This window comes from Apodemus sylvaticus, chromosome 8 (assembly GCF_947179515.1).
Source record: "Apodemus sylvaticus chromosome 8, mApoSyl1.1, whole genome shotgun sequence".
NCBI classification, from domain to species: Eukaryota; Metazoa; Chordata; class Mammalia; order Rodentia; family Muridae; genus Apodemus; species Apodemus sylvaticus.
This window is the reverse complement of record NC_067479.1, coordinates 75502056-75574144: the sequence shown is the minus strand read 5'-3', so window position 1 is coordinate 75574144 and position 72089 is coordinate 75502056. Positions and strand designations below refer to the sequence as shown.

The following is a 72089-nucleotide window of genomic DNA, read 5'->3' as shown; positions in this document are numbered from 1 at the left end:
GAGAAGACAGGAAATCATCAAACTCAGGGCTGAAATCAATCAAGTAGAAACTAAAAGAACCATGCAACTAATCAACAAAATCAGGAGCTGGTTCTTTGAAAAATTCAACAAGATAGATAAACCCATAGCCAGACTAACCAAAGGGCACAGAGACAGTTTCCAAGTTAACAAAATTAGAAATGAAAAAGGGAGATATAACAACAGAAACTGAGGAAATTCAAAAAATTATCAGATCCTACTACAAAAGCCTGTACTCAACACAACTGGAGAATCTGGAGGAAATGGACAATTTCTTAAACAGATACCAAATACCAATATTAAATCAGGATCAAATAGATCATCTAAACAGTCCCATAACAACTAAAGAAATAAAAGGGGTCATAGAAAGCCTTCCAACCAAAAAAAAGCACAGGATCAGATGGTTTTAGTGCAGAATTCTATCAGACCTTCAAAGAAGACCTAACACCAATATCTTCAAACTATTCCACAAAATAGAAACAGAAGGAACACTACCCAACTCGTTCTACGAAGCCACAATTACACTAATACCAAAACCGCAAAAATATCCAACAAAGAAAGAGAATTTCAGGCCAATATCCCTTATGAATATTGATGCAAAAATACTCAATAAAATTCTTGCCCACTGAATCCAAGAACACATCAAAATGATCATCCACCATGATCAAGTAGGCTTCATCCCAGGGATGCAGGGAAGGTTCAATATAAGGAAATCCATAAATGCTATCCACTAGATAAACAAACTCAAAGAAAAAAAACCACATGATATTTCATTAGATACTGAAAAAGCATTTGACAAAATTCAGCATGCTTTCATGCTAAAAGTCTTGGAAAGAACAGGAATTCAAGGCCCATACCTAAACATAGTAAAAACAATATACAGCAAACCGGTAGCCAACACCAAACTAAATGGAGAGAAACTTGAAGCAATCCCACTAAAATCAGGGACTAGACAAGGCTGCCCCCTCTCTCCATATCTTTTCAATATAGTTCTTGAAGTCCTAGCTAGAGCAATTAGACAACATAAGGAGGTCAAAGGATACAAATTGGAAAGGAAGAAGTCAAACTATCACCATTTGCAGATGATATGATAGTATACTTAAGCGACCCAAAAAACTCTACCAGAGAACTCCTACAGCTGACAAACAACTTCAGTAAAGTGGCTGGTTACAAAATCAACTCAAGCAAATCAGTAGCCTTCCTATACTCAAATGATAAGCAGACTGAGGAAAAAATTAGGGAAATGACACCCTTCACAATATCCACAAACAGCATAAAGTATCTTGGGGTGAATCTAACCAAACAAGTGAAAGACCTATACAACAAGAACTTCAGATATCTGAAGAAGGAAATCAAAGAAGACCTCAGAAAATGGAAAAATCTTCCATGGACGTGTATTGGCAGGATTAATATACTTAAAATGGCCATCTTGCCAAAAGCAATCTACAGATTCAATGCAATCCCCATCAAAATCCCAACTCAGTTCATAGAGTTAGAAAGAGCAATTCTCAAATTCATCTGGAATAACAAAAACCCAGGATAGCTAAAACTATACTCAACAGTAAAAGAACTTCCAGAGGAATCAGTATTCCAGACCTCAAACATTACTACAGAGCAATAGTGATAAAAACTGCATGGTATTGGTACAATGTCAGGCAAGTTGATCAATCGAATAGGATTGAAGACCCAGAAATGAACCCACACACCTATGGTCACTGGATCTTCGACAAAGGAGCTGAAAACATCCAGTGGAAAAAAGATAGCCTTTTCAACAAATGGTGCTGGTTCAATTGGAGGTCAGCATGCAGAAGAATGCGAAGTGATCCATTCTTATCTCCTAGTACTAAGCTCAACTCCAAGTGGACCAAGGACCTCCACATAAAACCTGACACACTGAAACTAATAGAAAAGAAACTGGGGAAGACTCTTGAGGACATGGGCACAGGGGAAAAGTTCCTGAACAAAACACCAATAGCTTATGCTCTAAGATCAAGAATTGTTAAATGGGACCTCATAAAATTGCAATGTTTCTGTAAGGCAAAGGACACAGTCAAAAGGACAAAATGTCAACCATCAGATTCAGAAAGGATCTTCACCAACCCTAAATCTGACAGAGGGCTAATATCTAATATATACAAAGAACTCAAGAAGGTAGACGCCAGAGAACCAAATAACCCTATTAAAAAGTGGGGTACAGAGCTAAACAAAGAATTTTCACATGAAGAACTTCAGATGGCTGAGAAGCACCTTAAGAAATGTTCAACATCATTAATCATTAGGGAAATACAAATCAAAACAACCCTGAGATTTCACCTCACACCAGTCAGAATGGCTAACGTTAAAAACTCAGGAGACAGCAGGTGCTGGTGAGGATGTGGAGAAAGAGGAACACTCCTCCACTGCTGGTGGGATTGCAAGATGGTACAACCACTTTGGAAATCAGTCTGGCAGTTCCTCAGAAATCTGGGCATGACACTTCTGGAAGACTCTGCTATGCCACTCCTGGGCATATACCCAGAGGATTCCCTGGGATGTAATAAGGACACATGCTCCACTAAGTTCATAGCAGCCCTATCTATAATAGCCAGAAGCTGAAAGAACCCAGGTGTCACTCAACAGAAGAATAGATACCAAAAATGTGGTATAATTACACAATGGAGTACTATTCAGCCATTAGAAACAATGAATTCATGAAATTCTTAGATAAATGAATGGAGCTGGAGAACATCACACTAAGTGAGGCAACCCAGTCTCAAAAGATCAATCTTGGTATGCACTCACTGATAAGTGGATATTAGCCTAGAAACTTGGAATACCCAAGACATAATCCACATATTAAATGATTTCCAAGAAGAACGACGGAGTTGCCCCTGGTTCTGGAAAGACTCAGTGCAGCAGTATAGGGGAATACCAGAACAGGGAAGTGGGAAGAGATGGATGGGGGAATAGGGGGAGGGAAGAGGGCTTATGGGAGTTTCTGGGAGTGGGGAGCCAGAAAATGGGAAATCATTTGAAATGTAAATAAAAAAATACATTGAATAAATAAATTTAAAAAAAATGCCAGTGCCATTGAAACTCAGCTGGAAAGTCGTCAGACTAGCTTAGGGGTTAATATAAATCATTAACGTTCCTAGATAATGAGGTGAAGCCTTAAAATAAATCTTGGTTTTTCCATGTGCTTATAGGAAACTCACTAGGATAAAAAATACAGCCACCATATTGATTCACTGTTACATTTTTTATAAAAAGAATTCATTTTACAACCACTATTCAGATCTCCAGCATCTACATAAACAGTGGGTGGGACTGCAAATTTAGCACCCCTGTTACTCCACCCCATATGCCCATCTGTTACATTCTGTCTGGCCCTTTTTTTCATAATGTTCTATGAGCCTTGACAAGGGGGAGCCATCTGTGAGCCCTTTGTGAGCACTGAATAACTATGCTACTTCAGCAGTCTCTTTGTTTCTGAGTCATTCCAGCAGCAGGCACCAACCATTGTATGTTTTTCTCCATCACTAAGAGAGGCAGCAGCAGTACTAGTAGCAATGGTCTATGTGCATAAGAAGCAGAAATGCTTAGAAGGTAACTTGACAAGCCAATTACATCCATTGAAAAAGACACAGTTGTTTACCTAGTCAGTCCCTGTGAGCCTCCTAGCCAGAGGTTTTCCTACTGAGTACCAGATATGAATTCTCTTCTATGGAGAGGACTTTAATCCATGGTAAAGCTTTTGGCTATTCCTGTAATAGTCCATGCCACTATTGTATCAGCGGACACAGCTTACCTGATAGGTTGACAATGTCATATACAAGGTCCACAGCCAAGGGGGACTGCTGGCAATAAGTCTCCTCCCATGGCCAGAATAAATAGCATCTGTGGTTCTATAAATATCAGCCAGGAAGGAAGGTGCTTCTAGCTCAATCCTATTTTTTTTCCATGCCCTATAACCAAAGTATGTGGTGCCTTCAGCAATAAGGAACTACCATCTAGTTCTGGTATCCAACTGTATCAGCAATAGTTTTTGATGTTTGGGGTGCATCTGGTACATCTCTGACCAGCAATTCATAAGGAGTTAAACCACTGCTAGGACTGAGATTAACAATTAAAAACCACATGGTTTTTTGACACCACTTTTCTTGCCCAGTGTTAAGATGACTGCCTAAAGGAGGAAGCATTATTTTGCCCATGGTTGTTTGAGATTCTGTTCACAGTCCTTGTCTCTGTTGGTTCTGGGACCATAGTCAGCAGAAGACAGTGGTGAGAGCAGGTAGATGATGTCATGGTTGACAGGGAGCGGGGCGCAGAAGGGGCCCAGGGACTGGTCTCCACAAACACACCTTCTGTAACCTACTCCTCTAATGAGGTCTGCTCTCATCCTCCTTTACACAACCAGATTATGAATTCATCAAGGGATTAATCCATTGAGTAGGTCAGAGCCTCAGAATCTAAAAGTCTCTAGAAATGCCCTCACAGACCACCCTGAAGTATCTTTTTTACTAATCTCTGAGGTATTTCTCAATCTTATTGAGCTGACAATCAAGATTAGCTATCACAAGTGGCTTTATTTGTAACTGTCAACATTTGAAGGAAATCAAGACAGTCTTGATAAATTAACTGTGGTTCATCAGCAGAAAAATATGTGAGCCACCAAGTAATGGAAAACACAGAGGAATCTTAAATTCCATCACAGAGTGAAAATAAAAAACAATCTGAAAAGGCAAAGTGTGTAACCGTACTTTTGGCTACTTTATCAGGTTCTTTTCCCTACTACCATTCTCTACTCGTATCCCTTGCAACTCCCTAACACTAGGAAGGAAAGAGAGAAGGTTAGAGAGGAAAGAGGATATCAATATTCTTATACTACTTCCTGTTCATTAGTTCCTTGGGGCAATTGAGTTCCTTGGAGCAAATCCAATTTTCATTGTCAGTTTATTCCCAGTCAGCAGCCAGCAGCCAGCAGCCAGCAGCCAGCAGCCAGCAGCCAGCAGCCAGCAGCCAGCAGCCAGCAGCCAGCAGCCAGCAGCCAGCAGCCAGCAGTCAGCAGCCAGCAGCCAGCAGCCAGCAGCAACAGCACAGACCAGCAACAGCAGGGGCAGCAGCAGCTGTTACCCCCTCTTAGGACTCTGACATCTTTTATTAGATATATTCTTTATTTACATTTCAAATGATTTCCCCTTTTCTAGTTCCCCCCTTCATAAAAGTCCCGTAAGCCCTCTTCCCTCCCCCTGTTCCCCAATCAACCCTTTCCCACTTCCCTGTCCTGCTATTCTCCGACAATGCTACAACAAGCCTTTCCAGGACCAGGGGCCTCTCCTTCCTTCTTCTTCGACATCATTTGATATGTGAATTGTGTCTTGGGTATTCTGAGCTTCTGGGCTAATATCCACTTATCAGTGAGTACATACCATGTGTGTTCTTTTGTGATTGGGTTACCTCACATAGGATGATATTTTCCAATTCCACCTCTTTTTCCTAAGAATTTCATGAATTCATTGTTTTTAATAGCTGAGTAGTATTCCATAGTGTAAATATACCACATTTTCTGTATCCATTTCTCTTTTGAGGAACATCTGGGTTCTTTCCAGCTTCTGGCTATCATAAATAGGGCTACTATGAACGTAGTGGAACATGTGTGCTTATTACGTGCTGGAGAATCCTCTGGGTATATGCCCAGGAGTGGTATAACAGGGTCCTCCAGTAGTATCATGCCCAATTTTCTGAGGAACTACCAGACTGATTTCCAGAGTGGTTTTATCAGCTTGCAATCTCACCAGAAGCAGAGGAGTGTTCCTCTTTATCCACATCCTCGAAGCACCTACTATCTCCTGAGGAATTTTTGTTTTGTTTTGTTTTGTTTGTTTTTTGTTGTTGGATTTTTTTGTTTTTTTTATTTTGGTTTTTTGGATTTGGTTTTTTCGAGACAGGATTTCTCTGTATAGCCCTGGCTGTCCGGGAACTCACTCTGTAGTCCAGGTTGGCCTTGAACTCAGAAATCTGCCTGCCTCTGTCTCCCAGAGTGCTGGGATTATAAGCATGTGCCACTGGTGTGAGGTGAAATCTCAGGGTTGTTTTGATTTGCATTTCCCTGATGACTGAGGATGTTGAACATTTCTTTAGGTGCTTCTCAGCCATTCAATATTCCTCAGGTGAAATTTCTTTGTTTAGCTATGTACCCCATTTTTTAAATAGGGTTATTTGGCTCTCTGCAGTCTAACTTCTTGAGTTCTTTGTATATATTGGATATTAGGGCGCTGGCATTTTTATACCTTCTCGTAGGATCATGAACTGGTTTCTTGTAGGATCAAGCCTGGTTTCTGGTGGCACACAGTCTTGAAACACCAGTGACACTTCAAGGCTTAGTAGGTATTTTGCCATGCTTTCAGACACTAGGTTCCTGGCCTGCAGGTTTTCTGTGCTGCCCCATGGACATTGAGGGAAGATACAGATGCCTCATTTAGGGCTGAGAGGTTTATATGGTTGCTTTTTTTTATTTTCCTTTGAGTCAACTATGTAGTCCCCTCTTACCTAAAACTTGCTAAGTAAGCCAATCTAAGGCTGGAATAAAACTAACAGCAATCTTCCTGTCTCTGCCTCCCAAGTGCTAAGGTTACATGGTTATCACAACATAACTAAGCTAAGCTGCCCTTTTCACAACTTCTTTACCAAGGTTGCATAAACAGGCTCAGCAGGTAACAGCACTTGCTGCTCTTCCAGAGTATCTGAATTTCATTCCCAGATCCCACACTATGGTTCACAATTGTGTTTAACTCCAGTTCCATATGATTTGACACCCTACTTTAGTCTTACTGTGCATGTGTATACCCTTGCTGCACAGCCAAAATGCCTCAACACACACACAATAATAATAATAAACTTTTTAATTTAGTGATTTCTTTGCAAACATGCATTAAATCTCTCTCTTTCTCTCACTTTTTTCTTCTTCCTCTGGCCACGCTCACTCTGGCCCTGATGGCTCCATTCCTGCTCCTTCCCAGAGCAGAAGGCTTAAGATTAATTTATATTTCATGTATGTGAGTACAATGTCACTCTTCTCAGACACACCAGAAGAAGACATCAAGAAGAATCATTCAAGATGATTGTGAGCCACCATGTGGTTGATGGGATTTGGACTCAGGACCTCTGGAGGAGCAGTCAATGCTCTTAACTGCTGAGCCATCTCCCCAACCCCCCAAAAAAAATCTTTAAAAAAAAACAAAGACAGATTTTACCAAAAGGTTGTAGACACGCACCAGGTTAAAGGCAGTTAAAGAGACCCGGTAGCCAAATGTGGTACTAGGCATTTGACTTGGCCAACTAGAGAGGAAATATGCCATAATATACCATTGTTCCTCCCCCATCACTGCCCCTTTCCATTGGACATGATAGACCTGCACCACATCTGGCACGGAGAGGACCTTACTTCCAGATACTCTCTAGAGGAGCAACAGGAACAGGGCATTTGGTAAGAAACACTGCCCAGAATAATTTGAAGAGTATTGGTGTTAGGTCTGATAGAATTCTGCACTAAAACCATCTGGTCCTGTGCTTTTTTTTTTTTTTTTTTTTTTTTTTTTTTTTGGTTGTGAGTCTTTCTATGACACCTTATATTTATTTAGGGGTTATGGGACTATTTAGATGATCTATTTGATCCTGATGTAATTTTGGTATTTAGTATCTGTCTAGGAAATTGTCCATTTCCTCCAGATTTTCCACTTGTGTTGTGTATAGACTTTTGTAGTAGGATCTGATGATTTCTTGAATTTCCTCAGTTTCTGTTGTTATATCTCCCTTTTCATTTCTAATTTTGTTAATCTGGATACTGTCTCTGTGCCCTTTGGTTAGTCTGGCTAAGGGTTTATCTATCTTGTTGATTTTCTCTAAGAACCAGCTCCTGGTTTTGTTGATTCTTTGTATGGTTCTCTTTGTTTCCACTTGATTGATTGCAGCCTGAGTTTGATGATTTCCTGTCTTCTACTCCTCCTGGGTGAATTAGCTTCTTTTTGTTCCAGAGCGTTAATGTGTGCCATTAAGTTGCTAGTGTATGCTCTCTCCCATTTCTTTTTGAAGGCACACAGGGCTATGAGATTTCCTCTTAGCACTGCTTTCATGTGTCCCATACATTTGGGTATGTTGTGGCTTAATTTCCATTAAATTCTAAAAAGTCTTTGATTTGTTTCTTTATTTGTTCTTTGGTAAAGGTATCATTGAGTATTGTTTAGCCTCCATGTGTATGTGGGCTTTCTGTTGTTTTTGTTGCTATTGAAGACCACTATTATTCCATAGTGATCTGATAGGAGACGTGGGATTATTTTGGTCTTCTTATATCTGTTGAGCTCTGTCTTGTGACCAATTATATGGTAGATTTTGGAGAAGGTACCATGAGGTGTTGAGAAAAAGGTATATTCTTTTGCTTTAGGATGAAATGTTCTATATGTATCTGTTCAAATTATTCCACAAAATAGAAACAGAAGGAACACTTCCCAACTGATTCTACAAAGCCACAATTACACTGATAGCAAAACCACACAAAGATCCAACAAAGAAGGAGAACTACAGGCCAATATCCCTTATGAATATCAACACAAAAATACTCAATAAAATTCTTGCTAATCAAATGCAAAAACACATCAAAATGATCATTCATCATGATCAAGTGGGCTTCATCCAAGGGATGCAGGGATGGTTCAATATACAGAAATCCATCAATGCAATCCACTACATAAAAAAACTCAAAGAAAAAAACAAGGTCATTTCATTAGATGCTGAAAAAGCATTTGACAAAATTCAGCATGCTTTCATGCTAAAAGTCTTGGAAAGAACAGGAATTCAAGGCCCATACCTAAACATGGTAAAAGCAATATACAGCAAACCAGTAGCCAACATCAAACTAAACGGGAGAGAAACTTGAAGCAATCCCAGTAAAATCAGGGATAGACAAGGCTGCCCCCTCTCTCCATATCTTTTCAGTATAGTACTTGAGGTACTAGCTAGAGCAATTAGAAAACATAAGTAAATCAATGGGATACAAATTCGAAAGGAAGAAGTCAAACTATCACTATTTGCAGATGATATGATAGTCTACTTAAGTGACCCAAAAACCTCCACCAGAGAACTCCTACAGCTGATAAACAACTTCAGCAAAGTGGCTGGTTATAAAATCAACTCAAGCAAATGAGTAGCCTTCCTATACCCAAAAGATAAGCAGGCTGAGAAAGAAATTAGGGAATTTGTAATTTCTATTGTGAACATCCTTCACAATAGCCACAAACAATATAAAGTATCTTGTGGTGACTTTAACCAAACAAGTGAAAGATCTGTATGAGAAGAACTTGAGGTCTCTGAAAACAGAAATTAAAGAAGACCTCAGAAAATAGTAAAATCTTCCATGCTCGTGGATTGGCAAGATTAATATAGTAAAAATGGCCATCTTGCCAAAAGCAATCTACAGATTCAATGCAATACCCATCAAAATCCCTACTCAGTTCTTCATAGAGTTAGAAAGACTAATTATCAAATTCATCTGGAATAACAAAAAACCCAGGATAGCTAAAACTATACTCAACAGTAAAAGAACTTCCAGAGGAATCAGTATCCCAGACCTCAAGCAGTACTACAGAGCAATAGTGTTAAAAACTGCACGTTATTGGTACAATGACAGGCAAGTAGATCAATGGAATAGGATTGAAGACCCAGAAATGAACCCACATACCTATGGTCACTTGATCTTTGACAAAGGAGCTGAAAACATCCAGTGGAAAAAAGATAGCCTTTCAACAAATGGTACTGGCTCAACTGGAGGTCAGCATGCAGAAGAATGCGAAGTGATCCATTCTTATCTCCCTGTACTAAGCTCAACTCCAAGTGCACCAAGGACCTCCACATAAAACCTGACACACTGAAACTAATAAAAAAGTAACTGGGGAAGACCCTTGAGGACATGGGCATAGGGGAAAAGTTCCTGAACAGAACACCAATAGCATATGCTCTAAGATCAAGAATTGACAAATGGGACCTCATAAAATTACAAAGTTTCTGTAAGACAAGGGACACTGTCAAAAGTACAAAATGGCAACCAACATGTTGGGAAAGGATCTTCACCAACCCTACATCTGACAGAGAGCTAATATCCAATATATACAAAGAACTCAAGAAGTTAGAATCCAGAGAGCCAAATATCCCTATTAAAAATGGGGTTCAGAGCTAAATGAAGAATTTTCACCTGAAGAACTTCGAATGGCTGAGAAGCACCTTTAAAAATGTTCACCATCACTAGTCATTAGGGAAATGCAAATCAAAACAACCCTGAGATTTCACCTTACTCCAGTCAGAATGGCAAGATTAAAAACTCAGGAGACAGCAGGTGTTGGTGAGGATGTGGAGAAAGAGGAACACTCCTCCACTTCTGGTGGGAATGCAAGTTGGTACAACCACTCTGGAAATCAGTCTGGCAGTTCCTCAGAAAACTGGGCATGACACTTCTGGAGGACCCTGCAATACCACTCATGTCGCATATACCCAGAGGATTCCCCGGCATGCAATAAGGACACATGCTCTACTATGTTCATAGCAGCCCTATTTATAATAGCCAGAAGCTGAAAAGAACCCAGATGTCCTCAATGGAGGAATGGATACAGAAAATGTGCTATATTTACACAATAGAACACTACTCAGCTATTAAAAACAATGAATTCATGAAATTTTTAGGCAAATGGTTGTATCTGGAAAATATCATCCTAAGTGAGGTAACCCAATCACAAAAGAACACACATGGAATGCAGTCACTGAAAAGTGGATATTAGCTCAGAAGCTCTGAGTACCCTAGACACAATTCACATATCAAATGACTCCCAAGAAGAAGGAAAGAGAGTTCCCTGGTCCTGGAAAGACTTGATCCAGCATTGTAGGGAAGTACCAGGACAGAGAAGTAGGAGGGGATAGATCAGAGAATGGGCAGAGGGAAGAGGGCTTATGGAACTTTTGGGGAGGGGGGAATCTGGAAAGGGAAAATCATTTGGAATATAAACAAAGAATATAGAAAATAAAAAATATATATAAAAAAAGAAACACCACCCACCCCTTAAAGGCTCAGAGCCGCTCTACTCTGGGTCTCACAACCCAGCAACCTCTAGATCACCACCCCCCTTCTGCCCATTCTACCCTTCCCTCCTCCCTTATCACCACCCCTTTCTGTCAGATGTGGTAGACCTGTGCCACATCTGGCACAGAGAGGACCCTACTTCCTTATAACTCTCTAGAGAACTGACAGGAGCAGGGCATTCGAGAACTGACAGGAGCAAGGCATTAAAGATTTGGCAGGAGCAGGACATTTGAGAACTGGCAGCATCAGGGCATTCGAGAACCACCATCAACAGTGCATTTGAGATCTGTTAGCTGTAGATCATTTGAGAATTAGCAGCCTGCAGGGCATCTGACTCTTGACAAGTCTGCCAGAGGGGAGATGCCATGACTTGATACTTCCTGGAGAATCAGGTGTTTGCAGGGCATTGGACAGCAAGAAAATCCCAGGAGTACAGAAACACAAGCCTGCAGGACAGAGAAGATAGAGATAGCAAGACCAGCTAACACCAGAGATAACAAGATGGCCAACGGCAAATGCAAGATCAGTACTAACAGAAACCAAGGCAACATGGCACCATCAGAACCCAGTTCTCCCACAACAACAAATTCTGGATACTCCATCACATCAGAAAAGCAAGAGCTAGATTTAAAATCACATCTTATATTGCTGATGGAGGACTTTAAGAAGGACATAAATAACTCCCTTAAAGAAATACAGAAGAACATGGGTCAACAGGTAGAAACACAAAAATCCCTTAAAGAATTACAAGAGAATATAGATTAAAAAGGTAGAAGCTCTTAAAGAGGAAACACAAAAATCCCTTAAAGAAATAAAGGAGAACATGGGTCCACAGGTAGAAGCCCTGAAAGAGGCAATAGAAAAATCCCATAGGGAATAATGGGAGAACATGGGTCAACATGCAGAAGCCCTTAAAGAGGAATCACAAAAATCTCTAAAAGAAACACAAGAGAACATGGGTCAACAGGTAGAAGACCTTAAAGAGGAAACACAAAAATTCCTTAAAGAATTCCAGGAAAAAACAAACCAAAAATTGAAGAAATTGAACAAAACTATCCAGGATCTAAAAATGGAAATAGAAACAATAAAGAAATCACAAAGTAAGACATCTCTGAAGATAGAAAACTTTGGAAAGTATTCAGGAGTCATAAGTGCAAGCATCAACAACAGAATACAAGAAAAAGAAGAAAGAATCTTGGATGGTTAAGATTCCAAAGAAAACACTGACTCAACAAGTACAGTGATCTCTGCTACCCAGAAACTCCAGGACTCCCAGGGACTAAACGTTCAACAAAGGGTACACATGGTTCCAGCCAAAAATGTGGCGGAGGAATGCCTTGTTGGGTATCAATGGGAGGAGTGGTACTTGGTAAGGTAAAGGCTCAATAGAGGCTCCAACAAAGGGAAATCAAGGGGGGAAGTTCAAGTGTGTAGAGTAGAGGGGCATGTACTTGGAAGCAAGGGGTGGGAGGAGGGGTTGAGGATCTTTGGGGAGGGGGGAAATTAGGAAAGGCTTTACCAATGGCAATGTAACTGAAGACAATATTCAGTAAAAAGGGGGGCAATAAAATAAGGAAAAATGCAACATTGCTCAGTCAATGGTCAAAACAAAACAAAACACCTTCAGAACAATATTGCATCAGAGTTAATCTTGCTGTCCCAGCCAATTTTTTCTGTTTACTGCTGGTAAAGTTTTCTTTGGAGTGATTTTCCCCCCACAGCACAGAGCATCTTCTCCCACCATCCAAGCCTGACCACCTCCAGGCTTTACAGACATATGGAGGACCTTCCAGAGCTGCACAGGCATTTCAGGCTCCTGACCTCACTGAGCTGAGGATCCTACTTCCAGGCGCCCAGCTGTTGGCTTTCCTAGCTTTGCACTCCCAGAGCTCACTCTGTATAATGTATATCACACATCACAGAGATCTGGACTCTAAAAGGTGTTCACGATGATTGGTGTGTCAGATGAAACTTCATTGATCAGTCATTAATACATAAAGATAAATAAAACCTAGCTTCTGCCTTAAAGAGACTTATGGTTCTATTGAAGGAAGCCCAGTTGTAAGATTTTACATGCACAGAAATACAAAGGCACAAAAACAGTTCCAAAGTAGACTGCACCATAGGTTTTAAATTGAGGCCTGAAATATGAGTGTATAGGAACCCGAGGGGAAAGTCTCACTATGATACACATCTGAGAGTGGATTGCACAGAGAGCTGCTGCAGACCTCCTGTGGGTCTTGTGTGTAAAAGCCATGCTCCTTACCCTACCTTATTCCTACAGCTGGAAGAAGGAAGGGAAGGGCGAGCTCAGGAGATTCTAGACTCTGCTGTAAAGAGAGGAAGCTACAGAAGAGCTGGGGCAATCTCAGAATTTGCCAAGATAACTAAGAAAAAGGCTTTGATATAGTCAGGGGTATGTGTGCAGTCTGTGAGAATGGAACTTACTGTCAGAGGGTCATCCAGGGGTCACAGAGCCAGAGTGTGGGTTGTGTGACCTCCAATCAGCTCAGGTTGATTATGATAAATTGTGAAAAGGCTTAACCCACACCCTTTCCATCACCCCAACAATCTCCATTTCAAAAGAAACACAAAGGCTTTTATACACTGAAGAGAAACTGTAAGTTCTCATGCTTAACCTGGGGAAACAGAGTTGGAAGAATTTTCTCCAGCATCCTTGTGCAATGGATGTAAAGGGTCCCACAACCCCATGTATCTATGTCAGAGTTTCTATTTCTGCACAAAACATCATGACAAAAATGTACAAGTTGGGGTGGAAGGGATTTATTCAGCTTAAACTTCCACACAGCTGTCATCACCTAAGGAATTCAGGACTGGAACTCAAGCAGGTCAAGAAGCAGGAGCTAATGCAGAAGCCATGGAGGGATGTTTCTTACTGGCTTGCTTTCCCTGGCATGTTCAGCATTCCTTCTTATAGAACCCAAGACTACCAGCCAAGAGGTGGCACCACCCACAAGGGGCCCTCCCCCTTGATCACTAATTGAGAAAATGCCTTACAGCTGGATCTCTTGGAGGTATTTCCTCACCTGAAGCTCCTTTTTGTAATAACTCCAGCTTGTGTCAAGTTGACACAAAACCAGCCAGTACACCATGACCTACTTGACATTTAGGAAGGTGCTTGTGACCCTAAGCATCAGGTCACAATTCTGCTCAGAGTTGTGTGTCCTACCTAGTGTGACACAAATACCTATAGTGTGACCAAGATAAATACAAAAGGTACACTTTCTCAGTCTCAGAGCAAGGTACAAATGGTTCAAGAACATTTCTCAAAGTCTGTGAGGTGTTATGGGTAAAACAGTCCCAAGGCCCAAATGTCTAGAATAAGGACTGAAGTGCATCAAACAGAATTTACTGCAGAGCTAGCACATGCTACAAATGTCTCAGAACAATGTGGCAGACAGATTTTCTAACACTTGACTCACAGAAGCCATTCTTTCTGCTCACTTAGGCATCTCAGAGGACCCTGTTCACACTGTACTAAAGCTCCGAGATACCAGAGGGACAGAGCTCTTAAGTGATCTTCAAAAGTCACTTAAAGGAAAAGAAATAATGGCTAAGAAAGAGGAGACAACCAACCTCACCTCCTCTGACTAGGCTCAAGAAAAGCAATTTGATCTTCCTTCCTTCCTTTCCTTTTTCTTCCTTACTTTGTTTCTCTCTTTTTCTTTCTTTTTTAACCCTTCTAAAAATAGTAACTTTTGACTAATGTAAAATCAGTATTATTTCACCTCCTTCTCTCCCTCCTGAACAGTGGTTCTCAGCCTTCTTAATGCTGCAACCCTATAACACATACTGTTCCTCATGTTGTGGTGACCCACAATCATACAATCATTTCATTGTGACTTCATAACTGTAATTTTGCTGCTATTATGAATTGTAATGTAAACCTCTGGTATGCAGGATATCTGGTATGTGAACCCTAAAGGGATTGTGACACAGAGGTTGAGAAGCACTGCTCTAGAACACCTGGTGGGAACCAGGCTCCTGTAACATTAATGTTCTAAGATAAAGGGGATTGAAGAACATTAAGAATGTAGTGGGTGTGGCTATGAGCCTTCATTTGTGAGGTGGAGGCAGAAGGACCAGTAGGAGTTCAAGGCTATCTTCAGCCTAGATACCTAGGCTAGGTAAGACCTTGTCTCAGAAAATAATTGAAATAAAAAACAAAGAACTTGGAAATTTCTATTCAAAAGGAGAGAGATGCAGACCAAACCAGACTGAGACAGATGGTTCCCTGACTTTAAATGGTCCCCAAGGCTTTTGAGATTGCTGTTATAAAGCCTTCCTGACCATAGGAGCTGTACACCATTCAGATTGGAGTCTAATGCTCATTCATGCCTCAGCTCCACAGGATTTATCAAGGTTCCTCACACACTTAGGAATGTGTTTCCAGCCCTCCAGCTGTGTCCCCACTGGAACTGTGTTGCCCTTAGAAGGTTCAGGATTGAATCTACCATCTCACAAGTGAATAAGTTACCACCACTGCTTTCACACACCATGGCTTGTGCTAGTAATGTCAGCCCTTGTCTGTTCTTTATAAGATAATATTTCATGAGTATAGGTGTCCTGCTCTCATGTATGTCAATGAACTGTGTGTATGCAGTGCCCTCAGGGGCCAGAACAGGCAACAAGTGCCCCGGAACTGAAGTAAAGACAATTGTGAGCTGTCATGTGGGTGCTGGGTGTGGTGCTCTAACTCTCTGGAAGAGCAGCTAGTGCTCTTAACCTCTGAGCCATCTCTCCATCCCCATTTTCCTCCCTAAGAAGGAATACTAGAAACCAAAGGGGGAGTCAATGATGCAGACCCTTGTAGAAAATACTGAATCCAAAATAGAAGATCCATGGATGTTGTGTTTTACTGAGCAGCCATCCAAAAACAATAAAAAGAAATTTCCAGCCATCCAAAGGTAGTGTCTTGAGAAAAAGAAGTTGATTTCTTCAACTAAACAAGCAGACATTCTCTGAGCAATGTCCTTGGAATTCCTAAGGACCCTGGAAGAGCCCAGAACAGTGAATAAGGTAATATTGTTCCAGGAAGAAGGGATGCCTGGGGCTGCAAAAGACTCCAGGGTGTCTGACTTGAGAAGTTGACAATTTAGAGAATATTAATTTTTTAATTAGAGAAACAATATACATTCAGTATAGACATGTATGAAAAATTAGAAAATAAATCACACTTTTTAATTTGTTTGTTTGTTTGCTTGCTTGCTTGCTTGTTTGTTTTTTGACACAGCGTCCTGGAACTCACACTGTAGACCAGGCTAGCCTTGAATTTAGAGAATTACCTGCCTCTGCCTCCTGAGTGTTTAAAACATATTATCACTATCAAGAGAGGATATGCTCTTTCCACTGAAGATACTTATTTATTAACCCACTGAAAGGCACAAATAGCAAGTCACATTTAACAGCTGAGAGACTCAAAGAAGGGAGGGGACTGAGTGGGGACATCCTTCCTTCACCCACTGCAAATGGGGCTGGGACTAAAGGCGTGCACCCCCACACACTGCACAAATTTTGTTCTAAATCTATTTACAAGGTAAGCATAAAATAAAAGAGAGACATCTTTTCTGAATCTTCATTTCCCTCTTTTAGAGAAATACCATTGTCTTATTCCCTTACAGCTTCCAAAAACTTCCATCATGCCTTCCTCTGTAGGAAACGCCCGTGGGAAGGGGGTGTTCACTGTTCCATTTCTCCATCAACAAGGCACACAAGGGACCACTGTGAGCCATCAGGACCCTTCTCCAGGGTTTCCTGTAAGCTGATGACCAAGAGCCAGTCCTTAGAGGAATCTGGTCATCCCAGGCTGTGGGCCCAACTGGGCAGAAAGACTTATGAAAAACTGGGTATTGCTTGCAGCATTAAGGCACAGTGAGATGATGGAGAAGTGAGGGCACCGTCCATGATGTGTGGGATGTGCCTCTTTGTAAAGGTCTCAATCCCCACAGACATGAACAGACTCTGGCAGTTTTCACTTGTGTTTGTTTATCATTTCTCCAAGAGCGGTCCGGTCTTAAGTTTTGTAACCACACAAAGAATGTGTTTGCACACAATACTTTTTGAGATTACATCCTTAAAGTGAACATTGAGCAACATAACCGTGCTGTTTTGGTGAGCTCTGATAGGAAGTACAGAAGAACTGGTTGAGAAGAACAGGCCACGATAGTGACCCACAATTCCCACCGAGAGTTTTAGCAGAAAATCCTGGGTATCTGTATCATCAGTGAACTTGGGGGCAGAACACCCCTATCTCAGCACCTCTAAAGTGCAGCGCTGAATTACATCTCCTCACACAGGGACTCATTCTTTGCAGTGGCTGCAGCTGCCTTGTACAGAAATGAGGAAGAAAAACTTGCAGATGGAAATTGGTAAAGAACTATTGGGCAGGAGGTATTGATCAGCATTTAAAAGAACTTGTTACATGATCATAAGAACCAAAATTCAGATCCCAGCACAAACACATCAGGTCAGATATCTCCTCCACACCTGTAATCTCTACTCTAAGCTTCGAGGAGGCAGGAGGTCCCTCCTGTTTACTTCCAGCAGAGGCAAGAGAACATGAGTCTCAGGTTCAAGAGGACTTGGCTCAAAGAAGTAGGCAGAGTGATAGTAAAGGACACCCTATGCCTTCCTATGCATGGACAGACAGAAGTACTTGGACAGGCATGCACACACACACACACACACACACATGCACACACAAACACATATATGCACATATCCTTTTAGAAATCCATTGTGTAGGGAGATGGGTGAGCAGTTCAGAACACTGACTGCTCTTTCTAGCATCATTAATTCCTAGCACAATTGTAGTTAAAAACCATCTCTAACTCTAGTTCTAGGGAACCTAATCCCTCTTCTGCCCTCTGTTGACCCAAGCCACATAAATTGTGAATGTATCATGTAGGAAAAACACTCATACATGTAAAATAACAAAATGAAAAATATAAGAGATCTGCATATGAGAAGAAAGATGGCATTGACTTTCTAAGTCTGGCTTATCTCAGGTGACATGACAATTTACACTCTTCTCCACTTTCCTGCAAATGACATCATTTAATTTTCCTTTATTATGGTGGAATAAAGTTCTGCTGTGCATGTTTTGATCCACTGTCATTATCCATCTGTTGTTAATAAACATCAGTCTGAACCCACTTCCTGGCTCTCCTGCATAGATCAGCAGTAAGTATCATTGAACAAGTATCTCTGTAGTGTGTCTTCAGGGCATAGACCCATGCATGCTGTACCTGGGGAATAGAGTAGGCCTGTCTTCTCTTCTTTCCATTTTCCACAATGGTTTCACAAGTTGGCATTCCCACAACTGGTAGATACAAGTTCCCCATTTCCCTTCACCATTATCCTCAAATCCTAGACAGCATTAGTTTTTGTCACTTGTTTTCTTAATGACAGTCCTGCTGACTGGGAAAAGAAACAACTTTTATGACAGCCTTAGCTATTCGGGAAATGTAATTAAAACAACCTTGAGGATTTCTGAGTTGGATCCCACCTGGACTACAGAGTGAGTGCCAGGACAGCCAAGACTACATAGAGACCCTGTCTCAAAAACAAAATGAAGAGTCCATCTCACCCAGGTCACTGTGGGTAGCATCAAGAAAACACTGACCACAAATGTTGGCAATGATCCAGGGAAAGCCTAAACTAGTTTCCTACAGACTGCTTTGGCAACGTGGAAACCAGTGTGGCAGTTTCTCCACAATGTACCATCTGATCCAGCTATACCACCATGGAGCATGTGCCCACTCATCATAGATGACTAGAGGGTGACTATGGGACACATTTGCATGATAGAGTTCCATTCACATGGAAAGGAGTGACAGCTTTACTTTTATTATTGGGGAGGGTGTTATTATTGGATATTTTCTTTATTTACATTTCATGCGATTTCCCCTTTCCAGCTCTTCCCTTCAGAGAACTCCTATCACATCACCCCTCCCCCTGCCTCTGTGAGGGTGTTCTCCTACCTACCCATCCACTCCTGTCCCCTTGTCATAGCAGAGCATTCCCCTACAGTGGGGCATCGAACACCCTCAGGTCCAAGGGCCTCTCCTCCCACTGATGTCCAACAAGGCCATCCTCTGCCACATATGTGGCCAGCTCCTTGAGACACTCCATTTGTATTCTATGATTGGTGGTCCAGTCCCTGGCAGCTTTGGGTAGCCTGGACTGTTGACACTATTGCTCCCTACAAGGGGCTGCAAACCCCCTCAGCTCCTTCAGTTTTCTCCAACTCCTCCATCAGGGATCCCCTAGCAGAAGCCAATGTTTTAAGACATGGTTGGAACTGGACATTATCTTAAGTGAAGTACTCCAGGCTCAGTGAGACAAGGATCATGCGCTCTCGGGGACGTAGAACTTTGTGTTTAATGTTACGTGTGAGGACTTGTGTTAGTGCATGTGAGTAGAGAACAAGAGACAGAAAGGGGCCACCAGGAAAGAAGGCTGTGAGGGAGAGAGGGCTAGACAGGACTCTGTCCCATGAGAGTGCTGTTGTCAACAGTGAACCTCTCTAGAGCATGGGTGTCTGTGGTGCTGGCTAGAAGCCAATACAAGTCTTCAGTGATTGTTTACAAGGGATAGCCAGCTCTGATTGCATATGGGCCTCCTTGTTTGGCTGAGTCACCCTACTCCTAGGCAGAAAAGCTGTGGCTATGGCTGGATCATGGGACTGGAGGGGTTGGAAATGGCAGGGAGAAAGTGACCACAGAACACAGGGCAGGGAAATGCTATGACCACAGGGTTGTTGGTGGTGTTCTTTGGTTGGTTTGGTTTTTGCCTTTGATTTTGTAGACAGGGTCTCAGATATTCAGAGCTAGCCTCAAATCCACAGTGTTGCCCAAGCTGGCCTTACACTTCCCATCTTCTTGTCTCTACTTCAAGACACTGGGATTATGGGATGCTCTGTCTATGCAGTGCTAGGGACTGGACCCAGGATTCTGTACATGGTAGGCAAGAGCTGCCTACTGAGCTAAACCCTCAGCCCCTGCATGCCTGTTGTAACTCTATCAACATGACTGCTCTACTGTGTGCATGGATCCAAGTATTATTAGGTTTGGAGAGTAAACTCCTCATTGGAACCCACACTTCTAGTCCTGCCTCCCAACAGTCACACTCTGCACCACACAGTGGGAGTCTTAGGTTGTGTCCACCTCTAATTAACTCACTTCCTCTGTGCACTGCCAGAAATCATTGCTTCTTAACCTCCCTAAGCAAGGGTCTGAACTTCCTGGATTACTGTCATTTACACTGTTGGCTCCGTCTGATGAAGTCCTAGGAGATGCTGTATACACAAAACACACACAGATCCCCCTTTATGTTATTACTATTCTTTCTGGTCCCTGCACACTCTGCAGGAAGGTTGACTTCTGAATTTCCTGCTGTTTAAGTTGTGCTGGTAATTAGATAATTAAGCATACACTGTTCCTCTATGTGGGCTAAAATGGTGGCCCCTATCTGGCCAGGGCTTAGACTGTTGGGCAAGGTAGATGCAGGAAGTTTGACTGTATGCACCCCCATGCCAACTCCGGGCAGACATCAGGCTAGGAGAAGCAGCAAGGCCCAGCTCCAGGGGTGGAGAGGGCAATCTGATATCTCTAGGAACTGGCAGAAGCAGGCTTGTGTGTTCCTGGACTGTGCTGAGGCTTGGGTAAACAGGTTCTCAGTGTTAGACACTGCAGTTGGAATGCTGTGGAAGAGCTGAGAACAGAGTTGAGTCCCAGGCTGGATCCAGCCCAGGGCCAAAGGGAAAAGGAGGGGGAGGAGAGCTCTGGCTGGTTCCTTTGGAGAATGTCCTTGGCTTGCTCAGTTCGCTGCTTGGCTTGGCAGAGACGTGACTGGAAGCAGAGAGGTTTCCTGCAGGAGATTAGTCATGGCTCTTCAGAGGAAGACCTGCTCCACTGCTCCAGTGCAGCGGGTCCAGATGAGAGGAGAGAATCCATAGTTTTAAAGCGTTTATTGTTGTAAACAATACAACAGGCAGAGATTTGTGATGACTGAAACCATAATAGAGAAGTAGAGGCTGTCCATGGCCAAGTGGAGAAAAGGGGGAAAGGAATGCAGAGAGAGGGGGAGCAAGAGGTAAAGAGAGAGAGAGAGGCAAGAGTAAGATAGTAAGAGAGAGAAGATGGGCCAAGTATCCCCTTTTATAGTGGGCCAGGTGTACCTGGCTGCTGCAAGGTAACTGTGGGGGTGGAATCCAGACAGAGTATCAGCAGCATGGTGCATTGACCTACGTGACTGATGGCCACAGAATTATGGAGAACTAAGGCCTCATGTCAGGAGCTTAGTGTCTGGAAGCATGGCAAACAGACCTTCCATTCCTTGCAGAACTATCTGCTAGGTCTCCAGGGTTTAAACATAGCTCAACCAGAAAACAGGCTGCCTTTCATGATCCTACACATCCAGTGTTAATTTTGCTATGGTTGAAGGTAAATCTATGACCTACCAAGGGAGTTAAAGTAAATACAAGATCTATACCAGACCTGAAAGATTCTTGAAAAGATAAAAACTTGTTTCTTACCAGATCTTAAAAATAGCTTTAGGCAACAAAATTAATAGTAAAAGTTAAGAAGCTAGTCTCTGATTTTAGTAGGATTGCTTCAAGTTTAGTTTGATGTTGGCTACCACCTTGCTGTATATTGCTTTTACTATGTTTCGGTATGGGCCTTGAATTCCTGTTCTTTCCAAGACTTTAAGCATGAAAAGATGCTAAATTTTGTCAAATGCTTTTCAGCAAACAATGAAATGACCATGTGGTTTTTTTCTCTGAGTTTGTTTATGTAGTGGATTGCATTGATGGATTTCTGTATATTGAACCATCCCTGCATCCCTGGGATGAAGCCTACTTGATCATGAGGGATGATCGTTTGATGTGTTCTTGGATTCAATTGGCAAGAATTTTATTGAGTACTTTTGCATCGATATTCATAAGGGAAATTGGCCTGTAGTTCTCTTTCTTTGTGTGTGATTTTGGTATCAGCGTAATTGTGGCTTCATAGAAGGAGTAGGGTAGTGTTCTTTCTGTTTCTATTTGGTGGAATAGTTTGGAGAATATTGGTATTAGGTCTTCTTTGAAGGTCTGATAGAATTCTGCACTGAAACCATCTGGTCCTTTGTTTATTTTGGTTGGAAGACTTTCTATGAACCCTTTTATTTCTTTAGGGCTTATGGGACTGTTTAGATGATCTACTTGATCCTGATTTAATTTTGGTATTTGGTATCTGTCTAGGAAACTGTCCATTTCCTCCAGATTCTCCAGTTGTGTTGAATATAGGCTTTTGTAGCAGAATCTGATGATTTTTTGAATTTCCTCAGTTTCCGTTGTTATATCCCCCTTTTCATTTCTAATTTTGTTAATTTGGATACTGTCATCATCGCTGTGTGCCTTGGTTAGTCTGGCTAAGGGTTTATCTATCTTGTTGATTTTCTCAAAGAACCAGCTCCTGGTTTTGTTGATTCTTTGTATGGTTCTCTTTGTTTCCACTTGATTGATTTCAGCCCTGAGTTTGATGATTTCCTGTCTTCTACTCCTCCTGGGGGAATTACCTTCTTTTTGTTCCAGAGCTTTCACATGTGCCATTAAGCTGCTAGTGTATGCTCTCTCCCATTTCTTTTTGGAGGCACTTAGGGCTATGAGTTTTCCTCTCAGCACTGCTTTTTTGTGTACCAAAGATTTGGGTATGTTGTGCCTTCATTTTCATTAAATTCTACAAAGTCTTTGATTTCTTTCTTTATTTCTTCTTTGGCCAAGGTATCGTTGAGTAGAGTATTGTTCAGCCTCCATGTGTATGTGGGCTTTCTGTTGTTTTGTTGCTATTGAAGACAACTCTTACTGCATAGTGATCTGATAAGAGGCATGGGATTAATTCGATCTTATATTTGTTGAGGTCTGTCTTGTGACCAATTATATGGTCAATTTTGGAGAAGGTACCATGAGGTGCTGAGAAAAAGGTATATTCTTTTGCTTTAGGGTGAAATATTCTATAAATATCAGTTAAATCCAATTAGCCCAAAGCTTCAATTACTTTTACTATGTCCCTGTTTAGTTTCTGTTTTCCTGATCGGTCTATTGAGGAGAGTGGAGTTTTGAAGTCACCCACAATGATTGTGTTAGGTGCAATGTGTGCTTTGGGCTTTAGCAAAGCTTCTTTTACGAATGAAGGTTCCCTTGCATTTGGAGCATAGATGTTCAGAATTGAGAGTTTTTCTTGATGGATTTTTCCTTTGAGCAGCAAGAAACTCAAAGAAAAAAACACATGGTCATTTCATTAGATACTGAAAAAGCATTTGACAAAATTCAGCATGCTTTCACGCTAAAAGTCTTGGAAAGAACAGGAACTCAAGGTCCATACCTAAACATAGTAAAAAGCAATTGATACAGCAAACAGGTAGCCAGCATCAAACTAAATGGAGAGAAACTTGAAGCAATCCCACTAAAATCAGGGACTAGACAAGGCTGCCCCCTCTCTCCATATATTTTTAATGTAGTACTTGAGGTGCTAGCTAGAGCAATTAGACAACATAAAGAGGTCAAGGGGATACAAATGGGAAAGGAAGAAGTCAAACTGTCACTATTTGCAGATGATATGATAGTATACTTAAGTGACCCAAAAAACACGACCAGAGAACTCCTATAGCTGATAAACAACTTCAGCAAAGTGGCTGTTTACAAAATCAACTCAAGCAAATAAGTAGGCTTTCTATACTCAAAGGATAAGCAGACTGAGAAATAAATTAGGGAAATGACACCCTTCACAGTAGCCACAAACAGCATAGAGTATCTTGGAGTGACTCTGACCAAACAAGTGGAAGATCTGTATGACAAGAACTTCAAGTCTCTGAAGAAGGAAATGGAAGAAGACCTCAGAAAATGGAAAAATCTGCCATGCTCATGGATTGGCAGGATTAATATAGTTAAAATGGCCATCTTGCCAAAAGCAATATACAGATTCAATGCAATACCCATCAAAATCCCAAATCAGTTCTTCATAGAGTTAGAAAGAACAATTCTCAAATTCATCTGGAATAACAAAAAACCCAGGATAGCTAAAACTATTCTCACCAATAAAAGAAATTCTGGGGGAATAAGCATCCCTGACCTCAAGCAATACTACAGAGCAATAGTGTTAAAAACTGCGTGGTATTAGTACAGTGACAGACAGGCAGATCAAGGGAACAGGATTCAAGATCCAGAAATGAACCCACACACTTGATCTTCAACAAAGTGGTTGAAAACATCCAGTGGAAAAAAGATAGCCTCTTCAACAAATAGTGCTGGTTTAACTGGAGGTTAGCATGCAGAAGAATGCGAATTGATCCATCCTTATCTCCTTCTACTAAGCTCAACTCCAAATGGATCAAGGACCTCCACATAAAACCATACACACTAAAGCTAATAGAAAAGAAACTGGGGAAGACCCTTGAGGACATTGGTACAGAGGGAAAGTTCCTGAACAGAACACCAATAGCTTAAGGTCTAAGATCAAGAATTGACAATTGGGACCTCATAAAATTGCAAAGTTGTAAGGCAAAGGACACCATCAAAAGGACAAATCAGCAACCAACAAATTGGGAAAAGATCTTCACCAGCCCTACATCCAACAGAGGGCTAATATCCAATATATACAAAGAACTCAAGAAGAAAACCAAATAACCCTATTAAAAATGGGGTACAGAGCTAAACAAAGAATTGTCACCTGCAGAACTTGGGATGGCTGAGAAGCATCTTAAAAAATGCTCAACATCATTAGTCTTTAGGGAAATGCAAATCAAAACAACCCTGAGATTTCACCTTACACCTTTCAGAATGGTGAAGATTAAAAACTCAGGAGACTGGAGGTGTTGGTGAGGATGTGAAGAAAGAGGAACTCTCCTCCACTGCTGTTCGGAATGCAAACTGGTATAACCACTCTGGAAATCAGTCTGGTGGTTCCTCAGAAAACTGGGCACGTCACTTCCAGAGGACCCTGCTATACCACTTCTGGGCATATACCCAGAGGATTCTCCATGTAATAAGGATGCATGTTCCACTATGTTCATAGCAGCCCTATTTATAATAGCCAGAAGCTGGAAAGAACCCAGGTGTCCCTCAACGGAGGAATGGGTACAAAACATGTGGTATATATACACAATGGAGTACTATTCAGCCATTAGAAACAATGAATTCATAAAATTCTTAGACAAATGGTTGGAGCTGGAGAACATCATACCAAGTGAGGAAACCCAGTCTCAAAAGATCAATCATGGTATGCACTCACTGATAAGTGGATATTAGCCTAGAAAACTGGAATACCCAAGACATAATCCACATATCAAATGATGTCCAAGAAGAACTGTGGAGTAGCCCCTGGTTCTGGAAAGACTCAGTGCATCAGAATAGGGCAATACCAGAACAGGGAAGTGGGAAGGGGTGGATGGGGGAACAGGGGGAGGGAAGAGGGCTTATGGGACTTTCGGGGAGTGGGGAGCCAGAAAAGGGGAAATCATTTGAAATGTAAATAAAAAAATATATCGAATAAAAAAATACCAAAAAAAATTAAGAAGTTTTTTCTGAGTTCAAAACCAGCCTGTTCTACATAGTAAGTTCTAGGACAACTAGGGCTGCATAGTGAAACCCTCAGGCTCTACCTAATTTCAGCTGAAGTCAGTAGATTATATCGATCCCTGAAGTTCCCCCAATTTAGCATTCATGTGAAAAGTACAAATTATGTCAAGGACCAGCATCAGGTTGGTGAGGGTTTTGTGAGAGAAGGGGTGTCTGAGAGTGGCCAGAACAAACCACCTGAAGCCAAATCATGGGTCCAAGCTGGCAGTCCTTATTCTGCGGGAGAGTATTTCCAGCCTGCTTTCTCTCTATTCTGCTTCTTTTTCCCTCTCAGTTCTACTTTCTCTGGAAATTTCTACAGAGCTCTCTAAGTTTCTTTTTAATCATACTACAAATTAGCATCCTGTGACACCAGGCCCCTAATATTACAAAACAGCAAGAACATATTTTCATATTTTTATTTAGTTTTTATTCATAATCATAAACTTAACTTTGCAGTCCAGCTAGACTTGAAGGGGAATGAGGAAAATATCAAACCCAAAGAACTTCAGTGAGAGCAGTGATTCCAGGGTATTGCAAGCAAATGGGGTGGGGTGCTCTTCTGAGTTACAGAAGGAATGGTTTGATGGGTAAAATACCTGCAATTCAAAATAAATTAGATTTATCTACAGTCAGAAACGGTGACCTTCTTACAGGTCTTGCCATTCCTGGACCCAAAACCTCCATGGCTTCCACAATGCTCATGCCTTCTTTCACCTTCCCAGAAACCACATGCTTGCCATCCAGCAATTCAGTCTTGGCGGTGCAGATAAAAACCTGGGAAACATTTGTGTTTGGTCCAGCATTTGCCACGGACAAGATCCCAGAACCTGTTTGCTTCAGGATGAAGCTCTCATGCTCAAATTTCTCTCGTAGATGGACCTGCTGCCCACACCATTATGTATTATGAACTCACCACCCTTGCACATAAATCCTGGAATAACTCTGTGAACTGAGGAACTCTTATAGCCAAATCCTTTCTCTCCAGTGCTGAGAGCATGAAAGCTTTATGCTGTGTTTGGAACTTTGAGCTGAAAACAGCTAAAAGAAGCCATGGCCAAAGGGCTTGTCATTGGCCATGATGCTGAAGAACATGATGGGGTTGACCACGGCAACAGCAAGTAGCGAAAAGTAAAAATGGCATGTGCAAAGCTCATGCTTTCTTTTAACACTGTAAAAGAATTCAGAGATCTGCCAGCCTCTGTCAAACAGAGATAGTAAACTAGATGGGTGGGACGAGAACTTTCTAGTTCTAAAATTACCATTTCTACCACACCTGGGCCTAGACTTGCTGTGTTCTGGGATGACCTTGAAGTCAGGAGTCTGGCTTTCAGCCATGACAGCCGTCTTCCAGTAATTTGCTAAAATGACGAACACAAAGGGAAAGAGGAGAGGCACCCGGTACATGTTCTCTAGGCCTTTTAGGAAACATGGAGTTGCTCCTTTGGCCATATACATGCAAATCTACAAGAAGGGTGATATTGTAGACATCAAGGAAATGGGCACTGTCCAAAAAGGAATGCCCCATAAGTGTTACCACGGCAAAACAAGTAGAGTCTGCAAAGTCAGCCAGCATGCCGTGGGCATCATTGTAAACAAGCAAGTTAAGGGCAAAATTCTAGCCAAGAGGATCAATGTGCAGATTGAACATATCAAGCACTTGAAGAGCAGAGACAGCTTCCTGAAGTGGGTGAAGGAGAAGAATCAGAAGAAAAAGGAGGCCAAAGAGAAGGGCACCTGGGTTTAGCTGAAGCACCAGCCTGTGCCACCCAGAGAAGCATGGTTTGTGAGGACTAACAGGAAGGAGCCTGAGCTGCTGGAGCCCATTCCATAGGAATTCATGGCCTAACATACAAAACAGAAATAAAGGACCTGGACTGAAAAAAAAAATCAGGAGTCCACCTGCCTTTGTGACTTTCTGACAAGCTGGTTTATAGTGTAGCTGCCTTGGTTCCTTCACATTCATGAAGCCCCTCATATAATTCATATTGCATCCTTAATATTCACATAGTTGAGAAATTATATACTTTCAAACTCTCTTTTTAAAGTTCTTTTCCACAGCCTAAAAGGCTGTACTGGAGGTTCCAGGCTGTACCATTGTGCTAAGACGTTAGCCACACCTTTACTGCTCAGACTCATGCCACCTCAGGTCCTTATAGAGTCATTAAGGTTAACAGGGAGGACATTGCTCAACAGAACAGGAAAATATGTTCATTATTATACAAACAAGCCTTATGCCATGGCAGTCCACATCTGCTGTCCCAGGGGCAAGAACCCTGTCATTCTGTCCCCACCAAGGCCAGGCCAGACTCAGCAAGATCCACACCAACCCAGAAGGGCAGATTCCACAAACAAATCCATTTGCTGCTCCAGAGGAGTGGCTTCCCTGCAGCCCTGCCTGTGGTCCACTGAGAGCAAGAAGTATGACCACTGCCCAGTGAGGAGGAGAGGCCCAGAAAGGAAGAGCAAAATGGAAGCTGGGATCCAGACTGAAAGTCAGAGATACAGACCTGAGGATGTCACCCCTCTGCTCCATTCTGCATCTGACACTGCATGAAAGCTGACTGCCATCTCTGGTGATGCCAGTGTAGCTCATATCCTTAAAGAGACGGCCCCGTCCAGTCTGAACCTGATTATTGAGGAGTCAGGGCAGGACCTCTCATTATACATCTATTGGTGGGGGGGATTCCAGTTCCCTTATCTTGGAATCTGTCCTTCCTGGTTTGTGGTGAATGATCTCACAACTGACCTCTGAGGACAGCTATGCAGGGAGAGGGCAAGGGATGGCCTCACTGAGAGATCCCAATTCCCTGGTCTCCTCTGCCAGCCACTTCTTTCCCACAGAGAAACTTCAGGGAAGATGTCCTGTAGGAACTTTCTGGAAAGATAGCCATCTCTTCTCAGATTCATTTGTTTCTAGGAACTGGGAGGATGCCTCAATCGGTATGAGGTCCTGCCTCAACATATCCACACACATCCACAAGCACACACACCTACACACATACCCCCCCCCACACAAGCACACACATACACACACACACATACACACACAATTCTCTGTGGGTGTGTCTACTCACCCTTCCCCTCTCCCCAACCCTGTCAGACACAGAGATACTCAGAGATCTTGATGAGTATGCAAAGGTGTTTATTGATTACAAGAGATCTGTTCAGGTAAATTAAAGGGAGTCAGGGTCAGGTTTCAGGAGGACAGGTGCTGATTTGCAGCACAGACAGGAATTAGTTCTTCACCACGATGATCTGGGCATTAGCAGATGAGAGAAGGTACAAAGTGCTGACCCTGGAGCTAAAATGTCTTATCCAAGTGAACCGGAACCACTGGATAGATGGGACTGTCCCGTGGAGTTCTCCTGTCACAGGCCACTCTGTAGAACTTCACTGATTTTCTCATATAGTAACTGCATTGAGGATATACACTTTCATTTTTTTTGAGGTCACAGACAGTTATATTAACCTGAGATGAACTATTATGACAATTTGTACTTATCCCATCTTTGCAAGTGGTATTTGCATTGCCACACACATGGACAACATCAGCAAAAGTTGTATGAAGAAAAGTATTCAGGTTCTTACAGGTTTTTTTAATCTTGTTAACAATCCGCATTGCATCATCACATCGGGGATAGGCGCTCTTATAGATATGCTGGATTTCAAACTTCTGGGAAGGGGTTGGTTCCTGGCTTGAGACAAGCATTAAGACAAGTCCCATCAGCAGCAGGAGACAAAGTCTGGACTCAAGCAGCTTCAGACCCATGTTTCCTGTGAGAACAGAAGAGAGGTGACTACTCCCACCCTACCTCAGTTTCCCCTATCTCTTCCTGAAGGCCCTCTGCTGTCCCTGTGGGTCCATAGTGCCACTTCTCCTGGCCAGTGCCCCATCTCTGCCCTTAATGTCCTAGGCCTAGACAGTCAATGTCTTACCCAGTCTGCGTTGTGGCTCCTGTGGAACTGAGTGCTGGTTCTCCTGGAAATCAGGGATAATGGGTGAGCGCCACTTGGGCCCATAGATATAGAGCAGGCTCTGTGGGTGGAGCTGGTGCCTCAGAGTCTTCAACATGCAGAACCCACAGATTGGTCCATTGCCTGCTTGTGCAACCAGCCTTCTGTTTCTTCACTTGGCCAAGCCATGGTGTTACTGGCTGCATTGTAAGGGATACAATTCTAAGTCCTCTTGTGCAGGGCAGTTTGAAGTCTGAATCTGACATCTACATAGAAATCTGTGTACTGGCTGTTGATTGACTGCACACTTTATGAGTGTTTTCAGTAATGGACAGTCCAAGTTTTCTATTAGCCTGGCTATACACTTAGAAACAAAGCCTTAGAAAGCCAGAATCATAAGAGATATTTACATTTCAGTCTTTCATCTTTAAAATTATATGATGTTGGGGTGTGCAGAGGTGGCTCAGTGGTTAAGAACACTTGATGCTCTCCCAGAGGACCCATGTTTGATTTTAGCACCTATGCTGGGTGGCTTCCCCTGCCTGTAACTCTATTCTAGGGCATCTCAGCTCTTCTAGTATCATCTGTTGGCATGTTCATTCACATGTACACAGACACACAGAAAAATAAGTAAAAATTAAGGATTAGGGATCCATGAGATGTCAGTGCTTAGGAGAACTTCCCCGCCTCTTCCAGGTTCCTTTCATTCCAGACAACCCCAGTTTGCCACCGAGAGGCCACAACAGCAGGTAACTCCAGCTCTAGGGGAATCGGACACCTGTTTGGTTTTTGTTAGAATCTGTGCACGCATGCTACATGTAAGTGCAGACTCATGTGAAAGTTAAAAAATAAAGTTTGAAATTTGCATTTAGAAACAATAACAAAAAACTATACTCATAGCATACTGCACAGTAATTTTCTGATTGGTTCCTGTAAAAATATTCCTTTGAAAATTTCCATCTACCTGAATTTGCTCTAGAGCTAGTACTAATGATCTAGTTTTACATGGCAACCAACAAACCCTACACTGGACAATTTTTATTTCTGTTTTTATTTGTTCTGGGGTTTGAACTTGGGGCCTTGTGCACTCTAGAGAAATGATCTGCCACTGAGCTACATCTACACTGTCACATAAATAAAAGTTTTGACTTCAATGGATTAAATGTCTTTCTATGATTTTTGTTATCAAAACTTCCTATGCATTCCAATTCAGTGACACATCTCTAGACTGAATCACACTTCTGTTGTGAAGTACAGAGTTGAATCCTAGTAGTACTTGGGTGTTTTTCCCCAAACTTGATTATTGTGGTAAGGAATTATCTCAAGAAATATGTCCTTAGTTGACCTATAACCCACAGTGAGTATTTTGCTAGATTACATTGATGAATCATTATGTCCAAACTTGGAATTTCTTCAGCGCTGGGATCCTCTTACAATGCCTACTCCTGACCTATTGACTGACAGATGCCCAGTGTCAGCACAGTATCTGACACAGCTCTGCCAAGTGCTTGGGCTGCCTATGGACATGACAGGGCACAACATTTATAACATTGTCACAGTAACCAAATTTTAGGAACTGATCTTTTGGAGGTGCTAAGAAGTGTTGAGACAGGGTGTCACTCTGAAGCCTGGGTTTGGTTTGAACTTGCTTAGAAACCCAGATTGGATTCAATTTTTCTGCCCTTCTCCTCAGGCTGAAGTTCTAGGGTCTCACACTTGCACTTCCAGACCCAGCTTATGAACCAGGTTGTAAACAGCCTGTGCTGCTGTGACTGGATGGTCAGCTTTAGGAAGTGAGATTCAGCAGGAAGAAGCTAGGATGCTGTGGGCATGCCCTTGAAGGGCATTTTGGGACTTGGTGTCCTTTCCTGTCCTCCTTCCTTCTGCCAACCCTGGGCAGCTTTGCTGTGGCACAGGCCTCTCATAGTGGGCTCTTCTTTACCACACACCTCCAAACAGGAAAGCCACTGACTGGATGGCATCTTTGACACTAGAATCAAATGAATCTTTGTTTCTTTCAAAGCATCTATTTGTCTCAGCTATTTATCAGGCATTGGAAAGCTGATTTGTAGCACGATGCAATCAGGTTATTCACTGAAGCTCAAAAAATATTTGGTACAGGGGCTCTAAGGTTTTCTCCCTCATGTTATATTTATGTATATGTATATATATATATCTTTGGAAGGCTATAGAACAAAAGCAGATCTTGAACCCTTTGGTCATGTTTCTGCAGTTACATAGGAACTGCAGCGAGACCTCCCACACAGGGTGCTGGGTTGGCTGTGTCTGTGATGGGCCATACAGTATAGGGCAAGTGGACAATGCCACCAGACAGAAGAACTGGGAAGGTGTGCTTTCCCCCAAGTCTTGAGCAGGCTAAAAAGACCTTAATTGTTTGCCACAGTTGGTCTAATACCATCTTAGCCCACTTAGGGTGGAGTCTTCTAACCTAAGTGAAAGTTTTCCGCATTCTGCACCTGCAGTTTACTGTAGGAGCAGACTGCTTGATGAGCTGGCTTTGCAACATTGTCCAGCTGAAACAAAGCAACATAATACAGCTGAAACAAAGGATGGGTCTTTGGGTTTTTCCCTATTTAAACACAGAGCTGAAAATTACTGTAGGAGCAGACTGCTTGATGAGCTGGCTTTGCAACATTGTCCAGCTGAAACAAAGCTACATAATACAGCTGAAACAAAGGATGGGTCTTTGGGTTTTTCCCTATTTAAACACAGAGCTAAAAATTACACTTTGAGCCTTGATCAGAAACCTTTGTCTTCGTTTCATTCTTCTCTCACTCACCTGTCCTTTTTCATTTCCTGCCTCCCTTTCAAATACCCAGTTCTCTGTGGCTTCTGGACAACTACAGGTAGTACGTGAATATGGCAACTGAATATGGGTGGGGGAGGAGTGAGATCAACTAAGGAAAACTGTCTTGGTGGATCCACAGAAAACAGAAGTTACTATATCCTGCACATTGGTAAACAACATACAGCATTAATGTTAGCACTACATCTTTTGAAGGCTGTTGTTGGAGGTACAAAAGATACAGGCTAGGCTTGGACAACATTAACCTAATGTAGATCTCCCCTAGGAGTTGACAGCACACCGGGGAATTCTATATATACAATTGTCTGTACCCAAGTCCTGCATCAGGCAAGAGGCTCAGGGTTTAAACAAAGAGAAAAACAACAAAAAATGGATGTTAGAAAAATTCTTAGCTCAAGTATATTTATGCTGTGCATGGTTTCCAAAAGTAGGAATGGTAAATATACAAATGACATGAGAGGGTAAAAAGAGAGAAGGGGGGAATAGGTTTCAAAAAGCAGCTGTCCCTTGGCTAGGACATGTTAGCAAATGAAAAGGAAAACATATTTCAGAGCTTTACTAGGGACAGGAGAGCATCAGGTGGTGTCCTGCTTCCTCTCTAGCTCCTACTGGAGATATCCTTGGTTCTGGTTACATGAAGTTCTCTTCCCTCTCTGTGTATTGTCTGTCCTGAGTGTACCAATCTGTCCAGGAGTCAATTTGTGTCGGTTTTTGTTTCCTTGTTTGAATGATTGTTGTTCTATGTTTCATGTTGAAAAGAAAAAATGGTTAAAATGTTATCTGCTGGCTATCCATCACTTAATTTAGAAGACAGTCTCAGTTGGCACAGCAGAAACTGATAAGTTGCCCTACAGCCTTTGCTAGGAATCAAGCACAGCTGGAGAAAGGCTGATTTTAAAGGGGCCAGTAGCTTCTCAAGTCCTAAGACAAGTAAGTTGATAGTTGTTTTCTCCTAGAAAAATCTCTGCAATTTTGTTTATTTGGTTCAGAATAAGAAAAGGTGCTTTTTCTCTTGAAATTACATCTAGAAAAAGTAAACATTTTTGTTTGGTCTAAATATATAACATGTGTGTAGCCACTTCATTTTTGTTTCTGACTGGTTTTAAAGGTATAAATATGTTCTGCATGTCTTAGTTATAGAGAATTGGCTGATAAGTTATTGGGTATTAAAAAATTGTAACATTGGTAACAAGAAAGTTAGCTTAAAACTGGTAACTCAGGGTTGAAGTCATTTTAAAAAATAACAGGTGGCATGAGCCAACCTAGGAAAATAGGTCTTCTAAATTGAGACAGGCGACCCCAAGTACTGAGCTATTCTGAGTATAAGACCTCTGGGGACACAGACAACCAAGCTGCGGGCTACCACCTGCACCTGGGACCTGGGAGAGCAGCTGTTCCTCTGTGGGCCAGAGCAGACGGGCAGTACCAGGTTCAGTCCACAGAGACAACCCAAGCATAACATTGCTTGGGGCAGGACACACCAGGGCTCCAATGGCACCCAAGAGGAGGGCAGCACATCAGCAATCTGTGCCAGGGGAAACCCAGCCATCCAGTGTTGTGGAAATAGCCTTATAGGCTCAAAGGAGGTTGAAGCACCAGCCAGTGACTAGACCAACTAACACCAGTGAGAACTAGATGGCAAAAAGCAAACGTAGGAACGTTACTAACAGAAATCAAGGCAATATGACAGCATCTGAACCCAATTCTCCATTAACAGCAAGTCCTGGATACCCCAACACACCAGAAAAACAAGATTTGGATTTAAAAGCACTGGTCATGATGCTGTTACAGGAACACATGAAGGATATAAATAAATTTCTTAGAGAAATTCAGGAGGAAATGAATCAAAAGTTAGAAGCACTTACAAGGGAAACAAAAAAATCATTAAAAGAAATTCAGGAGAATACGGGTCAAAAGATAGAAGCCAATAAGGAGGAAATGCAAAAATCATTTAAAGAAATACAGGAGAAGTTTGGTCAACAGGCTGAGATCATGAAAGAGGAAACACAAAAATTTCTTAAAGAATTACAGGAAAACACAAAAAAGCAAGTGAAGGAGCTAAGCAAAACCATCCTGGATCTAAAAACAGAAGTTGAAAAACAACTAAGAAATCACAAAGGGAGACAACTTTGGAGATAGAAAACCTTGGGAAGAAACCAGGGGCCATAGATGCAAATATCAACAACAGAATACAAGAGATAGAAGTAAGAATCTCAGATGCCGAAGATACCATAGAAACCATGGACTCAACAGTTAAAGAAAATGCAAAATGCAAAAAGCTTGTAACCCAAAACATCCAGGAAATCCAGGACACAATGAGAAGGCCAAACCTAAGGATCAGAGGAATAGATGAGAATGAAGATTTACAACTTAAAGGGCCAGCAAATATCTTCAATAAAATTATGGAAGAAAACTTCCCTAACCTAAAGAGAGAGATGCCCATGAATATACAAGAAGCCTACAGAACTTCAAACAGACTGGACCAGAAAAGAAATACCTCCCGTCATATAATAATCAAAATCCAAAATATACTAAACAAAGAAAGAATATTAAAGGCAGTAAGAGAAAAAGGCCAAGTAACATATAAAGGAAGACCTATCAGAATCACACCAGACTTCTCACCAGAGACTATGAAAGCTAGAAGATCCTGGGAAACTCTCATGCAGACTCTAAGAGAACACAAATGCCAGGCAAAACTACTATACCCAGCAAAACTCTCAATCACCATAAGTGGAGAAGCCAAGATATTCCAGGACAAAACCAAGTTTAACCAATATTTTTCCACAAACCAAGCCCTAGAAAGGATAGTGGGAGGAAAACACCAATACAAGGAGGGAAACTTTTTATACCTGGAAAAAGCAAGAGCGTAACCTTCTTTCATCAAACCCAAAAGAAGATAACCAATCAAATATAAAAAACAGCATCAAAAATGACAGGAAGTAATAATCACTATTCCTTAATATCTCTTAACATCAATGGACTCAATTCCCCAATAAAAAAGATATAGACTAACAGACTGGATACTTAAAAAGGACACTACATTTTGCTGCATACAGGAAACATACCTCAGTGTCAAAGACAAATGCTATCTTAGAGTAAAAGGCTGGAAGACAATTTTACAAGCAAATGGTCTCAGGAAACAAGCCGGGAGTAGCAGGCTTTAATATCAGATTAAATTGACTTTCAACCTAAAGTCATCAAAAGAGACACTGAGGGATACTTCTTCCTGGTCAAAGGAAAAATACACCAAGAAGAACTCTCAATCCTGAACATCTATGCTCCAAATGCAAAAGCACCCTCATTCATAAAAGAAACTTTACTAAAGCTCAAAGCACACATTGCACCAAACACAATAATTGTGGGTGAGTTCAACACTCCACTCTCCTCAATAGACCGATCAGGAAAACAGAAACTAAACAGGGACACAGTGAAACTAATTGAAGTTTTGGACCAATTGGATTTAACAGATATATATAGAACATTTCATCCTAAAACAAAAGAATATACCTTTTCCTCAGCACCTCATGGGACCTTCTCCAAAATCGACCATATAATTGGTCACAAGACAGACCTCAACAAATATAAGAAGATCAAAATAGTCCCATGCCTCCTATCAGATCAGTATGGAGTAAAAGTGGTCTTCAATAGCAACAAAATCAACACAAAGCCCACATACACATGGAAACTGAACAATACTCTACTCAATGATACCTTGGCCAAGGAAAAAATACAGAAAGAAATCAAAGATTTTTTAGAATTTAATGAAAAGGACGACACAGCATACCCAAATCTATGGGATACAACGAAAGCAGTGTTAAGAGGAAAACTCATAGCCCTGAATATCTCTGAAAAGAAAATGGAAAGAGCATACACTAGCAGCTTAACGACACACCTGAAAGCCCTAGAACAAAAAGAAGCCAATTGACCCAGCAGGAGTAGAAGATAGGAAACCATCAAACTAAGGGCTGAAATCAATCAAGTAAACACAAAGAGAACCATACAAAGAATCAACAAAATCAGGAGTTGGTTCTTAGAGAAAATCATCAGTATAGATAAACCCTTAGCCAAACTAACCAAAGGGCGCAGAGACAGTATCCAGATTAACAAAATTAGAAATGAAAAGGGAGATATAACAACAGAAACTGAGGAAATTCAAAAAATCATCAGATCCTACTACAAAAGCCTATACTCAACACAACTGGAGAATCTTGAGGAAATGGATAGTTTCCTGGACAGATATCAAACACCAAAATTAAATCAGGATCAAATAGACCATCTAAACAGACCCATAACCCCTAAAGAAATAAAAGGGGTCATAGAAAGTCTCCCAACCAAAAAAAGCACAAGACCAGATGGTTTCAGTGCAGAATTCTATCAGACCTTCAAAGAAGACCTAACACCAGAACTCTTCAAACTATTCCACAAAATAGAAACAGAAGGAACATACCCAATTCCTTCTACAAAGCCACAGTTACGCTGATACCAAAACCACACAAAGATCCAACAAAGAAAGAGAACTTCAGACCAATTTCCCTTATGAACATTGATGCAAAAATACTCAATAAAATTCTTGCCAACCGAATCCAAGAGCATATCAAAACGATCATCCACCATGATCAAGTAGGCTTTATCCCAGGGATGCAGGGTTGGGTCAATATACGGAAATCCATCAATGCAATCCACTACATAAACAAACTCAAAGAAAAAAACCACATGGTCATTTCATTGGATGCTGAAAAAGCATTTGACAAAATTCAGCACCCTTTCATGCTAAAAGTCTTGGAAAGAACAGGAATTCAAAGCCCATACCTAAACATAGTAAAAGCAATATACAGCAAACCGGTAGTCAGCATCAAACTAAATGGAGAGAAACTTTAAGGAATCCCACTAAAATCAGGGACTAGACAGGGCTGCTCCCTTTCTCTCTACCTTTTCAATATTGTACTTGAGGTACTAGCTCGGGCAATTAGACAACATAAGGAGGTCAAAGGGATACAAATTGGAAAGGAAGAAGTCAAACTATCGTTATTTGCAGATGATATGATAGTCTACCTAAGTGACCCAAAAAACTCCACTAGAGAACTCCTACAGCTGATAAACAACTTCAGCAAAGTGGCAGGTTATAAAATCAACTCAAGCAAATCAGTAGCCTTCCTATACTCAAAGGATAAGCAGGCTGAGATAGAAATTAGGGAAATGACCCCCTTCACAATAGCCACAAACAGTATAAAGTACCTTGGGGTGACTCTTACCAAACATGTGAAAGATCTGTATGACAAGAACTTCAAGACTATGAAGAAGGAAATGGAAGAAGACCTCAAAAAATGGAAAAACCTCCCATGCTCATGGATCGGCAGGATTAATATAGTTAGAATGGCCATTTTGCCAAAAGCAATATACAGATTCAATGCAATACATATCAAAATCCCAACTCGATTCTTCACAAGTTAGAAAAAGCAATCCTCAAATTCATCTGGAATAACAAAAAACCCAGGATAGGTAAAACTATTCTCAACAATAAAAGAAATTCTGGGGGTATTAGTATCCCTGACCTCAAGCAATACTACAGAGCAACAGTGTTGAAAACTGAATGGTATTGGTACACTAACAGGCAGGCGGATCAATGGAACAGGATTGAAGATCCAGAAATGAACCCACACACCTATGGCCACTTGATCCTCGACAAAGGAGCTGAAAACATCCAATGGAAAAAAGATAGCCTTTTCAACAAATGGTGCTGGTTCAACTGGAGGTCAGCATGCAGAAGAATGTGAATTGATCCATCCTTGTCTCCTTGTACTAAGCTCAACTCCAAATGGATCAAGGACCTCCACATAAAGCCAGACACTCTGAAGCTAATAGAAAAGAAACTGAGGAAGACCCTTGAGGACATCAGTACAGGGGAAAGTTCCTGAACAGAACACCAATAACTTATGCTCTAAGATCAAGAATTGACAAATGGGACCTCATAAAACTACAAAGTTTCTGTAAGGCAAAGGGCACCATCAAAAGGGCAAATCGGCAAACAACAAATTGGGAAAAGATCTTCACCAACTCTACATCAGATAGAGGGCTAATATCCAATATATATAAAGAACTCAAGAAGTTAGACTCCAGAAAACCAAATAACCCTATTAAAAAATGGAGTACAGAGTTAAACAAAGAATTTTCACCTGAAGAACTTCGGATGGTGGAGAAGCATCTTAAAAAATGCTCAACATCATTAGTCATTAGGGAAATGCAAATCAAAACAACCCTGAGATTTCACCTTACACCAGTCAGAATGGCTAAGATTAAAAATTCAGGAGATAGCAGATGTTGGCGAGGATGTGGAGAAAGAGGAACACTCCTCCACTGCTGGTGGTGTTTGAAATTGGTACAACCACTCTGGAAATCAGTCTGGCGGTTCCTCCGAAAACTGGGCACCTCACTTCCAGAAGATCCTGCCATACCACTCCTGGGCATATACCCAGAAGATGTAATAAGGATGTAATAAGGGTACATGTTCCACTATGTTCATAGCAGCCATATTTTTAATTGCCAGAAGCTGGAAAGAACCCAGGTATCCCTCAACAGAAGAGTGGATACAAAAAATGTGGTATATATATAATACACAATGGAGTACTATTCAGCCATTAGAAACAATGAATTCATGAAATTCTTAGGCAAATGGATGGAGCTGGAGAACATCATACTAAGTGTGGTAACCCAGACTCAAAAGATGAATCATGGTATGCACTCACTAATAAGTGGATATTAACCTAGAAAACTGGAATACCAAAAACATAATCCACACATCAAATGAGGAACAAGAAGAACAGAGGAGTGGCTCCTTGTTCTGGAAAGACTCAGTGCAGCAGTATAGGGCAAAACCAGAACAGGGAAGTGGGAAGGGTTGTGTGGGAAAACAGGGGGAGGGAAGGGGGCTTATGGGACTTTTGGGGAGTGGGGTCTAGAAAAGGGGAAATCATTTGAAATGTAAATAAAAATATATCGAATAAAAAAAAGATTTCTGGAAAGGTCTCAGCTATTCTGTGACTCTGGCTCTCAGTTCTTTTAGTGTCTACTTGACATATATGGCCTATAGGGCAGGGAGAAGCATTATGTCTTTCTGGGTAGCATCAAGGGTGCCCACCTGAGTTGGACAATTAATTCATATGCAAGCCAATCAAAGTCATGCCAGACAACTCCTTTCCTAGTGCAATTCCCACAAAAAAAAAAAAAAAGAAAGAAAGAAAAAAGAAAAAAGAAAATCTCCCAACCAAAAAAAGCTCGGGACCAAATGGTTTTAGTGCAGAATTCTATCAGACCTTCAAAGGAGATGTAACATCAATACTCTGAAAACTATTCCACAAAATAGAAACAGAAGGAGCACTATCCAACTCGTTCTATGAAGTCACAATTATGCTGATACCAAAACCACACAAAGATCCAACAAAGAAAGAGAACTACAGGCCAATTTCCTTATGAATATCGATGCAAAAATACTAAATAAAATTCTTGCCCACTGCATCCTAGAACACATCAAAATTATCATCCACAATGATCAAGTAGGCTTCATCCCAGGGATGCAGGGATGGTTCAATGTAAGGAAATCCATAAATGCTATCTCCTATGTAAACAAACTCAAAGACAAAACCACATGATCATTTCATTAGATGCTGAAAAAGCATTTGACAAAATTCAGCATCCTTTCATGCTTAAAGTCTTGGAAAGAACAGGAATTCAAGGCCCATACCTAAACATAGTAAAAACAGTATACAGCAAGCCGGTAGCCAGCATCAAACTAAATGGAGAGAAACTTGAAGCAATCCCACTAAAATCAGGGACTAGACAAGGCTGCCCTCTCTCTGCATATCTTTTCAATATAGTACTTGAAGTTCTTGCTAGAGCAATTAGACAATATAAGGAGGTCAAAGGGATACAAATTGGAAAGGAAGAAATCAAATTATTACTATTTGCAGATGATATGATAGTAGACTTAAGTGACCCAAAAACTCCACCAGAGAACTTCTACAGTGGATAAACAACTTCAGCAAAGTGGCTGGTTATAAAATCAACTCAAGGAAATCTGTAGCCTGCCTATACTCAAAGGATAAACAGGCTGAGAAAGAAGTTAGGGAAATGATACCTTCACAATAGCCAAAAACAATATAAAGTATCTTGGTGTGACTCTAAACAAATATATAAAAGATCTGTATGAGAAGAACGTTAGGTCTCTGATGAAGGAAATCGACCTTCACCAACACCACATCTGATAGAGGGCTAATATCCAATATATACAAAGAACTCAAGAAGGTAGACCCCAGGGAACCAAATAACCCTATTAAAAATGGGGTACAGATCTACACAAAGAATTTTCACCTGAAGAAATTCAGATGGCTGAGAAGCACCTTAAGAAATGCTCAACATCATTAGTCATTAGGGACATGCAAATCAAAACAACCCTGAGATTTCACCTCACACCAGTCAGAATGGCTAAGGTAAAAAAAACTCAGGAGACAGCAGGTGTTGGTGAGGATGTGGAGAAAGAGGAACACCCTCCACTACTGGTGGGATTGCAAGATGGTACAACTACTCTGGAAATCGGTCTGGCGGTTCCTCAGAAAACTGAACGTGACACTTCCAGAGGACCCTACTATACCACTCCTGGGCATATACCCAGAGGATTCCCCAATATGCAATAAGGACACGTGCACCACTCTGTTCATAGCAGCCTTATTTATAGTAGCCAGAAACTGGAAAGAACACAGATGTCCCTCAATGGAGGAATGGATACAGAAAATGTGGTATATTTACACAATGGAATACTACTCAACAATTAAAAACAATGAATTCATGAAATTTGTAGGCAAATGGTTGGAACTGGAAAATATCATCTTAAGTGACGTAACCCAATCATAAAAGAATATACATGGAATGCAATCACTGATAAGTGGATATTAACTAGCCCAGAAGCTCTGAATACCCAAGACACAAGTAACATATCAAATGACTCCCATGAAGAAGTAAGGAGAGGGCCCTCATCCTGGAAAGGCCTGATCCAGCATTGTAGGTGAGTACCAGGACAGAGAAAAAGGAGGGAGATGATTGGAGAATGGATGTAGAGAAGGCTTATGGGACATATGGGGTGGGGGGGAACTGGGAAAGGGGAAAGCATTTGGAATGTAAACAAAGAATTTAGAATATAAAAAAAAAGAAGTTAGTACTTTGAATCCTTCAGTGTATATTATTCACTATAGTCACAGCTTTATTAGCTGATCCCTCTGAAGGCATTTTACAAAAAGGCTTTGTTCGTATACAATGGGCTTTAAAAAATTGGAGTAGTTGTTGGTGCAGAAAAAATTCAAAGGCAATATCTTTTTCAATATTTGGGGTCTAAGTAATATCCTAGAAAAAGTGTGACACAGAAAATTCAAATAAAAAAAATATATTACTTACTTTATTTCAAAAGTGTCTAGGAGATGTTAATTGGCTAAGCCCTTACATTATGATCACCACAGGATGACTTACACCTCTATTTAATGTTGTTAAGGGGAATGCAAATTAACTGGTGAGGGACAAATAGCTTTGCAGAAAGTATAGGAAGCAGTAACCAACAAGAGATGAATTATATAGACATTAGATCAATCGCTGGATGTTTGTGATATTGCTACTCATGTGTCCACAAGCAGTCCTTTGGCAAAAGGGAGCATTAATGTAGATTTATCTTTCTTCATGTCCAAGTAAAGTTTTAATGCCCTATTATGAAGCTATTGCCGTGTTAGTAAAGAATTGTAGGACAGAAGCTTGAAAGTATTTTGGAAAGAATGTCTTAAGAACCTGATGAAACATTTGTTTCTTGTTTCAAACGGCAATCAAACTGGTTATTGCAGAATACTGACATTTGGCCTATTGCATGGCAAACATTTTAGGCAAAATTGATAATCACTATCCAAAGATAAGTTGTTACAATTTGTTTCTATGAATTCTTTTGTATTTCCTGTATATTATGCATGTATTCCATAAAGAATGCATCTAGTGCATATATAAACATCTCATCTATGGGAGAGAAACATATGTAATTGGATCACATGTTTATCCTCTTGAATTTCTCTCCACTTCAGCACAAATAATTAAGTTATAAGCTGTAGCCACTGTTTTTAACATTTTGAAAAATCAAGCTTTTACTTTGTATATTGATAGCCAATATATAGCTCATGGTTTGAAATTGCTTGAAATTGTTCCTTTTTTAGATATTGCTAATTCTCATATTTTACAATTATTTATGCAAATACAACTCAAGTTAAGAGAAAGTACTGTTTCTTTAAAGGACTGTCTTTGGACATTTAAGAGCTCATACTGGATTGCCTGGACAAGGCCCCTTAGAGCAATGCCATAGCAGATTTGTATACCAAGCAGATTATAGGCCTTAAAGAGGAACAATTGGCCATAAAATCTCAATCTTTACATCATCAAACTAGTAATGGCTTAAGACTATAATTTGTTATTTCTAGAGAATGTGCAAGTCAAATTGTAAAGACTCAGTGTCCTCAATTTCTAATAATGGTGTTAATCCTTGAGTACTTACACCTAATCAATTATTATAAATAATGGTACTCATATTTCTGATTTTGGAAAATTAAAATATGCATATGAGACTATTGATACCTCTTCAGGCTATCTAGTTACAACTGCTTTAACAGGAGAAGCAACTAAAAATGGAGTCATTGCCTGCATTATTTTTCTATGCTTGGTGTTCCAAAACAAATTAAAACAAATAATGGAACTGGTTATTACAGTCTAGTATTTGAGATATATTGTATACAATTTAATATTACCCACATTAGTGGGATTCTTTATAATTTTTAAGGACAAGGTATCATGGAACTCTGAAATAATATCTTCATAAAAAGGGGGAATTATATCCCCATACATATTATTTAAATCATGATTTTTATTTGTAAAATTTTACAATTTGGATGCCAAGGAACTCTATGCTGAGTGTCTAAGCACCCTACAACTTATAGGTAACCATACTTATGCTTAGGTGAAATGGAAGGATCTACATACTGGCATATGGCATGATCCTGACAAGGCATTTAAAAGGGTGGCAAGGTTCTGGCTGTGTTTTTTCACAAAAAGAAAATGGATGACTGTCTGAACCTTCTAATAATTATATGATACAAATGATAAAGACAGCTAAAATGCCTTATCAGAGAGCTGAGTTAACTTGGAGTGTAGCTTCCACTCCTACTGGAGAGCAAGTGCCTTCTGTCAATTCTCAAAGCCACCTCCATATACCTGGTGGTCAGACTTTGTGTCTGATCTTTGCTAATTAGCAGCTGAATTGAATACCTGGGATATTCTCACAGATGACTTTGATCTTGTTGCTTTTAACTTTTGGACTTTGTATCTTAAGAAGATTGTTTGCCTTCACAGCAAGTTCAACTATTCACCATGGCTGTTGTTCATCACTATGAAGACATGCATTGTGGGGCAGTGGTGGCGCACGCCTTTAATCCCAGCAATTGGGAGGCAGAGGCAGGCAAATTTATGAGTTTGAGGCCAGCCTGGTCTACAGAGTGAGTTCCAGGACAGCCAGGACTACACAGAGAAACCCCATCTCGAAGAAGAAGAAGAAGAAGAAGAAGAAGAAGAAGAAGAAGAAGAAGAAGAAGAAGAAGAAGAAGAAGAAGAAGAAGAAGAAGAAGAAGAAGAAGAAGAAGAAGAAGAAGAAGACAATGCACTGAGTACATACTCCTTTCAGGGCTTTGGTCTGAATAGGAAAGAGTGTGCTTTTGAAGGCTAGTGGTCAGAGACAGGCAACCTCTCTTGAGCCCCTATCAACCTAAGACAAAGACAAGAACCAAAAAGCTGTGCTCATCCTCTGAGACAGGTGAGAAGGAGCAATATAGAGCTGTACCTAAAACAGATATGGTCGCCTAGCCACTCTAGTACCGAGATGGGATCATGGAAAACGAGTAACTCTTTGTCCCTGTCCAGTTCATATTAAAAAGGAAAAAAAACAAGGGGACACTGTGCCCGTCCTCCAGCCTCGAGCCGGCTAAACAGACAGACATTGTTTGCCAGCCAGTCTAACGCCCACCTAACCCACCTAGGATGGGAATGGAAGTCTCCCCCTTGCCACACCTGCAGTTTACTGTAGGAGCTGACTGCCTGCTGATCTTGCTTTGCAACATTGTCCAGTTGAAACAATGCAACATAATTCAGCTGAAACAAAAGATGCGTCTGTGGGTTTTTCCCTATTTAAATTCAGAGATGAAAATTATCCTTGATCAGAAACCTTTGTCTTGGTTTCATTCTTCTCTCGCCCAAGTGTCCTTTTTCATTCCCCACCTCCTTTTAAACTACTTAGTACTACATGGATGCTGGACTGCTACAGTAAGGCTAAGTGAGGTCAGACCTGGGGAAACTCAGAAACTTGAGATTAGCGGGAGTTGAGGCACTCCCTACCTATTTCTGAACCTGCTCTGAAACATGTAACCATGAAACCCCACTGAGAGGACCACAAGCAGTCAGTCACATATGAAAACACCTGGAGTTAGTTCTTCTTCATGGAAATAGAGTATCACTAACATCTCATACTGAGCCAATAGGAAACACCTACACCTAAACCCCACTATAGTCCTTTATGTTCCTTGATGCATATAGCAGAAAACACTGCAACTCTTTTGCACACTTAAGATTCTGAAAAGTGACTCATGCATGTGGTAACTTCAGGTGGACGCTGTGGAACCCAACCACCCCTGCCCCTCCATACTTGTTGTGTGTGATTGCAACCACTTTGTTGTCTATGGTATGGTACAGAACATCTTCATTCTTGGAGCCATGTTTGGCATGACTAAATGTGTTCTTGGGATACTCATTGAGGGGTGCCTATCATACCTCATGTAGTAGTTACGTGAAGTGTGGATGGTATGACACTATGGCCTAAGTTTGGAAGTCAACACCTTTGGTTGGGATTTTAATTGGAATTGCATTGACTCTGTAGGTCAGTGTGAAAAAAGCAATTCCATGTATCTAAGCACCGAACCTTCCATTCAGTTCTTCCATAGGCAGAATTGTTGGGGTCCAGATGGTCTGCAGTTCCTTTCTCTCTTTTTTTTCTTGTTTCTTTTGGTTGTATTGAAGATAAGATCCAGAGAGTGTGCAGGTTAAGCACTGAATTTACCACTAAGACACACCCCCATTTAGTCTCTGTAATCAGTTTTTCTTTTTGTTCTTTTTTGTATTTTACTTTTTGTGATAGGGTCTCATGTATCTCAAAATGGATTTGATGTTTTTATATAGCTGAGGAAAACATTGAGCTCCTGATCTTCCTGCCTACAGCTCTTGAGTTCTGGGATTATAAGCATGAGTACTTTTTCTAGAGAGGGGCTGGAGCTCTCAATTCTGAATAGCCTTGACAAGCATGATACCAAAGAAGCCAAATCTTCTGTCTTTGTTGTTTTGTTTTCCATTCTCTCTCTCCCTCTCCCTCTCCCTTCCCACCACCCCTCTCTCCTGGACAGTGTTTCTCTGTGTGGCCCTGGCTGCTGTGAAACTCTGTATGTAGACCAGATTGATTCTGCCTTCTGAGTGCTAGGATCAAACGCATCATACCCTCAGTCCTATAACACAGACAGGCACTGAGTTCATCTGCTTGCCTCAACTTCCTAAGAAGCTGGGATTATGGCTTGCATCAGTAAGTTAGGTTTAGTCATAGTCATGGAGGTGCTGTTATTTCTCTGTCCAGTTGAGGGATTCAGAGTGTGCGTCAGCAAGGAAAGAAACAAAACAAATAAACAAACAAAAAAACAAACAAAAATCCTAACCAAATAATCAAAAATCAAGTAATTAGTTGTTCAGGACCCTCATGAAGAGCAAGCTGCACATATGCTACATATGGCCAGGGGAGTGTGGGGGCGGGTACGTAGGGCTAGATCCATCATATGCATGCTCTTTAGTTGGTGGTTCAGTCTCTGAGATCCTCCAAGGGTCCAGATTAGTTGACGCTGTTGGTCTTCCTGTGGAGGTCCTATCCCCTTTGAAGTCCTTAGTCCTTCCCCCAACTCTTCCATAAAAGTTGCCAAACTCTGTCCAATGTTAGTGTATGGGTATCTGCATCTGTTTCAGACATCTGCTGTGTGGAGCCTCTCAGAGGACAACATGCTCCTGTCTGAAAGCTTAAGAGATTATCATCAATAGTGTCAGAGTGCAGGATATTACCTGTATTTTATGGCAAATATCCACTTACAAGAGTGTATACCATCCATGTCCTTTTGGGAACTGGGTTATCCCAGTCAGGATGGTGTTCTCAAATTTCATTAATTTGACTGCAAAATTCATGCCTTGGTTTTTAAGTGCTGAGTAGTTTCCCATTGGGGAGATGTACCACATATTTTTGTATCCATTCTTCAGTTGAGGGACTTATTTCCAGTTTCTGCCAATTATAAATAAAACTGCTATGAACACAGTTGAGCTAATGTTTTTGTGGGATGTCATAGTATCTTTTGGGTATATGCCCACTAGTGGTATAGCTGGTCTTGAGGTAAACTATTCCCAGTTGTCCGAGAGACTGCCAAATTGATATCCAACAATAAGAAAGACACAAGCAAGGAATCTTGAATGTCATTTACAAAGGGGAATAAATTAGTCATAAGAGGCAGATGGAGAGGGAATTGGGAGGGAGAAGGGATGGGGAGAGGAATGGAGGAATCAGGATCAGGAGTGGGGCCAGACAGGAAGGATGGAGAGGTGGCCAGGAAAATGAATGGAAATCTGCAACTGATAGTGTAAGAAGGTGAGGGGCATCTCTAGGATGAGACAGAGATCTGGGATAATAGAGGTACCCAAGAGTCAATGTGGGTGACCTTAGCTGTGACTCAGAGCATTGGGTATATGGAACTGAAGAGGCCACTTAATTGTAGACGGGCAGGAACTCCAGTATAGCAATAGAGCAGGATAGCCATGAATTCTACCACTTTGAGCTATATAGTATAAGGCAAACCAGACTGAATAGCAAGACCCTTTCTCAAAAACAGTCAGTGATTTGTCATTAACCTTTTTAGCTTCTTTTTTCTTTGTGTGGGTGGTGCAAAATGAGGGAATGGGGTGCCAAAGTTTTATTTGGAGACTTCAAGATGGGTTGGAGCCAATATATGGCAGGGTCCTGGCAACACCCAAAATGGACCATTTTATGGCCCACAGGGGGATATCTGGAGTCCTTAAGATCAGGGTACAAGCTGAGTTGGAATGAGGGTATCTCATGGTTGGTGTAAATTTGGGCCACAGGAAAGATGCTAGTAAGAGACCCTGCTGGTATATTCTTCTCACTCTGGGATAGACTGGCATTGACTTCCGCATGAAGTGACTGCTGGTTTTGGAGTTGAGGTGACTGCTGACATTGAAATTAGGTGATTGCCAGTGTTGAAGTTGAGGTGACTGCTGGTGTTGGAGCTGGAATAACTGATGATTTTGAAGTTCAGATGAGTGCTGGTGTTATACTTGTGTTGACTGTTCATGTTGAAGTTGACGTGACTGCTGACATTGAAGTTGAGGTGACATCTGGTTGAAGTAACTGATGAATTTGGACTTGAGGCAAATGCTGGTGCTGGAGTTGACATGACTGCCAGTGTTGAGGTTGAAATAGTTGTAGTGGGACTTGAAGTAACTGCTGGCATTACTGCTGGACATGAGGTGACTGCTGGTGTTGGTGTTGTAATAAGTGCTGACATTGTATTTGAGGTGACTTCTGTTTTTGCTTTTGGACTTGAGGCGACTTCTGCTGTTGCTCTTGGACTTGGGTCAACTTCTGGTGTTGCTCTTGGACTTGAGGTAACTACTGGTGCATTTGTAACTTTTGAATGCCAAGTTTGACCCTCCTGAATTTTGCACGTTTGTTTTTGAACCAAATCTGTACTGATATGGGATTTATCTTCATTTGTGATGCTAATTCCTTCCTGAGATTGCTGATTGGGTATGGGGTCTGGTGAAAGAAAAGTGTCAGTATCGCCACTTGTTCCCAAGTGAATGTAACTCAAATCCTCTGTAGACCCTTCAGGGTCTCACATATTCAGAGATTCAGTCCATTATCCTCAAAGTGAGAACATGATAGCATACAGGCAGGCATGGTACAGGAGGAGCTGAGACTTCTACATCTTTATCTCCTGCAGTTCCATTCTCAAACACAGACCTAGATGTGGTCCCTGAGGAAATAATGCAGGTACAAAACCTAAATCCTGGGAGGTTGTCCTCCAGGGCACAGCAAGGCCACAAAGGCAGGGAAGTTCAGAAGGAAAAACTCAGAGAAAGGGACAAGGATATGTTTGCTCAAGCTCTGCTTGCAGTGAGATCTCCAGTAACTAGCTAAACTGAATATCAACGGCAGTGGGTAAAGAAAAGCTGTTCTTTCATGAAGAGACATCAGAGTTCTGTCTTTCACTATCATTACCCCCTTCCCAGGTCCCTGTGATGTCCCTAGCTGCACTGAGGGCTAAAATGATGCATACACTTGTGTTTCTAGGAATATTCTCTCCTAGGCCCCATGATGCTCCTCCTAAAGTTACCTCAAAGTTTGTTTACTGATGTGTAACAGGGCTCCAGACTGTAGTAAGCCTCCAGACCTTAACACAACTAACAGCATGTTGGAAGTGCCATTCAGGCTGTAAAACTCAGCATGCAGACAGCATCACCTTCCAAAAATGAAAACTAAGACCTGATCCATCAATGTCCATTGTTATGAGCAAGTCTCTGTCTTAGGGTTTTATTGTTGTGAAGAGACACCACGACCAAGTTCACTCTTATGAAGGAAAACATTTATTTTGGGTTGGCTTGCAGCTTCAAAGGTTTACTCCATTACCATCCTGGAGTGAAGCATGGTAGCACACCAGAAGACATGGTGCTCAAGTTTCCAAAGAGGAAAGTGATAATAATGGGATATACATGCAGGAGTCCATGCTGTAATAACAACATACACAATCATAGTTCATGGAGTTCTAATACATTACAGATACCCAGTAACAAACATTGTTTTGTTCAGTTGTGGTGGGGTAGACTAGGCAGCCCAGAGAAGATTAGGACACTGGTTTAAGCTGATAGAAAGTCTTTATTAATCTTTCAATGATTGTACTTGGTATTCAGGGTCCCAGTGAAGACCTGAGCCTTTCTCAGTGTAAGCTTGTAAGGATTAAAATAAAGGAAGGAAAGAAAAGAAAATATCATTATGAGTGTGTTATAAGTGGATATCAGGCATAAAGGACTGGATACCCATGCTATAATCCACAGACCCAAAGACACTAAGTAACTAGGAGGGCCCAAGGGAGGATGTGTGAATCTTTCTCAGAAGTGAAAATGAAATAGATATTGGAGGTGGATGCTAGGAGGGAAGTGGGTAGGGGAGAGGGGGTAGAAAGGGCAGGGAACAGATGTATGGAAAGCAGGGGAGGGAGAGACAAGGGAAATCAGCAGGACAGGGTGCAGGAAATCTCTTGGGCATGCTGGAAACCTGGAATTGGAGGAGGCCCAAGAGGCTCTATGTGGGCAAGACTGCTAGCAGTGGGGACTATGGATCCTGAAATGGCCATTTCCTATAGCCAGGCAGGACTACCAGTGGAGGCATACAGACAGCGATCCACCCACAAAACCTTCACTCCAATATGCATCTACCTACAATATGTGCATATATATATATATATATACATATACATATATTGTATATGTATTTATGCATGCAAAGATGTACCTATGTACAAAGATAGAGCAAAGAGAGAAGGAACAGCCAACCAATGACTGCTTCAAACTGAGACCTATCCCATGGGCAAGCACCAACCCCTGACACTACTAATGATTCTCTGTTATGTTTGCAGACTGGAGCCTGGCTTAACCATCCTCTGAGTGGCTCCACCTAGCAGCTGATGGAAAAAGATTCAGAGACCCACAGCCAAACATTAAATGGAGTCTTATAGAGGAGTTGGGGTAAGAACTGAGGGACCCAACGCAGACAGTAACTCCACAAGAAGACCAACAGAGGCAACTAACCTGAACCCTGCAGGGCTACCAAAGACTGAATCACCAAACAAAAAGTGAGAATGGGCTGGACCATATGAGCATATGCACATATGTAGAAAATGAGAACTTGGTCTTGATGCAGGTCTCTCAAGTACAGAAGAGGGGCATGTTCCTTAGTCTGTTACCTGCCTGTTGGTGGATCCTGTTCTCCTAAATAGACCTCCTTATCTGGCCTCTAGGAGAGCATGCACCTAGTCCTGCAGCAACTTGATGTGCCAGGGAAAGGGGGATAGGGAGTAGGGGAAGTGATACCCACAGGGGTCACTCCCTTCTCAAAGGAGAAGGGAATGGTGGAATGCAGAAGAATCCACATGAGGGGATACTGAAAGGAGAAGGGGAACTGATATGGGCATGGAAAGTGAATAAATAAATTTAATAAAAATAAATAATAAAAATTAAGCATACATTCCGAGATGACATTCTTCCGTTAACAAGAACAGTTAGTAAGAAGTAAAACTACAGGGGGCAGGAGAGATGGCTCAGTGGTTAAGAGCACTGACTGATTGCTCTTCCAGAGGTCCTGAGTTCAAATCCCAGCAACTAAATGGTGGCTCACAACCATCTGTAATGGGAAACAAAGCCTCTTCTGGTGTGTCTGGAGAGAGCATCAGTGTACTCATACATGAAATAAATAAATCTTCTTTTTTTTAAAAAAAGTGCAACTACAGAAGCACAAAAGCAAGGTTAGTACATTTAGAGACTTACCCAGACTTATGGACTTTAATGGATTAGGACTTTGTTTTTGTTTTGGGAGGTGGTGCCATCTATGTGAAGAATTTTCTGGCCTGATTGGTATTTCAGTCATTCATGCTAAGGTCTGGGGTGACCAAGTTCTGGCAACCTATTCCATAATGATCTTTTCATTCTTGAGTGAAGACAATAAAATAAACATCCTTAGATCACTAACATGTTTTTTTTTATTTCATTCGACATATTTTTATTTATATGTCAAATGATTTCCCCTTTTCTGGTCCCCCATTCCCCAAAAGTCACATAAACCCCCTTCCCCCCCCCCTATTCTCCCACCCACCCCTTCCCACTTCCCTGTTCTGGTTTTACCTTATACTGCTACACTGAGTCTTTCCAGAATCAGGGGCCACTCCTCCGTTCTTCTTGTACCTCATTTGAAGTGTGGATTATGTTTTGGGTGTTCCAGTTTTCCAGGCTAATATCCACTTATTAGTGAGTGCATACCATGATTCATCTTTTGAGACTGGGTTACCTCACTTAGTATAATGTTCTCCAGCTCCATCCATTTGCCTAAGAATTTCATGAATTCATTGTTTCTAATGACTGAATTAGTCCAATTCAATACTCCATTGTGTATATATACCACATTTTTTGCATCCATTCTTCCATTGAGGGATACCTGGGTTCTTTCCAACTTCTGGCTATTATAAATAGGGCTGCTATGAACATAGTGGAGCATATATCTTTATTACATGCTGGGGAATCTTCTGGGTATATGCCCAGGAGTGGTATAGCAGGATCTTTCAGAAGTGACGTGCCCAGTTTTCTGAGGAACCACCAGACTGATTTCCAGAGTGGTTGTACCAATTTGCAACCCCACCAGCAGTGGAGAAATGTTCCTCTTTCTCCACATCCTCGCCAACACCTGCTGTCTCCTGAGTTATTAATCTTAGCCATTCTGACTGGTGTAAGGTGAAATCTCAGGGTTGTTTTGATTTGCATTTCCCTGATGACTAATGAAGTTGAGCATTTTTAAAGATGTTTCTCCACCATCCAAAGTTCTTCAGGTGAGAACTCTTTGTTTAACTCTGTACCCCATTTTTAATAGGGTTATTTGGTTTTCTGGACTCTAACTTCTTGAGTTCTTTGTATATATTGGATATTAGCCCTCTATCTGATGTAGAGTTGGTGAAGATCTTTTCCCAATTTGTTGGTTGCTGATTTGTCCTTTTGATGGTGTCCTTTGCTTTACAGAAACTTTGTAATTTTATGAGGTCCCATTTGTCAATTCTTGATCTTAGAGCATACGCTATTGGTGTTCTGTTCAGGAACTTTCCCCCTGTACTGATGTCCTCAAGGGTCTTCCCCAGTTTCTTTTCTATTAGCTTCAGAGTATCTGACTTTATGTGGAGGTCCTTGATCCATTTGGAGTTGAGCTTAGTACAAGGAGACAAGGATGGATCAATTTGCATTCTCCTGCATGCTGACCTCCAGTTGAACCAGCACCATTTGTTGAAAAGGCTATCTTTTTTCCATTGGATGTTTTCAGCCCTTTTGTTGAGGATCAAGTGGCAATAGATGTGTGGGTTCATTTCTCACTAACACGTTTAATTAGCATTCTGATTACCTTTAATATGACAAGCACTGTGATGCAATGTGTATATATTTTTGGAAAGTCTGCACATCCCCTACACCTTGCTTCAAATAATATTGATGGGTTACATGGCAAGCACTCTGTGGTAAATCTATAAAATGATTCTTTAGTGAGGATGTTGCTATTAACTAGAAGCAGAATGGTGACATCTGTATGGGTATCACTATGGATCCTAATGGGGACATACGAAGAGGAACATAGCCCCATTGGTCCTTGCCAAGTGTGCACGATCTCCAGCATCACACAAAACTGGTTGTGGTGGTCCACACCTGTAACCCTAGGATTCAGGAGGTTTAGGCAGAAAATCAAAGTTCAGGATCACCCTCAACTATTCTTGGTTACACACTGGCATGCAGGACAGTCTGGGATACCTTGAAGTTAGAGAGAGCCAGTGGATACTTGAGAGGGAGAACAGATACTTCTCAAACTGGTACTGAGCTGAATTTTTTTTTTTTTACTAACAAGAGAAAGCCCTTAGGCTTACAATTGTCAGGTAGCCAAGGAAAGCCCACTATTCTTATCAAAATAAGTAAGGACACCAAAAGAATCATCTTGTTTTTGACACCAAAAGATCAGGACTTCCATGAAGCATTGTATCAGTAGATGATAGAAGAACAAATCTCTTAGCCAACCTAGAAAGATAAAGGTAATATAAAATATATACGCAACACAGGTCACAAGATAACTGTGCTGGCCTAAGAAGGATTTGAAGGTCACAGAGGTGCATTGTCAGGAAAACTAAGCAAACTACCACACTCCAGCAATCACAGTTCAGGATTGATTCCCTAACTTTGGTACAAGCCATATAGGAAAGGCTATGGCAACCAACTGAGGTTTTGGCAGATGGCCCACTATTTTCTGTGGCTGTGAGGGGTGTGCTCTTTTAGGCAAAGACCCCAGAGACTTCATCCGAAGATTGTCTCTCACTGCTGATATGCCTTTCCTGCCACTGTTACATAGCCTAATGATTCCTGGGCACCAACATACCCTATTGGGCAGATTTCCTGCAGATCAACATGAAAATGAAATTTTCATAAACATAGTAATACCGTTTAGATGAATTAATGACTTTATAGAATTCCTGATTTGATTCAAATAATTTAGGGAAGAAAGTTTTAGGAGATGGTTTTAGGTATTTTGTCAAAAAGGTATAATACAGTCACAATCAAGAATAGAACATGCCCCCTCCTCATAGAATGGTAAGTAAAGGCTGAATAATAAAGAATACAATGAGCTTTCATAAATTGCATTAAGAGGAGAAATGAGCTTGGAATAAATTAAATGATCAAGGAAAAACTTTCATTCTAGGTCAAGTCCAAGGATGAAGCCACAGGTGTGCACCATGATTTCATGGGAAACTGTTGCTTTGAACTTATACTGAGCTTATGGGATGAAACTGTTTTGAACTCACTACTGACATCCTTCTGTAACTCACTTTTGTATAAGACGAAACATAAAGTGCAGCTGTAGGGGCTCTGCTCCATTTCCTATATGTATATGTGTAGTATGTATGTGTATGTGTGTGTGTGTGTGTGTGTGTGTATATATATATATATGTATATATATATATATATATATATATATATATATGTATATATATATATATATATATATATATATGCTTATCTGTGTTGGAATTCTGTCTGAACTCCACCACACAGTCACCTGGTAACAGCCAGGTAGGCCTGACCTATTATAAAAGGAGATATTTGTTGGTTTCTGCACAAAAGGTCCTGTCTGCTCACTGCACGTGCTGCGATGGAGATGTGGGCCACAATGAGATACACCAGGCCAAACAGTTCCACATGGGACTTTATTTAAGATAGGGAAGGGGTAGCAGGCGGGAAGGAAGGAGAGAAAGAAAAGAAAGAAAAGAAAAGAAAAGAAAAGAAAAGAAAAGAAAACGGGGGAGAAATGTTGCCTGGTTATATATGGGTGATGACGTAGTTACAGGTAAAGGTGGGCTATGGAATTCTGGGTAAACGGCTGCTGTTGCCTTGGCAACAGACCTATACATTGTCTTAATTGTCGCTTGTATGACGTCACAAGCCTCGCAGGTCTTGGTGCCTACAATATTTGCCCCTCCTTGATCTTTTGCTCCTCTCTTGCTCTTCCCTTTTGCTTCCACCCTCTCCAGATTCCCTTTCCCCCTCTCCATGTGCTCATGGCTGGCTTCAACTCCTCTACTTCTCTTCTCTCCTCTCCTCTCCTCCCCTCCCCTCCCTTCTCCTCCCCTTCCACCTCCTCCACCCCTCTCTCTCCCTTTCTCTGTCTCTACTCCCCTCTTAACTCCCCTTCCCATTCCCTAAATAAACTCTATTCTATACTATACTGTATGCCTGGTCCCTCAGGGAAGGCATAGCTTGGCATGGGCCCACTGAGGCATCCTATTCCCCCATACCTCACCACACCTCTCTAGAACATACCCCCGTCTTTATCTTTTTAAAAACATATCAATCTGTCTATATTCATATGCACATATACATACATAGGTATATGTGTATGTGTATAAGTATGCAAGTTCACTTGTGAAATTGATGAAACATGTGATTGGGCCTGGCTAAGTATGTGTGTGTGGGAGGGGTGACCTTCTCTCTATCCTTTTCTTTCTCACCAGCCACTTAAAGAGTTCAGAGTTCAGAGTTTCTCCCTGGGCATTTTTGCTAGCCCCAAATAGTTAAGTTTTGCTCCCATTAGCACTATCACTGCTGACCCTATAAATTGTCTGCTGTTATTAGAGGCAGCGGGGTAGGGTTTTCGGCCATTCTCAGAGGCAGTTGGGTGGGGTATCGGCTGCTATCAGCACTGACCCCAGTGGTCATTGCCATACCTTGCTGCCTTCCTCACTTTACTTGGATGTCAAGCTGGCATTCGACATAACTTCTATTGTAATTACTTCACCTGTCTATGGAAGACACTAGAATGCTCAATGGGAAGTGGTCACACCCTAGGTTACATCAGAATAGAAAACTAAGGAAGCCACTTCAGCAGAGAGGAGTCAGGAGGTTTCAAAAGTCTAGCTGAAGCTGAAGGGGCAGTTTAAGGACAATACTCTGAAGAGAGGGTATCATGCCTTCCCGTGTAGCCTATTTAGACAGTACACAACAGTACCGTGTCCCAATAGGAAGAATAAATGGATCCAGGAAAGAAGGATTAGCAGTCTGTCCCACTTAACAGCTGCCCTGCTGTGGCTACAAGAACTTCATTGGGGGGCGGGGGGAGGGGGGGATCTGCAGTCAAATTGTAAACTTGTCACATCAGCAAACACTCGCAACCTACTCCTCCTCTGCCTTTGTACAGTGCCGCAGTGTGAATCTGAAGGAAGAAAGATCAATACTAAAATGTCTGGGTTCTCGATGTCAATAATAAGCTCAGAAATCTGTTCTTTGGAAGTTAGACCATGTTTATGCTTCAATTCTGTCCTCCTTGCGGGCTGGAACCTGGTCACAGAGCGCCCCCTGCTGGCCAATGCTGCAACTCCTGGAGGTGGAGTGGCCTTGCTCTGTTGCTGTGCTAGGCTGAATGTGAAAAGGATTTGTATGGTGACTGGGACACGGGAGCAGAAGAAGGTGGGCAGAAAGACCCTGAGAGCAGACACAAGCATGCAAGACCTGAGGGAGGGGGCGGGGGGCGGCTGGAACTCGGGCAGCCCCTGGGCATTCCCGGGAACGACTTTGTTGGTCTTGTTATTTGAAGTAGGCAGACACCTTTGGCTTGGAACCCAGATTTAAAAAAAAAAAAAAAAAAAAAAAAAAGGCAGGGAGGAAAAAAACTCTTTTCTGCCTGTTTGTCCTGGCCCTCACTGGCAAGTTCTTCTATCCTGTTGCTAAACATTCCTTCGACACTCTAAGGATCAACTTCTTCAACTTTCTAGTGTAGACTGACAGCAGGGTACTCTCTAGGAATACCCTCAGCCTCCAGCTCAGACTGAGGCTGGTGAGACTGCTGTGTTTTATTTAAAAGAGAGCAGGATATGTTTGTACAGCCAGGTATGGCGCGATGGTGCCTCTGTGGGCCCATAGTGAGGCATCTCTTCTCCCTGAGCTACCAGCTATACAACAGGTATAGAGTAGAATAGAGTTTATTTAGGGCATAGGAAGGGGAGTTGAGAAGGGAGTAGAGACAGAAACAGACAGATAGAGAGTCAGAGACAGACAGTCAGAGATAGAGAAGAGGAGCAACTAGACAGAAACATGTGGAGAGAGGGAAGGGAAAAGGGGGAGAGGAAATAAAGGAGTCAGGGAGAGAAGAGAGAGAGAATAAGAGATCGAGGAGGGGGTAAGCATCCCCTTTTATAGTAAGCCAGGCCTACCTGTCCATTGCCAGGTAACTGCTGGGTAGAGCCTAGAAGGAACGCTAACAGAGACATCCAGGCTTGTGACTGAGCATCTCTCAGATTTTTTGCCTCTCCAATGTAAGGCAGCCATTTGTCAGAATACCCAAACTATTGTACCCTGTAAGGCAATAACTTCTGTGTGTGTGTGTGTGTGTGTGTCCTTTAGAGAACACTACCAGAACATGTACTAATCAATTTATCCACACATGGACTCACAAAAGCAACAGATGCATAACTAGAGACCACAAGCCAGAGAACACTATCCTTGAGGATTAGTCTACAGATTCTCATTTTAGAAATGAGGGGTAAAGGGCTGGAGGTCAGACTCAAACTCTGTCATGAGACACTATCAGAGAGAGATTGAGAGAGACGGTTTCTTATATTCTTTAGCTCTTTGAACAATTGCCATTCTCTCCTCCATAAACCCTTCCTAGTACATTGACGGGAAAGTTAAGACTGCTTGCTTCTCTTTCCCCACATCCTCTCCAGCATCTGCTGTCCCCTGAGTTTTTCATCTTAGCCATTCTGACTGGTGTAAGGTGGAATCTCAGTGTTGTTTTGATTTGCATTTCCCTGATAACTAAGGATGCTGAACATTTCTTTAGGTGCTTTAGAGCCATTTGAGTTTCCTCAGTTGAGAATTTCCTGTTTATCTCTGTACCCCATTTTTAATAGGGTTATTTAATTCTCTGCAGACTAACTTTTTGAGTTCTTTGTATACGTTGGATATTAGCCCTCTATCAGATTTAGGGCTAGTAAAGATCTTTTCCCAATTTGTTGGTTGCCGTTTTGTCCTATTGACTATGTCCTTTGCCTTACAGACCCTTTGAAGTTTTATGAGGTCCCATTTGTCGATTTTTATTAAACCACTCTGGAAATCAGTTTGGCAATTTCTCAGAAAATTAGACATAGTACTACCTGTGAACCCAGCTATACCACTCCTGGGCATATACCCAGAAAGTGCTTCTACATGTAATAAGGACACATGCTCCACTATGCTCATAGCTACCTTATTTATAATAGCCAGAAGCAGGAAAGAACCCAGATGTCCCTCAACAGAGGAATGGATACAGAAACTGTGGTATATATACACAATGGAGTACTATTCGGCTATTAAAAACAATGAATTCATGGAATTCTTAGGCAAATGGATGGAACTAGAAAGTGTCATCCTGATTGAGGTAACCAAGTCACAAAAGAACGCACATGGTATGCAGCCACTAATAAGCAGATGTTAGTTCAAAGGCTCAAAATAAACAAGTTACAATTCACCCAGCACAGGAAGCTCAAGAAGAAGAAGGACTTAAATGAGGGTGCTATGGTTCCTCTGAGAAAGGGAACAAAATGCTCACAGGAGCAACAAGGAAGGCAATGTGTGGTGCAGAGTCTGAAGTAAAGGCCACCGAGAGCGTGCCCTACCTGGGAATTAATCCTATAAATAGTCAGCAAACCTTGACACTACAACGAGAAGCGTGTACCAAAAGGAGCATGCCATGGCTGTCTCCAGAGGGGCCCTCCCAGAGCCCTACAAATTCAGAGGCAGAAACTAGCAACCAACTATTGGACTGAGCTTGGGGTCCTCAACAGAGGATCTGGAGGGTGGTCCAGAGAAGCTGAAGGGGTATATAGCCCCATGGGAAGGACAATGACTTCGGACACCCAGACACCCCAAGACTACCAGGGACTGAACCATCAATCAAGGGGTATACATGGTTCCAGTCAAAAATGTGGCAGAGGAATGCCTTTTTGGGCATCAGTGGGAGTAGTAGTCTTTGGTCAGGTAAAGGCTCAATAGAGGCCACAACAAAGGGAAACAGATGGGGGGAAGTCAGGGGGGAGTGGGAGTGGGCTGTGTTGGGTAGAGGGGCATATACATGGAGGCAGGAGGTGGGAGGAGGGGTAGGGAATCGTTGGGGAGGGGGGCTTTTGGGAGGGGGGAAATTGGGAAAGGTTTTACTATTGGCAATGTAAATGAAGAAGATACTCAATAAAAAAATGGAAAAAAAAAAGACTGCTTGCTTCTCCTCCCCCCCCCCCCCGTAAGGAACTTTTTTATTATATATTTTTATTTTCTATGTTCTTTGTTTACATTCCAAATGATTTTTCCTTTGCCAGTTCCTTCCTCCCCATATGTCCCATAAACCTTCTCTCCATCCATTCTCCGATCACCTCCCTCCTTTTTCTCTGTGCTTATATTCCCCTCCAATGCTAGATCAATCCTTTCCAGGATCAGGACCCTCTCCTTACTTCTTCATGGGAGTCATTTGTTATGATAATTGTGCCTTGGGTATTCAGAGCTTCTGGGCTAATTAATATCCACTTATCAGAGATTGCATTCCATGTGTATTCTTTTGTGATTGGGTTACCTCACTTAGGATGATATTTTCCAGATCCATCCATTTGCCTACAAATTTCATGAATTCATTGTTTTTAATTGCTGAGTAGTATTCCATTGTGTAAATATACCACATTTTCTGTATCCATTCCTCCATTGAGGGACATCTGGGTTCTTTCTAGCTTCTGGCTATTATAAATAAGGCTGCTATGAGCATAATGGAGCATGTGTCTTTATTGCATGCGACGGAATCCTTTGGGTATATGCCCAGGAAAGGTATAGCAGGGTCCTCTGAAAGTGTCATGTCCAGTTTTCTAAGGAACCGCCAGACTGATTTCCAAAGTGGTTGTACCATCTTATAACCCCACCAGCAGTGGAGGAGTGTTCCTCTTTCACCACATCCTTGCCAACACCTGCTGTCTCCTGAGTTTTTAACCTTAGCCATTCTGACTGGTGTAAGGTGAAATCTCAGAGTTGTTTTGATTTGCATCTCCCTAATGACTAACAATGTTGAGCATTTCTTAAGGTGCTTCTCTGCCATCCAAATTTTTTTCAGGTGAAAATTCTTTGTTTAGATCTGTGCCCCATTTTTAATAGGGTTATTTGGTTCCCTGGGGTCTAACTTCTTGAGAACTCCAATAGCTTATGCTCTTAGATCAAGAATTGACAAATGGGACCTCATAAAATTACAAAGTTTCTGTAAGGCAAAGGACACTGTCAAAAGGACAAACCGGCAACCAACAAATTGGGAAAAAAATCTTCACCAACCCTACATCTGATAGAGGGCTAATATCCAATATATGCTTGCTTCTCCTTAATCAGCTCCCCCCAATGGACAAGTTGCGGGAGTGGTCTCAGGCTGTCCCATGGTGCACTACCCAAGTTCTCTGCATCTCGAACAATAGATTAAGAAAGATGCTTGTTACAGTGTAGTCAGGGTTCCTTTCTCCAGGTTGGTCTTCCTATTAAAGGAATTTTTAAATATGCTCAGAAGAAAGTTTTTTTTTTGTTGTTTTTTGTTTTTACTAAAATTTAGAAGAAAAAGCACAGAGAAGGCAGGAAAGCTGGCCACGCCAGCAGCCACTAAGAAGGAAATGAAGAAAATAGGGAGTTTTACCTTTTAAGCATGAGGCAACAGTACATATCAACAAGCAGCTGTGGAAAGCAGTGTTCAGACAAAGAGAGAAAGCTCAGGTGTGTGTGGGATGCTTAAGACTTTGATCAGTATTCAAAGGAAATGTTATGTTTTTTAGTTAAAACTCTGGAAAGCAGGCAGGCTTCTAAGTGGAGACGTGTAAGAAACTGCCTTGAATTACCATTAAGGGATAATTATTCTTCCCATCTCCAGAGCCTGTCTTCCAGTGACTCAGTTTTCCTAAGGAATCATCCCTGCTATAACTAGAAAACATTGCAGGTTCAGAGAAAACAGCTGACCAGTCAGCCACCTTCAGGTGATCTTTATTAGCAGAGCCTCAGAGCCACAGGCAGACATGAGTGGGCCTTGAAATGGGAGACTATGAGAGGCAGAGCACCATGGCCACAGGCTGCCAAGAAAAGGGCCTGGGGGGAGGGGAGGAGATGGAGCTTTTCCTTCAATTCCAGAGGACAAGGAGGCCATGTGATCTTTGGAGCAGATCCAAGAGTCAAGTCCGAACTCAGAGCTAGAGGAAGAATTCAGATTCAATTTTTTTGGACCAGCTTTTCCTTAATGGGCCTAAAAAAGCCCATTATGGTTAATCGGAGGCAGGATCCAAAACTAATTATGGCAGAAAATAAAACCATCTTCTATGGCCTCCAAGCCTACAAATGCCTATCTGCATACCTAACACTCATGTAGCTCTGCACAGTTGCCACAGAATTTTGGTGGACAGAAGATGAAATATCACCGAAGTAAAATCTCTGAAAGTAAACTCCAGTGATTGAGGTGGTTTCCTTCACCTGACTCCAAGTGGGGTACTTGTTCCATCCTCCTCTAATGATGGAATCAAGAGAAATCAAAGGAATCTTTTATAGGGACCAATCAGAAAAAAAAAAACTGTGAAATATGCCATTAGTACAGGTTTTTGTTAGTGTTTCTAAATGCAGTTTTTTAAAGTTTATTTTTTAACTTTCACATGTGTCTGCAGTGACATGTGTCATATGTGTACAGGTACTAACAAAAGCCAAACAGGAGCAGGAGTTATCTGCAGATGTGACCTCTGGTTGACAAACTGGGGTCCTCTGGAAGGGAGGAATCTGAAAGAGGAGGAGTTCTCTTAATCACTGACATCTCACTGATCCATAAAACATATTTTTGCTTATGTGTCTCTGTGTGTATGTGTACATGTGTATGAACATGCCAACAGATGCTATTGGAAGGCATGAGATGTCCTAGAATGGAGTCACAGGCGGTGGTAAACAACCCAGCATAGGCGCTGGGCTTGATTATTGCAGGTCTAGCAGCTTTATTTACATTGATAGCTTTCACCACAGCTTCTGCAATTGCTTTGTCACAAGAAGTTAAGTCAGCTACTTTTGTTAATCATTTAGTAAAAAATGTTACTAATGCTACAGCAGGTAAGCACCATCAGGACAGAGTCTTCCCAGAGTGCATCGAAGGGCTCACAGCTCAGAGCACAGCCAGGTGTCAGTGCTGCTCTGGGGAGGCTCTGACCTGATGGTGCTTGTCTGCTGCCTCTGTTGCCCTCAGGCCTCTCCATGCTGTGGTGGCAGTTCTCTTGCTCTATCTCTTCCCTCGCTCTGGGTTTCTGTCATTGCCCCAGCAGCAGAATGAGAACCAAATGTGGACCCTGTGTGAGAAGGCTAAGGAAATTTTAACAAAAGAATCAAATGTACAAGAGGTCTGCTGTCCTGTTACCATCTGTGGAGATGGGCATGGCCAATTCCATGACCTTATGGAACTCTTCAGGATTGGTGGAAAATCACCAGATACAAACTATATTCATGGACAACTAGGTAGACAAAGGATATTATTCTGTGGAGGCTGTGACTCATCTTGCAACATTAAAGGTGCGCTATACAGAGCACATCAAAATAATGTGAGGAAATCATGAAAGCTGGCAGATCACACACTATGTGGCTTTTAAGATGAGTACCTATGAAAGTATGGGAATGCCAACATGTGAAAATTCTTTACAGATCACTTTGATTATCTTCCACTTATAGCTTTAGTAGATGGACAGATATTCTGCCTTTGTGGTAGCTTCTCTCCATCCATAGATACACTGGATCACATAAGAGCCCTTGGTCGCCTACAAGAAGTTCTACTTGAGAGCCCAATGTATGATCTCTTATGCTCAAATCCAGATGACCGTGGTGGCTGGAGCATCTCTCCATGTGGTGCTGGCTACACATTTGGAAAAGATATTTCTGAAATATTTAACCATGTCAACGGTCTCACACTGGTGTCTGGTGCTCACCAGCTTGTAATGGAAGGATATAATTGGTGCCATGATCGGAATGTGGTTATTATTTTTAGTGCACCCAATTACTGCTGCCATTTTTCTTGACTGGTTAAGCAGAAAGGATCACTGACTGCTTCATCTCCCTTGTGCTTACTTGGAAATTTAGTTCCACATTTACCTGGCATGGATTATAGAGTTGGAGTTTTATTTTTAACAATTCACAAGCTGACTTCCACTTAAATTCATAACCCTTTATTTTATTGAAATGTATGACTAACCAAGGAAGAGATTCTTGGGAGTATGTTGTCAGGATATTATGGAGATTTCCTTTAAAGTTTCCTGAACTAAATTATGGTTGGATGTTAATCGGCATATTTCTGTATATTTGCCATGACAGTGATTATATTATATTTGGTGTACTGAACAAATAAAATTTCTAATTTGGAGAGAAAAAAAGAGAAAATGCTAATTCCACGATGTGTAAGGAAGGCATTTTTGTCAGAATATCCCAAGACAGACCCTATTTTGTTTATGAAATAAAAAAGGGGGAAAGGTGGAGAGCTTTTGGTGTCGCTTATAGAAATTTGCTGCTTACAGAAATCTGGCTGTGTAGCTTTCCCATGTCATTCTCATTACTCTTCACACATTCACAGTCTTATGTGCATGTGATTCACTGTGACCGTGCTCATCCCTCCTACCTCAGCACTGCCTACCCACTCCTCCAACCTCTTCATACTTCTGGGTCTTAAGACTTTCCACCAGGTTCTCCATGCTGCCCCATAGGCATGGAGGGAAGATAAAGACACCTCATTTAGGGCTGAGAGCTTTGTGTGCTTGCTTTTTATTTTCTTTTGAGTCAACTATGTTGTCCTGACTTACCTAGAACTTTCTATGTGAGCCAATCTCAGACTGGAATCATACTCACAACAATCCTCCTGCCTCTACTTCCTGAGTGCTAAGGTTATGGGGTTATCCCAGCATAGCTAAGCCTCCCTTTTTTTCAACTTCTTTACTAAGGGTCTTCTATATACATGGCTCAGCAGGTAAGAGCACTTGCTACTCTTCCAGAGTACCAGGATTTCTTTCCCAGATCCCACATGATGGTTCACAATTGCCTTTAACTCCAGTTACAGAGGATCTGACACCTTCTTCTGGCCTCACTGGGCAAGTATATGCATTTGCTGCACAGCCAAAATGTCTCAACACATACACACACACACACTAATAAAAATAAATCTTTAAAAATCAAACAAAGACCTTTTTGACCAAAAGGTTATGGACACGTTCTGGGTTAAAGGCAGTTAAAGAGACCCAGTAGACAAATGCAGTACTGGGCATCTGACTTCACCAAGCTAGAGAGGAAATATGTCATAATATACCATGTGGATTGGCGTCTAATGGTACATCTTGCCTCAGTGCCACAGGGTTTATCAGGACTTCTCACACACTTAGGAATGCATTTGTATCCTTCCGGCTGTGTCTCCACTGGAACTGAGTTGCCCCTGGATGATTCAGAATGTAATTTCACAGCTTACAAGTGAGACCACCCCTGTGTTCACACACCATGGCCAGGTATTGCATCTGGGAGCCCAGAAAGGAAGAGCAAAATAGAAGCTGGGATCCAGACTGAAAGTCAGAGACACAGACCTGAGGATGTCACCCCTCTGCTCCATTCTGCATCTGACACTACATGAAGGCGCACTGCCACACCAGGTGATGCCGGGGTAGCCCATGTCCTTAAAGAGATGGCCCCATCCAGTCTGAACCTGATTCCTGACTATAGTTCTGTCCTCAGGAGTCAGGGCAGGACCCGTCATTATTCACCTCTTTACTGTGTGGATTCCAGTTCCCTGGTCTCCTCTGCCAGCCATGTCTTTCCCACAGAGAAACTTCAGGGAAGATGTCCTGTAGGAACTTTCTGGAAAGATGCCTATCTCTTCTCAGATTCATTTGTTTCCAAGGACTGGGTAGATTTCTCAATTGGTATGAGGCCCTGCATCAACACACACACACAAACACACACACACATATGCACACACACACACACATCATTCTCTCTGTGTGTTTTCCCCCTTCCTCTCTCCCTACTCCTGTCAGACACTGAGATACTCAGAAATCAAGATGAATATGTTAAGGTATTTATTGATTAGATAAGATCTGTTCAGCTGAATTAAAGGGAGTCAGGTACAGACTTCATGAGGACACGTGCTGACATGGAGACAGAGGAACTAGTTCTTCGCTATGATGATCTTGGCATTAGCAGATGAGCAAAGGTACAAAGTGCTGGCACTGGAGCTAAAATGTCCCATGCAAGTGAACAGGAACCACTGGATAGATGGGACTGTCCCGTGGAGTTCTCCTGTTACAGGCAACTGTGTAGAATTTCACTGATCCTGTTGCTTGGTGTCTGAAATAGGTATAATGGCTTGTTGGAGATGTGAGGTTAAAGAAAGTTATAGACACTTGAAATGAACTATCATGACAATTTGTACCTATCCACTCCTTGCAGTGGTATTTGGATTGCCAAGCATACCAAAAAAAAAAAAAAAAGAAAAAAATCAACAATAGTTGTATGAAAAAAAAGTATTTATGTCCATACATCGTCCTCTTTAATGACCTGCATTGCATCACCACATCAAGGAAAGGCACTCTTATAGATATGCTGGATGTGAAACTTCTGGAAAGGGGTTGGTCGCTGGCATGAGGCAAGCATTAGGACAAGTCCCATCAGCAGCAGGACACAAAGTTGGGAGTCAAGCAGCCTCAGACCCAGGTTTCTTGTGAGAACAGAAGAGAAGTGACTACTCCCACCCTCCCTCAGTTTCCCCTATCTCTTCCTGAAGGCCCTCTGCTGTCACTGTGGGTCCATGGTGCCACTTCTCCTGGACACTGCCCCATCACTGCCCCTCCTGTCCCAGACCTAGACAGTCAATGTCTTACCCAGTCTGCATTGTGGCTCCTGTGGAACTGAGTGCTGGTTCTCCTGGAAATCAGGGATAATGGGTGAGCTCCCCTGGGTCCATAGATATAGAGCAGCCTCTGTGGGTGGAGCTGGTGCCTCAGAGTCTTCAACATGCAGAACCCACAGATTGGTCCATTGCCTGCTTGTGCAACCCGCCTTCTGTTTCTTCACTTGGCCAAGAATGGTGCTGGTGGATCTATTGTAAGGCATCAAATCTAAGCACCTTTTCTGAAGAAATGTTACCCGAGCTAAAAACAACAAAAACTTAACAAAAGATCTAATTGTAGGTAGGAAGAGCTGAGCAAAAAAAAACAACAAATAACATAAAAACAACAACAAAAGCAATCAAACAAACAAACACCAAAAACCAAAAACAAAACAGAAAAACATGTCTCCTCCTCCAAAAATACTAATACACAGGAACATCTAAGAAGAACAACTTAAATGGAAAGACAGAAGAACCCTACCCCCAAAATAAAAATAACAACTTAAAAATTGCTCAAGGAAAACACCAACTCCTGAATGAATTAGTTTTACACCCCAACGTAATGTTTTTATCAATTATTTGGAAATTTCATGAAATGTACCTGATCACACTCCTTCATATTCTTTCCATTCCACCATCCTTTTTTGCATCACCCTACCCCCCCCACAACCCCCCCAAATCAAGTCCAATTTATGTTTCCCATATACTCATTGGAGACTGGTCAAACTCCCAGTGCCCAGCCTCTGAGAAAAAACAGGGTCCTTCCTCATCCCTCACCAGAAGCCATCAACTTTATCATATTTTAAAAGGACTCTTCAATAGCTTCATGGCCGTGCTATTTCTTTTTGAAGGAGTCTGGTGAGACAGATGGCAGGTATCAACATGGTTTCAGGAGGCAGCACAGATGGCAAACATCAACGTGGTGTCTAGAAACAACATGGATCACAGACATCGGCCCTGGCTGCAGTATGGATCATAGACATCACTGTGCTTTCCAGTGGTAGTCCTAATTAAGGAAGTCTTTAAAGGAGGCTTAGCCCAGAAAACAAACCACCCTTCATCTCAGATATGTTGTTGCTCAAAGACAGGATGATTGTGAAGGTAAGCAGTGTGTCCCAGGAGATGACCTGCAAGAGCTCTGTGCTGCTGTACTGTGGGAGACCAGACTATGGGAAACCAGACCTTCGACAGCTCCCACCCTGAGAATCCACTGACCCTTTGTCAGGATCTGAACCACCCCCTCCTTCACACAAGGCTAATCATGAGAACCAACTGGTCCTTATCTTGGCTGAACACCTGGGGTTGTTTAGGTGGAACCAGTATTCTAGGAAAACCGCAAGATGTTTCAAGCCTGCGTTCAGCATCCGCCCCAGATGTCCTTCCCTCTTTCTGTGCCTTTAATCATTCCCCCTCAGCCCCTCCCTATTTCCTCACACTGTGTGCTTATAACCAGGCTTTCAGCCTTTCATTAAACAGACCTTGACAAATCTTTGCTTGGTCTCGCTCCCTTTTCTTGCCCGTTTCTCTTGCTTCTCATGAGGAAACATGCTCATGAGGATTCTATATCCTCAATCTGGCAACTTTAAGACCCTCTTGAATCATGCACTATTTGTCTTAAATTTTCTTACATACGACTCTGCAGGCAAGTCTGCCGCAGATCGCCTTTGGCACCCTTCAACTGCGGACAACTATGCACAAGCCATGTGGAGAGATCCTTTGTCCAACAAATGGCAGGGCCCAGACCCGATCCTTACATGGGGCAAAGGGCATGCTTCTATTTATGATTCAGAGGCTCAAAATGCCAGGTGGCTCCCAGAGTGCCTGATAAAACCATATAATTCGCCCAGGGAAGAAAAACCCTAAGAAAGATGCCTAAATGTGCTTGCTTACAGAAAGCTGAGAATGCCCCGAGGGATGCCGTTCCTGATCCTCTGGATTTGGACATCACCTACTCTTTGGGAGGTATATCACAAGTAAGGAGTCAACAAGGAAAAACCCCTTACGAACTTTATAATTACACCTGGCTGATTACTAACGAGGCTGGTGATGTAGTCAATGCCACATAATTGGAAGTTCTGTCCCATGGACTCCCTGAGATGTGGACCTGTGCCAATTGGCTCTGGGGACTGGGGAAGCCTGGGGGTACCCACAGCTACTACATGCCACAGGCTAGACCTGTCACCATGTAAAGTAGATACAGCACAGACCCTGGGTGTTATAATAAATGGGCCAGATCCTTCTTGACTCTTGCCCCAATCTATGCCTGCGCTGGTGATCACCGGGATCAGTCCTTGGGACAAAAATGTGGCTACAGAACCCAATATTTTTGCGCCTCTTGGGGCTGTGAGACCACTGGAGATACTTAATGGAAGCCCTCCTCTTCTTGGGACCTCATACAGGTCAAAAGACATCGCCCACGTGAGGGGCAGCCCTATTTGGGACACACCCAGTATAATTCACAGTGTGATTCCTGGTGTAACACCTTGCAAATTACCTTTACTAGTAAGGGAAAGGCTTTTCCTTGGGAGGCCTCACAAGGGGCAGAATGGGGCCTCTGTGCTTATATTCCAGGAAGGGATCCATGCCTCTCTCCTTTAAAGTACAATTGAAGAAGGCCATTCCAAACTGATCAAGGGTAGCGGTGAGACCCAATCCTGCTTTACATAGTAAGCCCCCATGGGCTGAATTCCCTCAGCCTATAAAAAATTTTGGCCTATCCAGCCCACCCTGCCTGCTGGATCCCCCTCATCTGCCGATTTGATTTTATCCATGGTTAAAGCCTCCATCGCTGCTATGCATGCAGTCAGTGCTACCCAATATGAAGAATGTTGGGTATGCTTTTCTCCTCAACCTCCTTTTTATGAAGGAGTGGCAATATTTGGATCGGTTGTTGCAACCAATGACACCAATAGACTTGGCTGGCACCCCAAGAGCAACAAAGGGCTCACACTGAGTCAAGTGTCAGGTCTGGGCTCATGCCTTTGGGGCCTTTCATGCTCCCCCCTCAGGCCTAGCTAAAGGTCTGCAATCAGACTACTGTTGTGAATGCCACTTTTCAATATCTTGGGGCTCCTAATGGTACTTATTTATCATGTTCCACTGGACCTACCACCTATGTGGTTACCCAGACCTTTTTAACTAACAAAGATTACTGTGTCCTGGTCCAACTTCTACCAAAATTAACGGTGCACCATGCAGAAGATCTCCTCTGGTTTTGGGAAAAAGGCACTAACCTGCCCTGTGATAGGAGGGAGCCTATTTCCGCGGTGACCTTAGCAGTGATCCTTGGTATGGGAGCTGCAGGTGCAGGAACTGGTATTGCCTCCGTGGTCACCTCCCAACAACAGTACACCCAGCTTAGCCTCGCCATGGACAGAGATGTTCAAGAGCTACAAAAAGGCTTGAAAAATCTAAAAGATTCTCTAGTCTCCTTGTCTGAGGTAGTGTTACAAAATAGGCGAGGTCTCGACTTGGTGTTCCTGCAGGAGGGAGGTCTCTGTGTATCCCTCAAAGAGGAATGTTGCTTTTATTCTGATAAGACTGTCCTAGTTCAAGATAGTATAGAGAAAGTCAGAATTAGTTTAGAGGAAAGGAAACGCAATAGAGAAAAACAAGAATCTTGGTATCAAAATTGGTTTTCTACTTCTCCCTGGCTCTCCACCTTGCTCCCCAGCCTTTTGGGACCCCTTGTGGATGTTTTGTTGCTTTTGTCATTTGGCCCCTGGGCTTTTAACAGGTTAACCAGTTTTGTTAAATCACAGATTCATTCTGCCTTAAACAAACCAGTTGCAGTCCACTACCATCGGCTAGACATCCGAGGCTCAGCTGAAGACCTCTCTTCCACCGATGCAGAGAGAGCAGCCATTGGCCTTCAGTTCTCCACCCTTGCTGCAGACACAGAGCCTTCTTGGTTCCATAAGCTGTGGGGACGTCAATGAAGGGGGGGGGGTGACCTCCACCTCCTAATAGGGGCTGAGGGCCATAAGCTGTGGAGTAGCCAATGATGGGAATATTGTGATGCCACGAGCCAGATGCACATCACCTATTGACTGCAAGGTGATTCCATGACGGGTTTATTGTGGGTCCACTGCCTGGGTGACCATCACGACCACCAAAGGCCTGATTAAGTCATTGAAGTGGGACGTGAGGCCAGGAGTGGATGCCACTCACATAGCCTAAGACAGAGGCCCTGCCCTACTAGGACCTAAAAATGTCTAGTTACTGCGGTGCTGGATGTGGATGCAAGCCACATAGCCTAAAACAGGCTCTCCACCCACCTTCTTTTTATGGCCACCCCCAACTTTAATAAAGAAAAGAGGGGAAGATGTGGGAGACCAAACTGTGGGAAACCAGACCTTCGACAGCTCCCACCCTAAGAATCCACTGACCCTTTGTCAGGAGCCAAACCACCCCCTCCTTCACACAAGGCTAATCGTGAGAACCAACTGGTCCTTATTTTGGATGAACACCTGGGGTTGTTTAGGCAGAACCAGCATTCCAGAAAAACCACAAGATGTTTCAAGCCTGCAGTCAGCATCCACCCCAGATGTCTTTTCCTCTTTCTGTGCCTTTAATCATTCTCCTTCAACCCCTCCCTATTTCCTCACCCTGTGTGCTTATAACCAGGCTTTCAGCCTTTCATTAAACAGAACTTCACAACCCTTTGCTTGATCTCGCTCCCTTTTCTTACCCATTTCTCTTTCAGGCTTGGTACTCCTCGAACCCCCGAATAACTAGGTCCCGTGGGACGGGATACTGTACAGCATCCTGCCCTTGGTGGGGGCCACCCTGCCAGTACCCTTGCACCACCATGTTGTTTGCAGCTTGCAGGCATCCCCAAGACTTTGTGTTCTCCTCCCCTTAACAGGGCAAGCATTGTGAGCAGCAGCACCCGAGGCAAGCCAGTTATGACCTGTGTTTCCTGGGGGCAGAGGACCAGCTCCACTCAGCAATGGCATGCTCCTTTGTCTGCTTCAGCTGTGCTCCCAAACCTGCCCCACCACCTCTCAAGTTCAGCTTCTCTCTGCTTCATGCATGACTCCACTCCACCATCTTTTTCCCCATCTTTTTCTCCATCTCGTATTGTTCAGTCAGTGGAACTGTGTGTTTGGGGACCATGTCCAGGAGCAAGATCTGCATCCTGCTGTACATCACCCTGCCTTTGTCATGGGCTAGGGCATGGCCACCATGTTTGCATGAGCAGTGCTGGACCCTGTGCTACTTCTTTTCCCACAGTGGGGCAACTAGCATGAGCAAGGGGAACAGCCTCAGCTCTGTGCGTCAGGGTGAGCCTGCAGGAGAGTCTGAGGTACTGTCCTAGTGATCCAGACCATCTCTACTCCACCAGGACATGCTTCTTTTTCTTGAATGAACTCCAAAGGAATACAGATATCTAGATAGCATAAGAAAGTCAAATTCAGGACATGAAAATATAATTTAGTAAAGAGTCAAAAATACCTAACAAAGGTCAAACTAAAATTAGTGTAAAAAGAAAATACTAAGTCAAACAGTGTTTCAGTTGACTGAAGAAGAGGCACAGGAACAGACAGGTCCCTACCTGGGATCCTTAATCAGATTCATTTTCTCTGCCAGTTAAAGAATTACAAGGCAGGAAAAAAATCTCCAGTACAACAAGTAAGAACAGTAAAGTTTTCAGATGGAGAAAACAAGACTCTAGGTAAAGAAAGAATTTTATTAGGGGCGAGGAAAGACACGTGAGCACACACAAGAAGCACACAGAACAAAAGACCTTTTGCAAAGCAGACAGGGCAATGAGGAATCTGAAATTCCAGGCTTTTCTGGAGGACTAGTGGTTTTATGCGACTTGAGGGACCTTCCTTCCATAATTTAGGGTTGATCCATTTGAAAATAAGACAAGCTAACTGACAGCATGAAACTCAGGGATAACATGTTCTGTTCAGGAATTCTCAGGGGCCCCTCTGGTGGGAGGAAGCCTTCCTGGCTTTTCTTTAGGCTGTTAGGCTTGTCTCACTTTAGTAGGGTGAGGATGAAGCCAGCCATCTTGGAAACTCACCACCTTTATTACCTAGCCATGGCCCCTCTCCATCTCTGTCTACCAGGGAATCTAACTCAGAGTCCCTCAGGTAGACAGGGAAGTGAGAGCAGACTCCCAACGATGATGGCTTCT

At 42.1% G+C, this 72089-nt stretch overlaps 1 protein-coding gene and 4 pseudogenes across 1 annotated transcript; 2 read left to right on the top strand and 3 right to left on the bottom strand.

Moving 5' to 3' along the window:
- Positions 1-26361: 26361 nt before the first annotated feature.
- On the bottom strand, positions 26362-27077 carry LOC127690748 (peptidyl-prolyl cis-trans isomerase A-like; annotated as a pseudogene).
- Positions 27078-27102: 25 nt separating this feature from the next.
- On the top strand, positions 27103-27588 carry LOC127691637 (60S ribosomal protein L21-like; annotated as a pseudogene).
- Positions 27589-28888: 1300 nt separating this feature from the next.
- Positions 28889-29719, bottom strand: LOC127691623 (ribonuclease 2B-like). Its single transcript, XM_052191585.1, has 2 exons — positions 29679-29719; positions 28889-29516 (listed from the first exon to the last, which is right to left on the bottom strand). The coding sequence occupies exon 2, from the start codon at positions 29509-29511 to the stop codon at positions 29044-29046; it is 468 nt and encodes a 155-aa protein (XP_052047545.1). The 5' UTR covers positions 29512-29516; positions 29679-29719; the 3' UTR covers positions 28889-29043.
- Positions 29720-62342: 32623 nt separating this feature from the next.
- LOC127690747 (serine/threonine-protein phosphatase 2A catalytic subunit beta isoform-like) lies at positions 62343-63098 on the top strand (annotated as a pseudogene).
- Positions 63099-65109: 2011 nt separating this feature from the next.
- On the bottom strand, positions 65110-66560 carry LOC127690746 (ribonuclease 2B-like; annotated as a pseudogene).
- Positions 66561-72089: the final 5529 nt, after the last annotated feature.

Coding starts and splice junctions, on each gene's coding strand:
- LOC127691623 (XM_052191585.1), bottom strand. CDS start 29,511: ATGGGTCTGAAGCTGCTTGAGTCCAGACTTTGTCTCCTGCTGCTGATG.